The following is a 72,089-nucleotide window of genomic DNA, read 5'->3' as shown; positions in this document are numbered from 1 at the left end:
TTCAATTACAGTTTTAAATATAGTTTAACATTCTTTATTAAACTGCTTCAAATGATTTCTCATATTAATTAATTTGGTCTCCATAGACATTACTACAATTCTAATAGTTGTTAAACTACTGACAAGTTTTCTGAAACCAAGCTTATGAACAAAAGAGTAAGTCGCTGGTTAAGCCAGGATCAATATATTTGTTGAAGTTTTTATTGTGTGCATAATAAATGTGTTAAATGAATTGAGCAATTCTTTAAAAGTATAATGTTGCAATCTCTTTAAAATAAGTAATTACAGTTAAAAAAGTAGATGTTGTTTTCCAAGGGCCTCTCCTTCACAGCCCTACACTTTAAATCATGAGACTTTCAAATCATAACAGACAGAGATCGGTATCACTTTGTGTTGCAAGCCAAATCCATGTAAAGGTTCTACTTGAGCCCAATTTAAATACCATAAAGAAAGTATTGAACCCAGCTCAAGCTAAATGTCAAATGTATAATTAATGTACAGTTGTTTTGATTTATTTTAAATTCTCCAGTCGAGCTTCCTTCGAGTTCAGTCTAAGCAACAAATTGTTTCTCATAACAGGCGCCTCACATTCTCACTGCTGTCCCAAAGGTTTGGATAAGTATTCACCTTATCCACATTGTAAATTGTTGCCTTCTTTAGAGTTATTAGTAATTCAAGATTAATTATTAAATTAAATGTGGTACATAAGATAAAATAAATAAATAACTTTGACTTGATCATTTTGTTCACAACATTAGACCTGTCCTCTAATCTCTACTAGAATAAGATAAGTGTGCATGTTTGGGTGTTTTAACACTATTGTAATGTACCTAATCTTGATATCCTTTTCATTACAGAGCTGGGGAAATGGTGTATTGATTAGATTCTGATCCGTGCACGTCCAATTTTGACTGACTTTAGTTCTAATGTTAAGTTGAATTTAACCCATAAGTAATTCTTTAAAATAACTCTAAATTTCACATGATGATGGTTTTACAATTAGGCCAAAGGTAAAGAGAGACATTGATGACCTTGTGTCCCTTTTGTTAGTACGTGGTTCCATTTTGTCTATGGCCTTGGACGGCTTCACTAAAAGTCACCCAGTTCTGCCCTGCTGCAGTCCGGCTGAGTGCAGTCACAGAGATGCTATGGCTGCTCTACATGACATTAATGGTCTGGTCTGAATGGACACCATTTCCTGCTCCCAGAGAGAATGACACTCCTCAAACTGAACATTACAGCCGTTGATACTGTCTCACATGGGTCTGCTAACCCCCCACTGAGCTATGAACTGAAAGCATGACATCTGCTAAGAACACTTGGAAGCCTCCCTGTCACACCAGCACCAACCCTTGGGTCAGTCAGATGAGACTAACGGCTTCACTTAGGGCATTTGGTTCAGATACATGACTCTCGTTACCAAAGAGTGTTTTTTTTATTTTTAAGGCTATTCATACTGCTATGCAGAGGATGCCTGTAAGTTAGCGAGCTGGTAAAAGCCCCTACTATTGTTTCAAATAGGCCTAATGTCAGGGGTCTCTTAATGTCTAGTTCTACATGTATTCACATTATATAGACAATGTTTCCACCTAGTAAAACTAAAGGCTGCACGAAACTCAGGCTACAATACAACCATTCTGTTCTGCTCTAACAATTCGATTTATAGATTCTACATCAAAACAATTAGCTTTTATTGTTTCCAATGATAACGTCACCTTAAGTGGAGGAATGCAAACCTGTTTTCAAATTTAAGGTTTTGATTTTGTTTGACATTTCTCAGTAATGACACCCTCAGACACCCAGTATCATTCATGCTATGCCTTCAGTAATAACTCAGATGTTAAAGGGATGAAACTTTTCCTCCCAAATCAGATATGCTTTGTTCTTCAACAAATGTATACATTTCCTGCATAATATAAGTTTCTCACAATTGGTTTTTGTAAACTGCACACAGGTGATACTGAGTCTTCTCGATTAATAGATTATAAACTATACCATGCTGGAATAGACTCCTAAGTTATTATTTCATATGTACCATATGTAAGAAAAGGGAGGGAAGAGTCAATTATATTGAATAATTTATTTCTCAAACCTATGTTTTATGGAAGAGCAAATGTATTTCTGATAAACTAATATTTTATCAAAAGGTAAATGGTGAATTAATATAACATTTAAAATAATTGAGAAGGGGTTATATCCACAGGGACTAGCTCACCTTTAACTTACAATATAATGTCTCTGCTATGGACTGATGAGTATATGATTCTTGCATGTTAAATGACTAACACAAACCTTCAAAATGCATGTGCATGTGACAGGAAGGCTCCCAAAGCAATCCGAGGGGCCTATCCTATTTTTGTAATTAAATGATAATGTGCTAATCCATTACTTTGAGTTGTCCTCTCTCATAAAACATACCTTTCCAGGTGTTAATAGTGACCAGAACAGCCCTAAAAGTCCAAGGTAGGACAGAGTGGATCCACGCTTCCCGATGCCGTCTGTCTCCTCCACGGGTCGGTGGGGAGGTTCAGGATACTGGCGTGTGAAGGGGGTCCTCATACTCCTTGTTCTGGGTCTGGTTTACCTAGCCAAAGAAACCCTGCTAGATGAAGCAGAGGCGTTCCCAACACCAGGTGGCGAGGGCTCTCGCTCCTTGGTAAGAGAAAGTAAGATGCTCATAAAAGAGAGCGCAGGCAGGTTGACCGCTCAGGGCCCGGACCCTGAAGAACGACCCAAATCATCGGGCATATCATTGCCCAGCTACGAACTCAGGTTGTTTCCGACCACCACACAAACATTCAGTATGGTGCGAGAGAGAAAAAGGAAAGAAGTGAACAATGGAGAAAGACTTCTCCCTGCTGTTAACATTCCCAAGACAGAAATACAGAATATTTCCTTTGAATGTCCGACTACGAAATGTAAATCAAGTGACTGTGTTGTTGTTTTCCCTGTGCTTTTAAGCAAAGGCTTGTGGGCGTGGAACATCTATCCAAAGACGGGGTACCAGCGATTCCAGGTCTCGCCTCAGATGGTAAGAATAACACTCGACACCATTGCAAATGTACCCCCAGAAATGTGGTGTTTCACTAAAAGACAGTTAAAGAATGATCCTATGTGCGCCACATGGTCACCCAATTACAAGGCCCCTGGCACAGGGGTCACTAGATGCTCATATATTGAACCTGGTTATCCTCCCAACCCACAGAGCTCCATTTCAGATAGAGCTGCTAAATCACCAGGAAATTATGTAAATCCATCCAATGATGCCCTAATCACACCATCTAAGCAAACTAAAACCAATCCTGCTATGAGTTTAATGTTAGACTATGCACATGAATGCAATGTTAGCAACTGTTGGCTGTGCCAAAACATGCCAGAGTCCATGCACTCTCCCATGTTCAGCCCAATTCCTTTCACAAAAGCTGACTACAGTTTAGTTAGATGGAGTGATATAGCATCCAGAATTAGCAATGAGGCAGACTATTGTTACACCCCTTCCTACCCCATAGACTTTGAGCAACCTTTAAAGTACCAGGGCTTAATCTCGCTCATTGTTGACACAGTAAATAAAGATTACCTGCCAGACGGTTTCAAACGATTGATGGTCCTAAGACTCATATACATGAAGAAATATGTTAGCCTGGCTTTTGAATACAGATTCCAATTAGCTCTAGTCCAGACTAATTGCTCAGCCAATTCTACGAGTCCAACATGTACCAACCACACACACCTTCTTTGCTGGTTGAAGCCTTGGTAACAGTTATACCTTGGTTTGGCTCCCGAACAGTGGACTCAGTTAAAGTTAAAATACATGACTGTTCGCTGCCGTTACCCCTAGGTAAGTCCCCTACACGTGACTGTTCAGTTGATGTCCCCCCAGTTGTGGTGCATGAGTGGAAGAACGTGTCCATCTACTTCCAGAGCGGAGGAGGGTTTTTTCCCTCTCACGATGTGGGCCACAGCGACTGTAACACCGTAGTAAATGTAAAGTTAACCAGAACTCCCCTCCGGTTTGTGGGGACAGAGCCTACGGTTGCGTGCCTTATGACACTTTTTATGGCACCTGTTATCTAGCCTATCTAATCCCTTTGATCCGTAAAGTAGAGACTGATGAGATTTGAAGATCGTGATCGTTGTTCTCTCGTCCAGGAGGAAGTTAAAAATAGACAATGTAGTCTCGAAAAGGTTAAAAATTGGTAATTTAATAAAGTAACGTGGTTTTGAAATAAACAGAGCAAATCAGAAACACAGCGCCATGTTCGTGAGGGAGGGAAGAAGAGAGAGCGATTCTCCGTGAAGTGAGCTAATATCCAATTCCTGGCTCCTCCTCTCAGTGGCGGCTCTGACGAAAGGGGGTCCTCCCTCCTCTTCTGTGTCTGATATCGCGTAAATCAGAGGATTTAGACGTTGTGTGTTCATTGTATAACTCCACACGCCTTTTCTCCTCGTATTCTCATTCATGACTTTTTATTTAATGCATTTTAACAGCTGTAATAATTTTTAGCGTGAAACCGGAAGTGACGTCATTGTAAACAGCGGGGACGCCTTTCAATAAAGCTTTTCAAAATAAAACTGTACATTATTTAACATTCAGCAATAACGTTAGCCAAAGCTAATGCTAACCGGAAATGAAGTATTTTCAGAATAAGACAGTTTTAAGCTTACAGTTCGTTTAACCTCTTAAACGCGTAATTTGCAGGAAACAACGTCTAAGGAATGTTCATATTTAATAAACTATGAATGTTTTATATCCATGTAACGGGAAGAAACTCAGCTAACTGATCTTTTTTATTTTTTTATGTTACAATGCTAACACTCAGCCTCTGAATTAGCCACGAGCGAAAATATGCTGACCTATCACTGCACCGAAACTCACTCGTAACTCCCTTATTACTTATCCTAGATGCACATCCAACATATCGATTATGATTGTAAGGAGACACAGAATCGATGGGTACCTCAACACTCCATGATAAACATTCGCGACTCTATAAACGAAAACGTACATCAAAACATGTGGCGCTAGGTAGCTACAAACGCTAACATGCACTGTAAAAACTGTTCCGATGGTGAAGTCAACAAAACTCAATTTTTTTATGTAATTTACTTGCCCTAAATTAGTTTTTTTTCAATGTGCGTTTAAATAAGTAACACGTAAGCAACAATGAGAACATGTTTTAAGAACTCATTAATTTGTAAATTAATATCACATTTTCTGAACTTTCTTTAAAAAGACGTTTTGGAAAACGTAATAAAAATGCTTTTTTCAACGCCACGGTCATGCCACGCCCTCAAACGAGAATAATAATTTTGAATAATAATCAAAAAAGTGTGAGACTTCCTGTTCCTCTTTGCAGCGGTTCTTCAGCAGTTGGACACGTGTTTGCGTTGGATCCTCCTCAAACCATCGTAAAACAAGTAAGCATGCCACCTGAGTTATTAATTACTGCTTTTTAACTAGAAAGTGTTATTTACTTTTCTTGTATTCACTGTTTTGAACGAAACATCGACATTTTAATGCATGCCAGCGCCATTACTGCTGTTAAAGTTAGACTCAGCCCTGTCGTGCTCATGTAGTCTATTTCTTCACGCAAAGTTGTTGGGCAAAGTTTGCATCAAGTGCTTACCGACGCAATTCTGTTAAAAGTGGTTAAGTTAAGAGTATGTATTAAGAATCAACTCCGCAAACTGTTCCCCTATGCCGCTCTAAGCGTTGGCCCGGGCACCGTGATGCGGCCGCGGGGCTCAGAGGCTCTCCTGCCGTGCATGTTGTGCGGTAAAATACCTCCGTTAAAACTATTCCCTACTACTTTATAACCCAGCGGTTATGTAAGAGTAAGTTACTAATGCGCCTATTTGATATTAATTCCTCGATATGTATTTCGCCGTTTGTTTTACTGTGAGCAATGAATTATCTTTCAACAATCTTAGTGTACCCAATTTAAACTCATAGTCTGCAGTTACAGCATCGAGTTGTTATTATACAAAATTAAGTGCAAACTATATTTTTCATGCTTTTGCAACGCTTTCCATGTTGGAATCTGCAGGAGAGTTAACGTTAGCTCTCAGTAGAAAGTGACGGAGGTGATTTCAGTTAAGGTGCATTCAGGCGCAATTCAGTAAAAGTGTGTATTGGGCGAGGAGGCATGTATAACGTCAGCAAGATGTGTTCAATGTAGTACAGTAAAATGCAGTCTTTAGCGAGAAATATCAATAAATACAGTTTTATTAAGGAGATGTTTTACTACAACATAAAGTAGATATTAGACAGTATGCAAACGAGATAAAGGAGTGTATATTGAAGTAATTAGGATCTGCTGTGTAGAGAATCATGGAATTGTACTGGTATCTAACAATGCCATCCTTATAAATGTATATAAATACAATACCGTTTTAAATGATAATTGTGTTTTAATGTTTGATTCCATTAATTGTTGTTTTAATGAATTCTACTGAAATGATTGTTACATTGTCATCATGTAACTATTTTGTTCTTTCATTTGCCTCACCAGAAAACACACCTCCTCTTGAAGACATTTTGCCTCCTGCTATGGACTTCAGGTTCACATTAGGTAAGCCCTTGAGTGTGTCAGAGTTGTTGTTTCAGAGGTTAATTCAAGACATGTTATGTTTACATACTAATATAATGAGCATCAGGTAAACGTACCCATTTCTATTTTTTGAATCACAGATGGGATGGAGATGTAAACTATGCAGCACTAGTGTCACCACTCAAAGTGATATTTTAAAACATTATCGACTCCATCATGGAACCTTTGGACAGAAACGTGCCTTGCCCTGCATTCATGTAGACTGGCATGCGCTCTCACTTATCAAGATAAAAGTTGAAATAATCGTCTGTTCTTTTTATTCTAGGACCCATGTGCCACTTTATATACATCTCTGAGCATGAGGTGGGGTTAAAAAGAAGTAGTTGGACATTTTATGAACTATATCAATATCATGACTATTTGGTTCATTTTCTTGCAAACCAGCCTTTTTTTGATGGCTTAAACCCCTTGTAATGCATGTGAATAGCACCTCTGTTACCGTCTGTTAACAGCTAATGTAAACTGGCTCGTTATGTTTTCAAGACGGATTTGATTTTTGTTTTGAGGAAAACACATGGTGTGTCCTGATTTGTACTCAATTTAGTGTTTTATTTGTATTTACAGGGAACAGCAGAGGTCGAAGTGCAACAGGCTCGTGATGCACAGCATGAAGTGATACGTTGCCCAAGAGCCAGATGCAGTTATAACCATCAAGTAATAACCATGTGTCTCCATGGATGTTAATGTGTTGTGCTTTTAAACAAACTTGTTACTCTTTTATGACAACTGTTTTGAAATAATCACATTTTAATAAATGTTATGTTATGTATGTCCATAACGTTCCCTTTTTTAATTTATTTGTTTAATCTGCAATGTTTCAATGCTATCAAATATTTAAAGGGTTGGATTGAAATCAGGAAGAGTTTGTCGTATATAGGTTCCGGCAACTCAATTGTGTTTTATAATTTACTTTATTCTCGTGTGGTTCTTAGCAGATTGTTATTTGCATTGGTTACACTTAATATCTGGGCTTTTAATTGTAGGCTCATCTCATCTTTTCATATGCAGAAAAAATCACATTAGTGAGTTTACCCAACTCCTATAATTGCTTGGAATCGCTTGACACATCTTTTTTAAGTTTTAGCAAAGTAACACATTCTTGAGTAGAGGAAAACTAAAAAAAGTACATTTCACCAACTCAAAAATTGCAAAAGTTGACTAAACTCTTAAAATTGCTTGGAATCGCTTGACACATATTTTTTAAGTTTTACCAAAGCAACAGTTTTTACAGTGTGGCTTACCTTCAAATCAAATCAAATCAAATCAGGTTTTATTTATAAAGCACATTTAAAAGCGATTTTTGGTCGAGCCAAAGTGCTGTACATGTAATAAAAAACACATTACTACAAAACACAATAAACGACAATAAATTACAACAGATATAACTTAAAAAACAAAATAAGAATAAAACACACGGAAAAGTCAGGAGTCATGCTCCGCTCTAACTAGAAAGCCAGAGAGAAGAAGTGTGTTTTTAGTTTTGATTTAAAAACCCCTAGGGTCTGGGCCGACCTTACATGGAGGGGCAGAGTGTTCCAGAGCCTAGGGCCAGCTGCTGCGAAGGCTCGGTGCCCTCGGGTTTTTAGCCTGGTCTTGGGCACTACCAGCAGCAGCTGGTCAGCAGACCTTAAAGCTCTGGCTGGGGTGTAGCGCTGGAGCAGTTCAGTTATATAGGCCGGAGCCAGCCCATTTAGGGCTTTAAAAACAAATAAAAGGACTTTAAAATCAATTCTGAACCGAACTGGAAGCCAGTGCAGTGAGGCCAGAATAGGGGTGATGTGGTCGCGCTTTTTGTGACCAGTCAGCAAACGTGCAGCCGCATTTTGGACTAGCTGTAAGCGTTTGATTGAGGCCTGGTCCATACCCACATACAGAGCGTTACAATAGTCCAGTCTCGAGGTTACAAAGGCGTTAATAACCCTTTCTAAGTCTTTAAAAGATAAATACGACTTGGTTTTGGCCAATAGTCTTATTTTAAAAAAGCAGGATTTTACTACGGTGCTGACCTGCTTGTCAAATTTAAAAGTGCTGGTGAATGTCACTCCAAGGTTCATGACCGAGGGGAGGATGTTTTTTTTGATAGAGCCCAGAATATCAACCGGAGAGGCTGGAGGTTGCGGTCCAAAAAAGATGACCTCGGTCTTGCTCTCGTTGAGGTTGAGGAAGTTTTTGCTCAGCCAGGATTTTATCTCTGCTAAGCAGTCCATCAGCTGCTGTAGTGAGTGTGTGACATTTGCTTTGAGAGGCAGATAGATCTGTACATCGTCGGCGTAGCAGTGGAAGGGAATGTTATGTTTTGTGAGTATTGAACCTAGGGGCAGTATGTACAGTAGAAAAAGGATGGGGCCCAGAATCGAGCCTTGGGGAACCCCACAGGTAAGAGGGGCTTTGGCAGAGGAGAAGGCACCTAGCTGTACCGAGAAGCTACGGTCTGTCAGGTAGGACCTGAACCATGCAAGGGCAGAGCCTGTGATGCCAGCGGACTGTTCAAGCCGTGACAGCAGGATGCTATGGTCCACAGTGTCAAAGGCAGCTGTCAGGTCTAACAGCACCAAGACAGCTGGGCTACCTGAGTCGGCGGCCAGGAGCAGATCATTAAAAACTCTTAAAAGGGCTGTTTCAGTGCTGTGCATGGGTTTGAAGCCAGACTGGAACTTTTCATGGATTCCATGCGTGGTTAAAAAAGACTGCAGCTGGGCGTAGACTACTCGCTCCAGGGCTTTTGATAAAAAAGGTAGCTGGGAGATGGGCATAAAATTTGCGAGAATGGAGGGGTCGAGATTTTTCTTTTTAAGCAGTGGCTTAACCACGGCATGTTTGAAGGCAGCTGGGACACATCCTGAGGTAAGAGAGGTGTTTAAAAGTAATAAAATACTTGCTCCAACTGATTCTAAAACATCTCTGAGAAGGCGAGAGGGAATGCTATCTGAGGTGCAGTTTGTCGGCCGCAGGTGCTTGACTACATCCGAGAGAGCAGAGAGGGATACAGGGTCAAAGTGGTCGAGGACAGCAGGGCACAGAAAAGGAGCAGGATCTGGGGTAGCACTAGTGTGGGCTAGCCTAAGAGCAGATACCTTTTCAATAAAAAATGTAAGAAACTTATCACAGAGAGTAGTCGATGGGACAATAGAAGAAACATCACAGGGATTAATGATAGAGTTGAGGACATTAAAAAGAACCTGAGGTTTATGGCTGTTTTTGGAGATTAACAGAGAAATGTGCTCTGTTTTGGCTGCTTTGACTGCCGTCTGGTAGTCAGAAAGGCAACCACGAAGGATTTCTAGGGAGACATGGAGTTTATCCTTTTTCCATTTTTTCTCTGCACGCCTGCAAGCGCGTCTGAGATCACGAGTACAGTCATTGAGCCACGGCTCTGATAGAACTTTGGTGCGTCTAAGCGTAAAAGGAGCAACAGAATCCAGTATTAGTGTGCATGTCAAATCAAACATGGAGATAAGCTCATCAGCATTAAAAGCACAGTTCACATCTAATTTACAGATCGGAGAAGCATTAAAAGCATCAGAGAACTGTGAGGCAGTCAAGGGGTTAATTGAACGCAGACGACGCGCAGGGGCACGTGATTCGACTCCTGCGGAAGGGATGGAGGTTGTAAACAGAACCGGTAAATGGTCTGAGATACGCGTTGCTGCACATATTTCATCCACAGATACAGACAGTCCAAACGATAATACTAAGTCCAAGGTGTGTCCTTTTTCGTGTGTTGGGCCAGCCACGGACTGAACGAGACCAAAGGAATCAAGGAGATTTAAAAAGTCCCTAACCAGAGGTTTGGACTCGCAACACACATGCACATTGAAGTCTCCGGAAATCAAAACACGATCATATTTCACCATGATCCCGGACAGAAAGTCAGAAAAGTCATTTATGAAATCCTTATTACACTTTGGCGGACGATACACGACTGCGCAGAGTATAGGCGAGGCCGGGTTCAGTTCAAAAAGCTGCAACTCAAAGCTGGCATAGCTAGATATAGGGTGAAGCATTCGGCATTGGAGGTTAGCTCTAAACACTGATGCTATGCCCCCACCATGGCCAGTGGCACGGGGGGAGCTGAAGAATGTACAGTCAGGAGGAAGAAGTTCAGAGAACGGTGTATACTCGCCAGCGTGAGCCCAGGACTCCGTCAGGAACATAAAATCCAGTTCACGAGAGGTGAAGAAGTCGTTTAGCAGGAACGTTTTGTTTGCTATCGACCTAGCATTTAGCAAAGCCATGCAAAGTTTTCGCTCCGGGCTTGCCGAAGGTGTAGTGCGTCTCAGCTGACGAAGATGTGCGTGTTGAACGCCGCGCGGACCGGGAGCAGTCAGTCGGGCAGGAGGAGCTGCCAGCGGGCCCCTCAGAGTCCGGAGCTCCGGAAAAACGGGGCGAATCCACCGATCCCTCACTTGGCGTGCAGCGGGAGGGCCGTGACATCCGAGGCGTGGATAATTCACAGAAGAAGCCGTCAGGTATGCCTTCAGATGGACCAGTGCACCACCACGCTTTCCCCGTCGTCGAAAGCGCTTTCGGCGAGGCAGGATGCAGTGTGACCGGCGTAGGTAAGTGGGGATATCCGACAGTAGAGGGGGGGGGGGACGATTTATGGTTGCCAGATGTCGGTTTGGGCAGCAATATCAACTCCAGTGAGGGTCTGAGGTGGAGGAGAGCTTGGCGATCATAAACGAGCAGAGCAGAGACATTCTGACAAACATAAAACAAAAACAGGACAGCTAAAGTTAGAGAGCTTAGCGAGCGGCGAGCCGACACAGGCGCCATCTTGAATCACGTCACTTGAATCACACGTCACGTTACCTTGGTCTTTGTCTGGTCAAAACTGGTCTTCAATGGCATTAAAACGATAAAAGACGATGCTGCAGTTCATCCATATGTTAATCCAATGTGTCTGTGTCCTCTTTGAAATGATTTCTGATAATCCATAAGCAATAAAACTGCTTTTTCGTTTCCAGATGTCAGAGCGAGAGATCGCTTCACTCTGATGCAAACCTGCATGCGCGAAGCCCCCACCTTTTTTATTCACAATGAGTGTGTGTGTGGGGGACTCCCCCTTCGATTCTATTGGCTCTAACTGTCAGAAAGAGGTGTCAACCATCAAAATCGACCAATGGGTTCCAGAGATATGAAAAAACAAACATATTCAACCAAATCACCTCAGAGGTGGAGTGTTTTTGGCTAAACCTCTCTAAAATGGTCAAATGTCACTTGTTTTGCATCAATCTTGATACAGGGTACTTATTATATGTTGTACTTTGGATTCCTAAAGCTTTTAGTCTACCTTACCATCATCCAAGGGTAGTTTTCACTATCTGTAAAAAATAATCTTTGGACGGACACTATAATTTACACTTTTTTACTATGTAAAATCTGAATTTTCTTTAAAATAAAAAACATCTATATTGATTTTGACTCTTCTCCATCCAACTCACAGGTTTATCATTACTTTGAGAAAAAATATTATTAATTTAACCCTTTTAGAAGGGAAGATATGGTCATTTGTTCTGGGAATGTCATTTTCGAGCCTGAGACCTGAAAAACAGGCTCAGGGCTTAACAGGTTAATCTAAATTTCGTAATTTAAACATTGATTTTAATTTCTTACAGATTGCAGCAATATTTCCCTCCCTACACAAAGATCGTAGGTCCATCACAACAGGTCAGCAGCTGGCTCGCGCTCTCCTGCCCTGGTACGGCATTTATGTTTCCCAGCAGGAAATGATAGCTCTCTCCAAGATAGTGGAAAACCACCTCAATGTATCCAACACAGCCATGTTAGCTGAACACAAAGAACTGCAGGAAGTTAGAACAGTGGCATTACAGAATCGCATGGCACTGGATCTTCTGCTCGCAGCACAGGGGGGCACATGCAAGGTGATTGGATCTGAGTGTTGTTCTTTCATCTCTGACGCTACACCTGAGGTCATGGATATGGCTCATGATACTGCTAGGGGAATTAAAGAATTGCACAAAACTCATGGGTTTGCATTTGGGGATTTATCTGGAACATTTGGGTCATGGGGAGCGGGGTTGATTAAACTTGCTGTTACCATTTCACTGTTTATCTTAGCTGTGTTACTCCTGATAGCGTGCCTAATCACTGTAGTTAAACTAATCATGAAAAGAATCACAAAGGCCGCCCTCTAGGCCCCACAGAGACTGGTGGGGTACAGCACCGATGACGACACCGTGATAATCTACGATGCCGAGCTTTCCGACCCATGGGTCCCTGCCGTGGTGTCCGAACCATGGGTTCCCCCTTTCAAAGAAGGGGCTTGTGACTACAACGAATGGCAAACAAATTAACCATATCTCTGAAAATAAAACTTGACCTCCTTTTTCCTTTTCAGATTGTTACAATATACTACAAATGTCTGACTTTTCCTTTTCAGACTTTGAAAGATGTACATGACTAAAATGAATGTATTGATTTTACTAAGACTACAGTGCCTTACTCTTGATTTAAGCGTAATGAAGATAAACGTAAATATAATCCTAAATTGTTGAAACTGCAATTTTGCAGATTATAGATTGGTTAGCTCACCAGTGTGAATCTCTTAAAGGGGACCTATCATGCAAAATGCACTTTTGTACGTCTTTTATACATGAATATGTGTCCCCGGTGTGTCAGGGAACTCACCAAGTGTCAGAAAACACAACCCTCTCTCTTTCCCTCCATACCCAAATCTCTAAAAACGGGGCTGCAACGGATCTGATACAGACTGATACAGATTTGAACATTTCTCTGACGTCAGGACGGAGGAGTTCCGCCTATATGGCCAACTCTCCACCTATCAGGGGAATGAGAGGTTGCCGTGGCATGGTAACAGCATGGTAACATGACGCTCGTAACTCGGCCCCCTCCTATGCAGGGGGGCGTGGTCAGCTGCAGCTCATGCAAAGACAGGGTGGAGGAGAGCGAAATGAGGCATGGCTAAAATGCATGATCTGTTTGGTATTTTGAAAAAGAAAACGTATAAATATACCTTATATAGGTATGGCCCTACAATATATTATTCAAATATAGCATGATAGGTCCACTTTAAACCATAGCTGGATCTCATGATCCTGATTTATTGACGCCTTGACTAAATGTTTGCCTTGAAGTAAATCTTTGAGCTGCAAGCTAGTCTTGATTTTGTAGGTTGCTAAATAAAATGAACTAATGAGTAATTGTTAGAAATTAAAATCAATGTTTTATAGCATAATTTAGTCTAAAACATACCGTCAGTTTAAAAGCTGTTTTATTCTGAAAAACCCGGAAGTTCTCGTAAAATCTCAATGCCAAGCTTTTATTCTGAAAATCTTTCATCTCCGGTTAGCATTTAACATGTGGCTAATATTACGTTTTCTAGAAATGTGAATGTAAAGTGAAAATGACACGGAGTGTTGCACACCAAAACCTACTGATCTTAACACTACACCAGTCGAGATATTATAATTGCTGAATATTAAATGAAGGTACAGTTTATTTTAATAAGTTCTGTTGACAGAAGTAGGTAGATATGACGACTTCCGGGACTACGCGTCTCTCCTGGACGCGAGAACAACGAATACTTCTAACAGTAAATGATCAAATGTATTTGTTTTAAAATGTTTATGCTATTATGTATCTGTGATTATTTCAGGTATGTTCATTATTGTGCTTTTGAAAAAGATGCTCCAAACACTGATGAGAGATAATTTTTATGATTGTGATTGACTGATTCAATCTGAAATGTTTTATTAATGTGATTATTTGCAACATTGTGTAGAATGCCTACACCCTTTCTGAAGAATCTTATTTATTAGGGTATTGAACAAATTATTATTAGAATAGGTTTTTTAGGTTATCAAAATTGATAAAAAGAGAGGAACTGTTAGGGAATAATTTGCTTAGGTATTCAACCTTCGACCCAGTTCATCGTTTTCTCTCTTTACTGTCTCTTTTCCCATGGCACAGTTCTACGGCCTTGGGTATTGCTGCTATCTCCCTTAAGGAGGAGCAGCTTGGGTGCATTGTTGTTGCCGGTCTATGACAGAGCACAAGCCGCCATGAGGTAGTTTACTGTCCAGGGACGTAGGTTCTCTGGCGCACATTCTTTCCTATGGACGAGAGCTCTAGTTAGATTCAGGGTCCATAATGCTTTCGTCTCACTGATAAATGTTGATTATTACACTCCGAACTAGTTAAAACCTCAAGCTGTAGAAAGAGTTCTTCAGAATTGGTTTGGCAACCGCTGTGTCAACTCATGACACACCACCTGTCTTGTCAATTCTCCGGCCGTAACTCCAAATAAACCATCAGTGTTTGCCATCAAAGCTCCAGCTCTCCTCGTGTCTCTCTGAGTCCTGTTACCAATTGCTTCAGAAATTTCCCCCACACTTAATTAAATATCTGCCACAAGTTAACATAAGTAACCGGATCAAAGTAACATTACGTACAGTCCGCGGCACTGTGAGTGCAGACGTCGATGTGTGTCCCATTATCATTCATATCACATCACATCATAATGTATCATATATTTCCTTATCTGAGTCAGCTTCTTGAGCCGTATCTGGCCGTGCAACACTCACAGTGTCACATACTGTATGCAGAAGTATTATTTTAAAGGTAGGGTAGGTAAGTTTGAGAAACCGGCTCGAGATACACTTTTTGTTATATTCCATGGAATGCTCTTAACATCCCGATAGCAATGAATATCTTAAGTGCTTTGACAAAAAATCCATAAAAAAATCTCATCTGTGGAAGCCGTAGTACTGTAAAAAGCACGACCAATCATTTTAGCCGGCCCGGCTAAAATAACTGGATGGCCTACCTGCCTGTCAGCCTTCCATCTGTGCACAAACTTATCTCGTGCCCTCATTGGTCATGTGCGCGTTCGTGTGTGTTGGAGGAGGGGCTCTGTAAGGAAGTGGCAGATTTTCTCCGGTTGTGTATTTTCAAATTCTAGCGATCTCGAGCCGCTTTCTCAAACTTACCTACCCCACCTTTAAGCAACACATTAAGTTGACGAAACACTCGAGTCAAATGTAATTAAAGTCAGATCGTGTCTTAGACGGGGCAGTGATATCATAAACCTGTTAATGTACGCATTCAAACACTTTTTCTTTTACCAGCTGTATTCACCTTGCAGGTGCAACTGTGTGGCTTTTATCCTGGATAAAGTGTTTAAGTCATGGATGTTTAAAGTTTAACGTCTTCATATTTGTCTAAAATTATAGTTTACTTTTCATTAATGAAGTATCACGCTGCGCTGTTAGTACGCTTCTCCATGTTTGTGATTGGTCAAATGTTGCTAACGCCGCCCCTTTCACGTGAACACGCTTCTCAGCCGGACAGAAAAACCCTGGGTTGAGTTACCGAGTTGATAACCAGCGTCGTAGGACCGCTTAGCGAGATCGCGTTTGTTAGGGTTAGTTAAGCCAGATAACTCAAACATATCCAGGGTCTGTTGAACTGGCTTCGTAGTACAGGGCACGGGTGTCTGCTGTGTTCAGACTCAAGTCATGTTTGTGATGCCACATTCAGGACATTCAGTGTCCTTTTTTGAGCAGAAGACAGTTGCTAGAAGCTGCAGCTGGACTGCAGGATATTAGTTTTGTTTTTGAGGATGGAACAATTTCACACAATTATAGGGAGGCTAGACCTATACTCTTTATTTATTTTAGTTTATAATTTAATGTCAAGACATTTATGTTATTGATTTCTGACTTATATTCTAAATAATAAAAAGGGAGTTCATATTTATCTTACTGCATGTATTCATTAATGAAAAAGAGGCCATGTGCAGTATTATAGAAAATGGAGGATGCAACGCATTGTTATGCATCGTGATGCATCGTGATATTGAATCGAGGACAGGATAATCATAATCAAATAGAATTGTGAGACCAGTGAAGATGCACAGCCCTAGTCATAATTCCCCCGTTACAAGCACCTTGGATGAAAAGCAGCACAGCTGGAGCCTTCGACATGTATCATGAACACCCCCCCCCCCTCCCACACCCCCGTCAACGCTCGTGACACAGGAGTGACACAAACCCGGGGGGCCTCATCACACAATGTTGCGTGGTGCCACAAGTTGGCCAGGGCCAGCCCTGCAGGAATGTCACCAATGTCAACATACAAGTGAGGAAAAGTTCTCTTCTTTGCCCGGTTGGTAACTTTTGCTTGCTGCTAAAGAAATTTTCAAACAAATCCAAAATATAACCACACTATATTTTCCAAAAAAGTCAGCTAAAAAGATAAGACAGAGGGAAGTACTGGGCCACCTGCTCTGGAGACCGTAGCGGGCGTGGCAGTGCGGAGGTGGCTGATCTCAAACACCAGCTTCATGCTGGGGTTCAGAGGAATCCGCTCATTACTCGCCAGGGTCAGCACCTAGCAGAGGGATACACACAGTGTACACACACAGCATATCTAAAGAGTTAAATCAACATTTATAGTAACAAATGTTACTGGGTAACAATGTTACTGGGTTTATGCAAAAAATAACTGTTAAACAAATTCTACGCACTTCTTAGCAAAAACGTGTGTTTGTGCCTGTTACATATTCTAAGCCTGAGATCGGACAATAACATACATGTCTTTGGCCTGTTTGTCTTGGACAGAAACAAGTGTATGGCATGTCTTCAATTCCAAACTAAAAAACAGGGTTACCTTCATATCAAGCTCTTGTGATAAACATTAGTATAAAAGTAACAAGGCTAGGTAGAGAAGGATCAACTTGATTGGTTATTGGCTAAAAACATAGTGACATCACAAAGTGGCCTAAATCTGATCAGCTCATTTTCAGACAGGTATATAGATGGATCAGGACAAAAAGAGAGTTTTAAAGATTAGACTTAGATTTTTCCAATTCATTCAATTTAAGTTTGTATTAATATATGTCAAAAATATTATGTCAAGCTACTTCTTAGCATCTTAGCTCTCAGCATCACCAAATACACTATGTTTTTCATATAATAATTATAATAATAATATTTATAATAATAACAATACAAGTTATTATTTTTATTGTTATTATGATTATTATATAGTCATATTATATCCAAGGATCTCTACCTATGTTTCTTTTCTTGATTTTTCATTTCCTATTCCATTTCCCCTTATAATTCATGTGTTTTTAAGTGTATACATTACAAAAATTGTATTTATGAAACCTTTGGTTTAATTAAAAAAAAAGCCTACATTTTCACAATGCAGTAAAATATTTTATAAAACCATCCATTTCAAAAACTGGAAATAAATGAAAAAACCTGGTTATGCTCTGATCTCCCTCGGGTAGGGGTTATTTTAGGGGCCTCAGCTCCCCTACTAAAGGTTCTGTGTTGTTCGGACCATTTTATTTTTAGGTTATTCCGAAATACACTATACGTTATAAGTGTACTTTTTCAAATTTCATTTACTCTTTTTTCTGTGATATGCTTTATTTACATTATCCCTAATATTATTTCCCTATGCCCTGTGTTCACATACAATGCTTTTTTCAAGTGAAAAGCCTCCCTGTAAATGTAAACAGTATTAATACTTAGATTTACTTTCAACACAGTTTTCCATTACAATGGATATAATGCTGCTTTACAATGGGACACTCGTAGGGTAAGAATATTTTTGTTGACTTGTCGTGTAAGAACCACAGTGTGTGTAATAGAGAGGAAAAAGGCTCAATCAATTCCATCGACCGGGCCCTACTCCATCCATTTAGCAGGAGTAGGGGCCCGGCTGATTCCTGATTTAATGTGGGGGGAATAATGCTAACACAGGCTAAGGCTGAAGGTATGCAGTCTCTCACCTCCCCTGCCCCCTCCCCCCCCCCCCCCCCCCCCCCCTTGTTCGAAATCAAAAGGTTGGTCCCACAAACAAAAGCAGTAAAAGTGCAGGTTCTTCATGGGGGGGGTTACGAGGTTCCCGTGTCTGTTTGACCGGAGGCAGATTGCACTTATTTCCCCTGATCCTGCGTTCATCTGTCTCTGAAATATAATGCCTTTTATTGTGCACGTGTATGTGTATCTGTATGAAATACAATGACAACAATTAGGTCAGCAGCTTGGGTGCCTGAACTCTCATCGCAGCAATCCATTGGTTTTCTGCAATATTTGCCCGATTCATCCTGATGCGGCAGAGCTGTCTCACACTAATGTGAAGTTCCCAGTGGAACAGTATGACATGAGGTAAATAGCTTTTGGAAAGAACTATGATAAATCTAAATGAAAGTGCTACAACTGTAATAACTGTCTAAGTTGTTAAAGGTGAAACCCCCATTTGGGGACTTTGCTCTTGCTTCTGAGATTACTTGTGAGCATGTCTGCCGTCATGCTTGGCAACACTTGTGACACTTCTTAACGGAATGCTATAAACTGCAGCAGACTGTCAGGGGACTATCCAGGAAGTATGTTTAACTTACCTTGAGGACAAAATGTTCATCGGCCTGTAACTTCAAATCCAAAATGGACTCCTTCACGTGTTTCTCAAAGTCCAGGGGTGTTTCTCAATCTCGAGTAAAGCTGCTCCAGAGCCACTATTTCAAGGATACTACGTCATCGAGTCCCGCCGAAGGACTGTTCCAATGTCCAGGATACTTGGAATTCTACCGAGGCCGGGGTACTTTGTGGCGGGAAATTTCGAGGCTGCACATGTGTCGACTCCGCGGTCTTAAAATCCCCACAATGCTTTGCGCACGGACCAATTTCCAAATCTTTGGCGGAAATCGTGCTCCATTTAAGGTGGGGCCTCGCATATGACGCACACCTGTTAGCCTGTTCCACCATTCTTCGTTTTCCGAGGCTAGGAAGGATTCTTGCCTCGCTTCTGAAGGACCTGACTCGGAGGGACATGTCCTTCCAAGGAAGCGTCCTCGACATTGAAAGACCCCAGGTCTCTCTTTCTGGGAACATCCAGAGCAGGAAACAGGTCACCTATCAGGCCCATGAACACGGGCATGTCATCGGTCACAATCTTAGTGATGTTGAAGTCCCTCAAAGCTCGCATCAGCACCTGGTCCTCCGCCCGGCCAAGGTCCCCTCTCTTCAGAGAGCCGGCCACCACCAGGACTGACTTGATGGCCCGGAGGCCCCAGTCGTAGTGGTCCTTTGGGAAAGGTCAGAGAGCATGGTGAGCATCGGAGGATCAGCAGGGCGTGCTCCCTGCACTATCTTTGCCTTTTTGTTATCTCTTTTCATGTCATTCACAAGCCCCGCCTTAATGCATACCATGCTTTACCCTTCTCAAATCTGAGAGGCTCCAGTGTTTAGTCAGGGTGGACGTTGTGATGTCGCCCCCCCCCCCCCGCACTACCTGGGGTCTGCATCACAAAGTCATTAAGGCAGAGGGGTTTAGTCTTTTTGGGGACAGGAACGATGGTGGAGTGTTTAAGGCCCAGGCTCCACGGGAACGCATACTGCAAAACGCATAGGATTAACGCAAACGCAATCGCCAAAAAGCTTCCGTCCACACGCAATATACACCGGATAGTGTCTTCCCACACGAGACAGCTCCATTTAGATCCAACCGCTGGAAAAGCTGCAGTACATATGCCGAGCCTGTACGTGGCGCTGTAACTTCCTCCACAAAAGCAGCAACTTCCTCCACAAAAGCAGCGAAGAAGAATGGTTGTCATGGTTGCACTTCTGTGTATTCTCCGCGGTGGGGGCCGAGGGAACCGGGCAGAGTTTTTCGCCGGTCAACGTGTGTTAAAGTTTAAATCTTCCGGACAAAATTATAAAAGTGCCAGTCAAAGGTCTTCTTTGTTATTTATTGAGCTTTAAAACAAATGAATAACGACTCTATATAATGATATATAATAATAAAATACACGGAGCCTCTCTTTTTCCTCTCTTCTGACAGCGTCAGTGTCTGTCTCATGCAGCAGCTGATCCAGTAATGATGACTCGACAGTAAAAATAAACATATTTATAACTAGTTTAGGTAGTTTGAGAGGTAATTAAAATAGCTAAGGGTGATGATCTGACTTGAAGTGTGTGTTTTGCTCCCGCTGCATCACAGCGGGAGGAGCTGCGTGTCTCCGTCCTGTCAGATTAGACTTCACTCGCGTTTATGTCCATATCGAGAGAAAGATAAATAATCTGAATTCAGTGTGCAGTGTACTTTTGCGGGGGTGAGCAGCAGAGGTGGGGAGAGGCGGGGCTATTGCGTCGTCATTATCAGAAAAGGATGACCGTATAGGCTACCACACAGCCCCGTTGGACCCCCCAGAGTGCTCCGTTCCCAGATCTATCCACCTTTGGACCCGTTGTCGTTTGCAGGGTCCGTTTCTACCGTTCCGTTACGGCGTCGTGTGGCAAAAAGGGCTATACGCAAGAGAAATATGCGGATACAACCCGTTTTCGTTCCCGTGGAGCCTAGGCCTAAGACATGTGGGGACTACAGACTGCAGCAGGGACCTGTTGAAGATGTCTGTGAACACCTCTACCAGCTGAACTGCACACACCCTGAGAACACGGCCAGGGATGCCATCAGGTCCTGGAGCCTTGTGTGGGTTAACCCTTTTAAATGATTTGCACACATCTGCCCTGTCTAAAACAAAAGGGCAGGGCTCCTGGGCTTCATGTGCGTCCACAGCCTGGCTGCTCTCAAAGCGTGCCTAAAAAGAGTTCAGTTCCTATGGGAGAAACGCACACACTTCCTCATAGTCTGTTATTTGTCTTAGTCCCGCCCATATATTTCTGGTGTAAGAGCCTCTTAGTCAGACTACAGTTTGACCCTACTGGAGGTAGGTCAAACTGAAATCACTGACGCTGCGTGCGATAGCCTGTGCTTTACATTTAGCATGGACTTCACCATTTATTTTATACACCATTTGGGAATGTCTGTACAGTAAGTATTTTATGGCATGACTGCAGAGCCATGGAGCCTGCAGAAGTTCTCTGATGAGGGTGAGGTTTATGAGTGGACAGCAGCCTTTGCCAGGGGCAAAGAGGGGTCCGTGGCAAGGAGGACCCCGGGGACTTACAGTAAACAATACACTTATATTTCAGCTCCCTGCAAACTTTGATAGCATGGAATATATTTAACTATACTCTCCTAGAATGCTCTGGTGGCTAACGTATATTTGTTCAGCACATGACCACTAGCACACCCTATGCAATATAAAATCTAAAATGATAAAGCACCTGTTTAAAAGGCAGTAGTCCTCAGGATCTGCATTCTCTGTTAATATAAGTTCAGTGTGTGCTTAGCGAAGCAGTCTGTTGTGCTCATTTTGAAAGCACACAGCAACTAGCAGAGAAATGGGGGCTCCAATACAGGTCCAATCCATCACAATGACACACGCTTTATTCCCAGTGTGTTCAGCTATCCTCCCTGAAGTAAGATCTACCTTCTCAATAAGAAAATAAGGAAAACATTTTTCTCTTATGAAAAATAATAATCTGGCTGTAAATCTCCACAATTATAACTAAAAAGAGTGACAACTTTCACTACGTCATGTTTGCCTCTGCCACAATTAAGGCCTTTCAAAGCTTCACAGCTTTAAGATCAGTTTGGATTTCCTCTCTGTTCCCACAGATCTTGTCTGGAGGTCTGCTCAACAGACTGAACATGTTTTAAACAGGTGGAAGCAGAAACTGTCAGAGGACGAGGTGCTGATGAAAGCAGGAGCTGTGATTTGCTCCAAACCTGGAGGGTCGCTGAGGGCCTCTGTTAACAAAAACAGCACTAAATATGTGGATTTATAGAATGCCAAAGGGAAAATAATACAATATTAGCAGCATAAAAGCATTGAATACAAAGAAGCTGGATGTGAGGCTTGATATGGAGAACAAATCTGGACATGGATAGTGGCGACAAACCATCACAGAGGGTTTAATAAGCGATTTTAGATTCTCCCTTTGACAGACTAGACTCTAGTAGTTACTACATTACTCAGAAGTTTACAGTAACTTTGGATAATAACACGGCGGGTTTAATAAACGGAGCCTCTCTCTCGCTCTCTCTCTCTCCTGACAGCCCGTCTGTGTCTCATGCAGCTCGCTGATCCAGTGAATGAGTGACCCGACACGACAGTAAATAATAAACATAGGTCTAACTTTTAACATTTTAAATATTTCTAGTCACTAGAGGGATTTCCACCGCAGGTTTATATTTTCGTAACATTTGCGCGACTTGTCCACAAGCAACTGTCACAGGGGTTGTGCTGTAGTGCAGAGACATGGCTGAGTCATCAACAGCTGTAACTATCGAGGGGTTGAGGTATGCCCATTATTTTTAATTTGTAAGATGAAAGGACAGGAATGTAACGGTAAGGTGCACTGCTGGACAACACAACATAAAACCTCTCCAAGCACCTGCAAAGGCAACATGCTAACACGAAGCTAGTAGCTAAAGACCCCCAAACCCAGAGTGATGATGTTGAGTGTGTGCCTACTCCGAACAAGCAGCGAAAACAAACATTTTCACCGTTATTAACTTGTGTTATGTCTTCCTTATTGCAATAGTAATTGCTATATGTGTGCACATGTAGGCCTACGTTTTCAGTTTTGGCTAGGCTGTTGCTGAGTAACACTAAAGTCATGTAAAGAGTAATGTAACGAGTTACTTTATGTAGAGAGTAACAAAGTAAAGTAATATATTACTTTTTTTTAAAGTAATGACTAATATGTAATACATTACTTTTTTTGAGTAACGACCCCATCACTGTTGTGATGTCACGAGAGGGTGCATCACAGAGGGCAGATATATTCCCTCTCGGTGGATGCAACAGGGACTGCATTGATGATGGTTTGGCTGATTGCTCTCTGGAGAGAGCACAAAGGGGGAGGGAGGCAGTTCTAGTTACGTTATATAGCAGTCAGTAAAAGTCCTTAGTTACCTTAATATTTCAGTTTTGTTTATTATTGAGGATATAACTTTTATGGTTGTGAAAAGACAAAAATACACTTTAAGTTTGAAATCAGCCTGCTGTCTTTTATTCATCGCACCCTCACCTCAAGCTGAAGATCGTAAGCCTCTCGAGTATCAGAAGGAAGTAGCTAATGATAAATCTGCAGCCTCTGAAAAGTGCTGCGTCAGAGAAACAGTGCCATTTACGCACGGCCGCTCACTTCGCTAGATCCGCTAAAAAGGACAGCAGGCTGCAGTCTAACCACACAGACACACATCAGGCTGCGGTCTAACCACACAGACACACATCAGGCTGCGGTCTAACCACACAGACACACATCAGGGTCTAACCACACAGACACACATCAGGCTGCGGTCTAACCACACAGACACACATCAGGGTCTAACCACACAGACACACATCAGGGTCTAACCACACAGACACACATCAGGCTGCGGTCTAACCACACAGACACACATCAGGGTCTATCCACACAGACACACATCAGGCTGCAGTCTAACCACACAGACACACATCAGGCTGCAGTCTAACTACACAGACACACATCAGGCTGCGGTCTAACCACACAGACACACATCAGGCTGCGGTCTAACCACACAGACACACATCAGGCTGCAGTCTAACTACACAGACACACATCAGGGTCTATCCACACAGACACACATCAGGGTCTATCCACACAGACACACATCAGGGTCTAACCACACAGACACACATCAGGCTGCGGTCTAACTACACAGACACACATCAGGGTCTATCCACACAGACACACATCAGGGTCTATCCACACAGACACACATCAGGTGCTCGCTCATTATTCCGTATTCTGCCGTTGTATGCTCTTTGTTTCTAAATGTATCAATGTATTGTGAACCAAAACTAAATAACATGCAGTAGTTTAACATTTCATTTCACTCATTGCGGCGTGCTGCTTAATCATTTAAATAATATTTAAGCTTCTTATAAGTGAAAATGTTTAAGAGAGAAGGGTTTAGAAAAAGTGTCTTTACTATAGGGAATATGCATTACACAGTTACCTTCAATGATATGCAGGCATTTCTTTTAATTTAATTTTTGTTAACGAGAAACATCTATTAGAACAGGCCCAGCCGAAATTACATTGGCCCACCCACAATTGAGATCCTGGCGCCGCGGCTGACCTACACCATTGAGAAATGAAGACTGGAACATTAACTCAGAGCTGTGTTTCTTCTCCTGAACAGAGCCTTGAGGTTCTCCGGAAGCTCCGTCCGGCCGGCGTATCCTGGGTTCATCGTGATGAAGATGCCAACAGAGGGGCAGAGGCTCACCTCCTCCCTCATGACGGTAAACCTCTGCTTCTTGTCTCGAATGGCGTCCTGGATGCTTTTTACCTTTAGCAGAGGAAAGAAAATAACAATCAGAGTAGAATGAATTGGTATGAAACCTTAATACCTTTTTTCCATTTGGTTCATTAAATTGAATGTTAAACAAAGAGTCTTCAGTCCTGCTCGCAGCTCTGTGAAGCGCTACTTAGCCAGCAAGCTAACAAGCTCACATTAACAAAGCTAACATGCTGATGCTAAATGCATATGTTGCTAAGCTACATGTACTGTAGGCTAATTTGATTGTAGGATTGGACTCCTGTGGTGGCTGCATGTAAATGTTTTAGACATTTCCCAAACAAATCAGAGCGTTGTGAAGACAGGAAATTCACAACGTGTTTTGCATATTCTGCTTCAATTCATATTTGTTTGGTGTTTAGCCTTTTAAAATCAATGTTGCAGCACTGCCTCACCCACACCCACTTCAGGGTGAGCAGCAGCAGTCAACCTTTCAGTTTCTACAGTGTGGGGGCTGAATGCTTTCAAAGTTTTTTCTTCCCTTCAGTTTTAATGTCATATTCATCCACTTGACCTGAACTATCAGCTGATATAGCAGATCCATCATTTCTACCGTTTATCTTTAAACTAATAAATCACCCTTGTGTTAACCTGGTAGAGAAGGGGTGGGGGAAAAGCAGGCGTCCAGTAGGGGGGGGGGCACCGTGAAGCAGCGGCTCCCAGCAGCACCCTGCTGCCACTAGCTAGTTTGTGGAATCGTGTGCGACTGTTTGTCTCTTGCCTTGAACAAAAGCCCAGAATTCCAGCCTGTAAGAGGATTTCTGAATTGAACATGCCTGTGGTAATAGAGCGTAGCTGGAAATAAAAGGGACATCTCTTCATGAATGAGTTATCAGCTACAGATCACTCAGTCACACAGAGAGGACAAGGGAAATACAAAAAGCACACACAGCAAAGAGTAGAAGTAAAGCTGTGAAAAGGGGTATGAAAAGTGATAAAACACGAAACACCTTTCAGTGTAATCCTTTTCTGTCTTTTTGAATGTACGGACTGGAACTAGCTGCTTCAATATATTCATTCTGTAACAGAGGCCAAACTACACCAATGTATCTCCATGTTGTAACGTCTGAGGCCTTCTGTTTTTCCCTGCTTTATTTATTGTTGAACTATTCCTGCCACCTGTGTTAGCAGAGGGAGTGTGTGTTGTGCGCTGAAGAGTGTGTGAGTGCTGGTGAGAGAGAAGCAGCCGGACACTCCTCTCTTCTCAAGGTCTACCTCTCCACCTATATGCTATCATGACCTATTCTTTATTTCCCCATGCAACATTTATTCTGGCTCTTACTCTTAGCATAGTTTGCTTACACAGCTTACAGAATACGTTTTTTTATTCACAGTCGGAGGGAAAGACAGAGAAGGGAATGTTGTAAGTCTAGAAAGGAGTAATAATCCTTTGAGAAGCTCCATCTCCATCTCCATCACCATCACCATCATGATCTGCCTTCTTATCAACTCAATGCATTTGGCAATGACAGTATTACACATACATGAAGACAGTGACTGGGGCAGCAGCATGCAGGATGTGAATACACCAGAGAGAGGCTCTTTTGATCCAGGATAACAGAATGCAAGATAGCAGAAAAGCTAGCATCAGCGGAAATACAATATGGCTGATTCCCTTAGGTTGCTATTCAGCAACTACACAGAGCTCAAAGTGTAGAGAATAAGTATGCATGATGCGAAGATGGAGAAGGCGCGCAAAGCCAACAGAACTTCCTCAAGTCATTTGGAGGGGACGAGTTCACTAGGAGGCACACACATAACGTTTCCATCATCATTTCTTTAGCCACTTGTGTGCAGCACGACAAGCTGTAAAGACATTCTATACATATAATCACCTCATGAAGCTGATACGGCCTGGGTATCTGCACTTTTAATAGAATTTTAGACCTTGAATATCAAAAACTAAATTCAAGACGTTTCATGAATGTGCAGGATACTTTATATGACTATTTTGTAAATTCCCCTTGTTCTCCTTAATCTGCATTATATTATTAATATTTGTAATAGTTCTCCATTGTGTTGCTAAGCCAAATCCAGGTGTCTACCTCATCACGCCAAAGAATCGTGCTGTGCTCTCCAACTCCAAGCAAGGAGGGAAGGTCTACCTCAAGGTGGTGCCAGTCATCATCAGCCATGGGGACAAGTCTCTTAACACCTACGCGATCCTGGGCGATGGAGCTGAACAAACGATGATACTGCCAGCTGCAGTTCAACAACTGAGACTCAAAGGTGAAGCTGAGTCTCTCTTCATGCAGACCATATGCAGTCTACGGGGCTGATTCTGTGAGCTGCAGCTGACCACGCCCCCCTGCAGGAGAGGGGAGCCGTGCTCTGATCAAGTCAAGAGGGGGAGAAAAAAAGATCTCCGTCCTCCGTGTTTTATTATATTATTATAGGCCTATAGAGTCGTTATTCATTTGTTTTAAAGCTCAATAAATAACAAAGAAGACCTTTGACCGGCACTTTTCAAATTTTGTCCGGAAGATTTAAACTTTAACGGACATCTTGACCGGCGAAACAAACAGAAACTGAAACTCTGCCGCACGGTCCCCTCGTTCCTTGGAAGAGGCGGAGAGGTCGGTGTTTGTCATCTGCTGGTGGACTAACCGGAGAGAATTACAGTGCTTGCCTCGAAGGGGAGGGATTGCATTGAATTAAAGCAGCGGGAGCAAACGCTTGCCTCGGGGAGGGAGAAAGAAAGCCACAGCGGAGAATAAACAGAAGGGTAACCATGGTAACTATGGGCGGGAAGTCTTCTTCGCTGCTTTTGTGGCAGACTACAGCGCCACTTACAGGCCTGGCATATGTACTACAGCGTCTCCAGCGCTTTCGAGCGGCAATGGCCGGCCGTGGCCCAACCCCACATTCCCCTGATAGGTGGAGAGTTGGCCCAATAGCCGTAGCGCCACTTCTGTGACGACATAGAAGTGTTGAAATCTGGATCAGTCTGTATCAGATCCGTTGCAGCCCCTTTTTTAGAGATTTGGGTATGGAGGAAAATAGAGAGGGTTGTGTTTTCTGACACTTGGTGAGTTCCCTGGAACACCGGGGACACGTATTCATGTATAAAAGACGTACACAAGTGCATTTTGCATGATAGGTCCCCTTTAAATAAATATGCTTTAAAATATTTTTCAGGCTTTTTTATTTCAAACTATTTTAAATTACTTTGACATTTTACAATGTAGTGCAACCAAACCCCTTTCACACATCAATAGTACATCGCTGCTCATACTACATCAGGGTTGTCCAAACTACGGCAAATTGTACTTCTTGAATATATATGTATATACGTGTTAATAAGCCCACATTTTCTAACAAATCAAACAAAGAAAAAAACAGGTTACATCACAGCTCTCCATAGGGTTTCATTTATTTAGTTGGCACCTCATTCCTTAAATCAGAAGCTTCAGATTGCTTATAATAAGAGGAAATATGAAATATATGTTATATCTCTCACAGGCTCCGTCCTCTACTGGACTGTATGGGTACTCCCCTCGATCCTATCTATGCACACATTCTTTCACTGAGACTCATACCCGTAGCCGGCCCCCTGGGCGGGCCTACCTGAATGCGCGCGCATTCCACTGCATAAGAGGCGGCCTCGCCCGCTCACTGCTATCCCTTTCTCTTTCAGTTAAGCAGCTATTTGAGTAACTGAGCGAGAGATAACAGGATAGAAAGGAACAAGGAAAAGTTTTCCTTCGGACAATCGAATATGGACTCACCTGAGGAGCGCCCGTGTCCTTCGTGTCCGGGTTCTGTCGGAAGTGATGATCCCCATACTCGGTGTATCGAGTGTTAAATTACAACAAATATATATAAAAAATAAAAATAAAACACAAGGAAAAGTCAGGAGTCGTACTCCGCTCTAACTAGAAGGCCAGAGAGAAGAAGTGTGTTTTTAGTGTAGATTTAAAAACCCCTAGGGTCTGGGCCGACCTCACATGGAGGGGCAGAGTGTTCCAGAGCCTAGGGCCAGCTGCTGCGAAGACTCGGTGCCCTCGCCAGAGCTCGACGTGGTGGAGATGGAGGACCTCGTGCAGGGAGTGCACTTCGTCTTCGCCATCCCAGCAGCCCGGACGGGTCCGGGCATCGGAGAGGAGGACGACAATGATGACACCTCGTCGTCCGGGATTTCCGCTGACCGCCTGGAAGGCCATCAGCAGAGGCCGGCTCGTCAGGACTTCTCGGCGGTGATGGCTAGGGCGGCGGAGCGTGCAGGCTTGCCACTTCCCCCACAGATACCTCCGAGGCCGGTGAGCCGCCTGCGTCAGGGCTTCTACGGCGGGGGCCGTCCAGCACAGCCGGCCTTCGTTTCACCCCCCCTGCCGGACATCTGGCGGTGTGTAGAAGCCACGTGGTGGCAGCCACTGAAAACGAAGGCTACGGTGGCTACTTGGGCAGGAATCCTCAAGGTGCAGCGAAGGGGAGCTCCGTCCTCCAGGAGGGACTGGCGGTGGGAGGAAGCGTCCCGGCGGAGAGAGGTGATTTCTCCGGTCAGGACACGAGGGCGAATTCCGCCTCCTCCCTGTTTGACCCATTGGTTACAACATCTTCTTTTCAATATAAAAAAAGAAGATTGCGGTTTTTGCGAGGGGTTAGCAGGCTGCGCCCAGTGGTGAGCGCCTCTGCCCCGCAGTGGGACCTTCCGCTGGTGCTCGATGCTCTGGTCACAGGACGATTTGAGCCTCTGGAGCTCTCTTCCCTGAAAGGACAGCATTGCTACTTGCCTTAACGTCAGCCAAAGGAGTGTCTGAGTTAACCGCTTTATCAGTGCACCCGAGTTGTTTAAACATCCGGGATGTCTCTAGTTCCCCCTCGACACATACTTGACTGATCCTTTTTTTTGTCCATGTCCGATTGGCTTAGAGCTTTCGCGACTGCAAACATACTGCAAATATATTGTAGGGCCATACCTATACAAAACATGTCTGTGAAGTTTTTTGCTTAAAATACCAAACAGTTCACCCATTGTAGCCATGCCTCATACTGCTCATACCCCTATTAGAGAAACGCGGATTTTGGGTCCTTAGCTTAAGGCGTTGTGCACACGGGAACGTTTGCGTTTATGCACAGTATGCGTTTTCAAAAAAGTCTTCCGTTCACATGCATTCGTTTCATTTAACGTGTGTTCAAACGAGGCCGCTGGAAACGCTGTAGTACATATGCCGGGACTGTAAGTGGCGCTGTAACTTCCGCCACAAAATACACCAAAAGCAGCGAAGAAGACCCTGGAGCAGCCCCGCAGCAATGTTGCCATGGCTACCCTTCTGTTTATGCCCCGCGGTGGATTTAGCAACATGTAGTTCATGTAATTCTCCATGTCCACTTGTTGCTGATGGTTGTGGTAGAGGAGCTGTAGATTTTGCACTAACATCTGTAGCATGGTCAGTAGCAGTAGCACTAGCAGTAGCTACTGACAGGAGGAAGTGTGTGTGGCGATTGCTGGTATTCAGCGGGATATAGTCATTTCCTCAGCATGTAAATATATGGATAAATGCAACGGGGAAGTTAACTGAAAGAAACCGAATCTGTGGATATTGCATCGACCGACCAAGAAGCACGTCTCCGTGGAGAGGACGGCTCAGAAAGAGAGATATTCTCTACAAACACCGGGTGAGATCGCTCCTCTGGGACACCCCGGACACAAACATTTCTCTTTTTGCCGCCGACGGGCGCAGGAGCAATGAACAATAATGGCCTGGATTAGGCAGTAAAGACAAGTTTGGTGTATCGCAGAGCGGACTGTTTAATTTTGTTTGTGTTGTTTGGCTGGAAAATTGTCAATATAATGGATCAATGCATGAAATCTGACTCTGTTTATTTTGTTTAAGGAGTATATTGGGCGTTAACAATTCTGGTTTGCCTTTTATAATATTATTTCATTCAAGAACCCCTTGTGCGTTTAATTAACACAGCTATTTTTGATAGTTGATCGTTACAGATGGCTACTGGCCATGCTACAGCAGTGAGCAGGAGAGGTGGGGCTATCGTTATTTTTTCAGGAAATATTCGTATAGAGGCGATTACACGGACTCGTTTGACCCCCCAGAGAGATTCGTTTGCAAATCTATCCACCTTGGGACCCGTTATCGTTTGTGGGGTCCGTTTCTATCGGCCTCATGTAAATAATAGGGCTATACGCAAGAGAAACTATGCAGATACAAGCCGTTTTGTCCTCGTGTAAACGGCACCTAAAACAGCGCTTTCTCACTGGAGTACTTTTCCCCGTCATTCTTAAAGTACAGATACTAATGAAACGGAGGAATCGAAACGTTTTTAACGGCAGGGTATCGCGGTACCTTTCAAGTATCGGTACACCGTGCAACACTACAATGGGACCACCTGGTTAAATAAAGGTTTTAAAAAAAAATGTGTTTAAACACATTTTTTTATAAAAACATTTTTAAAATCGCGGTAGATTTTGTCAGTCTCACGACGGTATTAAGACATTTATTTACCGCGATATCGCGATATTTCATATATCGTTACATCCCTAATAGGTCCCCTTTAAATCAACGCAGGGCTGTGACTGTCTTTGTTTCAAAAGTAATGGCCCATTGGAATGTGACAAAACTCTCCCCCCCCCACCCTGTTCTCCAGCAGTGGTCTGAAAGGGTCTCTGGAAATATCAAACATTGAATTAAAGTTTTAAAAACAGTGACAGGGTCCAAACTCAGAGGTGGAAGAAGTATTCAGATTATTTACCTCGGTAAAAATACGTGTTAGAAGTAAATGTCCTGCATTCAAAATGGTCAATTGCCCAAGTGAAAAGTATTATCATCTGAAAGTAAAATGAATCATTATGTTATTAGTATTAAATACATATAAGTATTTTTACAACTTATATTTAGAAATACTCCGTTGTAATTATTGATGCATAAATGTGTTCATCCATTCAATGTGGCATCTGCTATAATGGGGTTAATGTATGATATTACTTAATAATACAACACATTACTGTATAATACGTGATAATGTATGAGTTGATTTACTTCGATCTACTGTACTGTGTACACCACAACAATATTACAACAAATATACTGCATATTAAAGCAAACTATTGTAAAGGTAAAAGTATGAGCATAAAAAATAAAGAAGTGTAAACATTTACATTATTATGATTATTTAATATATAAAGACTATATATTATTGAATTACAATTAAGATAATAAGATTAGATATACTTTATTTGATCTAAAATATTGATGTTTTTTCGTTATAGCAGCCTGTGAAAACCATAACAAATAAGTGATTAAATGCTACAGTATTCAGCAAACACAACTGCAGAGCTGCAACATTGCAAACAGACTAAGGTCTACAACACCCAGTTGTCTTTGTGTATTTGTGAATGAAGCGCCATCTCATGGTTAAATCCTGTAATTGAACAAATGGGGAAATTTGGCAACGCCCTCTTAGGAAATAGTGGGAGGGCTTTAATCCCCCAGCCACTGGGATCCGCTGGGTTTTTGGTTGGAATCCGCTGGGTAGAGTCCTATCTGGAGTGCTACATCTGTATACTGTGAGCTGCACGCGCATTCAGGTAGGCTCGCCCTGATTGGCCGGCTACGTTTATACTACTTGTGTGTGAACGCTCGCGTATCATTAATGAAAGTAGTACCCATAGAGTCCAGTAGAGGGCGGAGCCTGTGTGAGATAGAACAATTAACTTCAATGGATAAATCTGGCACATATAAATGGGGTAATCAAGTGCTCATGTTGATTGATTTCCATTATCCCCTCTTTATAAAATAAATATAAACGATACATAAACAAGGCCTCACACTAATAAAACCAGATGGCAGAATAAGAAAGGCTTAAATGTCTCCTACCTATTTTGGAGTTTTCTTAACATTAACTCTGAAGCAGTTTAACAGCCCTCCAGAGAGCAGCTGGCAGGGAAGAAGCAGACATTCTCTCCAATAACATGCCGATTAAAACCCTGTCTGACACAAACAGAGGCTGACTGCTTGATAGATTGATTCAGCTTGAGTGTGTGTGCATTACTGAAAATGAGTAACTTGGTGGGGCTCTGTGTTCCTCAACGAGTGTATTAGCAATTCTCTGTGACACCTCCCTGCGCTGTGTGTAGCCGGAGGGCTGCACACAGCTACACTGTAATAATGCCCCCGTCTGGGGGAAGCAGGAGCAAGTCAGATCACAAGATTATGTTTAGGTCTCTTCTCAGCACTTCTTATGCAGAAAGTGTGTGCAGTACATGAGCGCATAATACACCAAGGTGGAGACTGGTAGTGCATTTTGACAAGGTTTAGATAAGAAATAACAATCCTGCTGGCAGAAGGAAGATGAAAAGACAGAAAGTTGGTTGACAACTTGAAATATCGCTGATAAATGCACAGATGAAAAGAAACACTCATAATAAAGGATGCTGCCAATGCAAATGAGCTGCGTGCACCTGCTGGCTCACCTTGTAGTCCATCTGCTCAGAGCAGTTGAATACATAGACCATGATGCCGAGGGCTCTGCCCAGGTCCTTGGTGGTCTCGGTCTTCCCTGTGCCTGCGGGCCCTGCTGGAGCTCCACTCATGGTCAGGTGGAGGGACTGGGTCAGGGTGATGTAGCACCTAAACATATCAGGGAGAAATGCACATGATCAGGACTGGACAGCCACCAAGAAAAAAAAAGCTTTTGACTGACTGGACTGAATGTTCTAGAAAATGATCAGCACTCCATTCCACTTACACACACTTCTGAGTCTTCTATAGCAATGTGTCAGCAGGAGTTTTCAAAATGGTTCTTCTTAACAGAATAGAAAACAATCATATTTTTGGTTTATAACTCATTTAAATGCAAGTTCATTCCGACCTTGAAAGCCTCGAAAGGCACCTTTATAAATTAAATGTATTATTTTTAAGTTGAATACATATGTTTATAATTGTTTACAAATTCAGAAAACAATAGGCACACTCATTCTTCTTTCTGTAATACAAAAGGACTCAACTTAAACAAGTTTTAAATGAAGTCTAAAATCTCATCTGGACACAAAACGTATGGAGATCCTTTAGCAAGTGTCTCAGATGAAAGCACAGGTTTTTGCTTCCTGCTGGGCCTTGCTGCCTGTCTACCATGGGGCCAGCTGCAGGGTCCCCAGCTGCAGGGTCCCCAGCTGGAAGCCTCTCTTTCCCAATGTTTCGGGGGTCTGTGCTGTTGCCGGCGACGGAAAAGATTCTCTGCACTCTTGCGGGAATATCTCCACAACAGAGTGAGATAAAATTCACTTTCAACATCATGATATAGCTCAGCGCCATGCCCCCATCAAACATGGTGCTGTTGTTTGTACCATTTCAAGGCAATTGGCAATCTTTTCTAGAAAAACAATGTTTATTAGAGATTTCGAAAAGCGTATAAACAAACAATGGATGTGTTTTATGAACATTCATCCATGATGGAAGTAGAGTCAGATGTTTTAGGACAGCGGTTCCCAACCTTTTTCAACTCAGGGCCCACTTAAGAATCCAATTGTTTTTTCGCGGCCCACATTCAACCATAAACAATAGGGAGACTAAATAAAGTTCTGATTGGTCAATTCAGAACATGTGACACATTGTAAATCCAGTAGAACAGACCACTGTCATGGACTGTAATGACCGTTGCTAAGGAGGATCAAGAAAGAGAAAGGAATAGAGGTTCAAATAAAAAAAAATCTTAATAATGAAAATGTTTCCACTAGGGCTGTCAGTCGATTCAAATATTTAATCGCGATTAATCCCATGATGTCCATAGTTTATCGATTAATCGCAAATTAATCGCAAATGTTGTATCTGTTCTAAATGTACCTTAGAGGGATATTTTTCAAGTTTTTAATACTCTTATCAACATATGAGTGGACAAATATGCTTTATATGTTTGTTTATTATCATTTGAACAATGACAAATATTCTCATGAATATTAAACACAACAACCTGAACATTACAAATATTCGCCTCAATTCAACCTGGAACCTCTCTCATACAATAATACTGTGTGTGTGTGTGTGTGTGTGTGTGTGTGTGTGTGTGTGTGTGTGTGTGTGTGTGTGTGTGTGTGTGTGTGTGTGTGTGTGTGTGTGTGTGTGTGTGTGTGTGTGTGTGTGTGTGTGTGTGTGTGTGTGTGTGTGTGTGTGCGCAGTGGTCGGCGAAAAGCCGCTCCTCTGTTTTCATAACTGTCAAAGCATGAGACTGAAGTTCCCACTGTGGGTCAAAATAATGCGCTGTGACCCCGAGGTAACTCATTACTGAGTGAAGTCCAATAGTCTCCGGTGAGCGCAACTGTGGAAGTCTTTCTTAAATCCTCCTACTTTCGCTTTTTGGACTTCATACAAGTTGTGTATTGTCGACACAGTGGTGGCTCTGGAAGGCAATTCATAAGTGCAGTCGTTGGATGCGACCCGAATTATATCACGCAGCCCCTCGTCCTCCACAATGTTAATTGGCCTGCAAGCTCTAGCTTTAGCGATCTTTGTTGAAAGTTTGCTGCTCGTAGACGTGTCCAGGCGTCTACACTTTCAAGTAGGGCTGTGCAATTAATCGTATTTTAATCGCAATTACGATTTTGGCCTGCCACAATTACAAAAACAACATAATCGAAAAAAACTATTGCACATATTGGTGATATGCACTACAACATATTTGATCTAATTAATTTTAGTCTAATTTATTTGTATTTATCATATGTATATATGTTTAATAGCTTGTGGAAGTGCGCTCCAAAATATTTGTTGATCTTGTTTATTGGTATTTATTATTTTGATATTATTTATTTAAATATATCATTTATTAGGGTTTAATTTATTTTTGTATTGGTTTTTCAGTTGAATGATACGTTCAGGGTAATCAACAGTTAACAAGATACTGTTCAAATTATTATTTGTTTTAAAGTTCAATAAATGGATGTTTTCAAAGTCAATGAATAATCGTATTTAATAATCGTGATATCAATTATTGACCAAAATAATCGTGATTATGATTTTCAAGTGTGGTCTGCTGCAAGCGGGCGGCAGGAGCGGGGCTGTCGGCATCAGCAGTGTGCTTGGATTAGATAGTATTTTAAACTCGATGCGCTCTGAAACTACGGGGCAGCCGAGGACAAAAAATGCACATGCGTTAATCGCGTTAAAATAATTAGTGGCGTTATTTTTTTTTTGCGTTATTAACGCGTTAACTTGACAGCCCTAGTTTCCACACAAATCATAATGTTTTGCAAATTATTTGGCGGCAAATATTGAATTGACATTTACACCCTTTAATATTTGATTTGGGCTTTTAGATGAAGACCGCACACAGTTAAAATAAAATTTATTTTGGAAAAAATGATTGCCACAAAAAAATCAAAGGGTGGTTCAACACGCCATGAAACGAAGAGTGGGATTAAAGGAACAATAAATATGCTTGCCATGTTGTGTTTTTGGTGGTATTTGGTTGTCAACCTATTTTTGTTTGTGAAATGTTGAAGTGATCCTACTGACTGTATCTTTATTTCTTCTGTTTTTGTCTGGGATGGGAATCTAATCTCCTATATGTTATTGTTATGTCCATGTTTGTGTCTTTAGCCTGTACAAAAATAAAGAAAATAAATTAATAATTTGGCGGCCCACTTGCAATGCCTTCGCGGACCACTAGGGGTCCAAGGCCCACAGGTTGGGAACCGTTGGAGTTAGATAAAGATTGTAGATCTAATTATACATCCCATGAGGTATTGCGCGAAGTCTATTGACGAATCAGAGGCTGTTGTTTGAGCTGCTTAAAAGTGCTGATCACAGTGGACATGCGTAAGGCAATCAGTGTCGTCACAATATGCACTTTTATACAGTAAGGACAATGATAACTCCTCTCTGGTGGAGCTGACAGCCCAGCTGTGTGGGGTTACTATTGCTGTTCCTCCAACTAGGTCTGCCGGTGGACACCTACCAGTGCCCATCTCTAAAAGCAAAAAGGCTTCAGCTGGACTAAAGGCCTGTTTCTAATCGATAGATTTATGATCGATAGATTTATGATTCGAAAAATTATAAAAGTACATGACATGACAAGACATGTGGAGATTATCCAACTGAACAAAACGTGATCTGTCTCTTAAATGTGTGTCAACAACAGACCTTATTTCGAGCTATTTTCCAAAATCCTATGGAGAAATTGCATTGCTTTTTTGTCGAGGGAACCGGAAGAAGCTTACTCCCGGGTTTTAGGACGCGTCACTGTGGCACTCTATTGTGGGCAGGCCAGTCTGTCCACACCCTGGGGGTGTAGACAATGTGATGTAGCCCTCTGCCTTGCACCTGACAGAAACTGCTTCGAGGCGTGGGACAACTAACTTGTTTGATACAAGAACTCCTTTTTTTTGTAAATATTGTAAAAAAAACATATTGTTTTTTGTGCTTTTAGATGTTATTTTTCCCCCCATGGTCACCAACACCTAAAATAACAATTTGCTGGTGTCCAAAGCCTTCTAGACTTATTTTCAATGTCTGTGTTTTTAATACATTTCTGAGTGATAACATTTTCGTCCTGTTTTCTATTTTGTATATATGGTCTCATAACTATTTGTACATTCATGCCACATCCCTGCTGCCTGCATATGCTGATAGCTTAGCTTGTTAGGAAAATAACATGTATATTACTTGATTATGCAGCACAGGGTTCATGTTTTACAAGCATTTTTACAAGTCCAGGCGAGCCATACCTTAGAGGGCTTAGACCTCAGAGGGTTATTAATCTCAGAACACCGAGGTGGTGGGGCAGCAATTGGGGAAATGTCCCTATCATTCCCTACAACTGATCCTAAGATATTTCCTTCTGGGCCACAGCCAAAAACTCCCTTGCTTGGCGTCCTCAGCCAGTTGTTTGAGTGCCTTCTTTTGCCGGGACCCGGTAGCTCCCAGAGCCTTGGGGAATAGTTATTGAATTGTTGCGAAAGCTCTGTAGCCGACTTCCACAGGGTAGGTAGAAGCCTTCCACCCTGCTTCAGCTTGCTATAGTTCTCTTTCTTTCTCTCAAAGGAACTTCAATATGTCCAAAGGTCCACATCACCCTCCAGCTCCGGACCTGGGGCGACAGGGCATTCGATGCAGCCCCCCCTCCCTCTGGAACCCCCTCCCTAGTCACATTCGATCTGCCAACACTCTCACGTCAGTCAAAAAAGCCCTCAAAAATCACCTCTTCACTCTTGCCTTCACCTGCTACTATTCCACCTGCCTTAGCACTTTTTACTTTAGTTCTTATTTGTATTTACTTGCTTGTAAAGCGTCTTTGAGCACCAGAAAAAGCGCTATATTAATACCATGCATTATCATTGTTATTATCAAAGGCTGCCCCCATGCCTTACTCCCATGGGACAGTCAGACCTAGCAGAGGGACAACAGGACAATGTCTGGTCGTGGGAGAGTTGTGATGATCTCACGTTGGACCTACAGTTGTCTGTCCAGGTCCACTCTCATTAACTAATCCTGTCCAGGTGTCAGGACAGACCACTTTGTCTAGTTCATCTTCTGATCTTCAGATTGTTGTGGCCCCATCAATACTGGCTCTGGGTAGGAAGGGTGTTGTCAGTGGACCAAATGAGGAAGCTCAGTCCTGCCCGTGGGATTTTCATGTCCATGTTATTGCTCTGTCAGTGACTGCATCCGAGTTTGTCCACCTCCCTTGTTGCCGTACAGCTCTGATCTAGTAGGCCTCGTCTTCCATTCTGATAACTTCTGGTTTGATATTCATCCTCGCCCAGATTAGGACCCATAGGGTGAGAACAAATCTTCACTATTGTCTTTTTCCAGCTTAAGCCAGCTTGTCGTGGTTTCCTGGTTTGTGTTGCAGACAATACTTTGCCGTACTTAGTTCATCAGAACCAGTGACGTGCGGTGAGGTTCATGGCTCTTTCAGAGTCAGATTTACAAATATTATATTTTGACCTTAATCGAAATATTCGGTTATTTTCAAAAGCTTTTTTAGTCTGATGCTTCGATTCATTTTAAACAGACCGTTCAACAAAAGGATACCCAAAATCTAAATATTGGATTGTTCTTTCTTAGTAAGAAACCATGTTCATTACAATTGTGGTCTTACCTTAGGCCTGTACTACGAAGCCGGATTTTCTCTTAGCCGGCTGACTTCAGGGAAAACTCTGGCTTTCCGGTCCTACGACGCTGGTTCTCTCTTTAGCGGGCTAGATCTCCATGGTAACTTATGCTGAGCGGCTAACCTCCTCGGGAGGAGGTTAGGTTGCAGGCTAAGAGATCAACTCAGTGAAAGCACCGCCTGCTGACCAATCAGAGCTCCGTGTGCGGAGTTTAAAGCTATCAAGTCATATTACAGGATAGAGGAAATACAGAAAAACTGCCGTTGCAGGAAAGACGGCCGGCAAAAACCACCGACTGTGTGAACGTGAAAATTAATAGAATATCCCCTCCCATCTTCAGAGCAATCTGACTATTATAACATTAGCGTTAAGAAAGCTTACTTAAATATCTGCCACAACATAAGTAACCGGATCAAAGTAACATTACGTACAGTCCGCGGCACTGTGAGTGCAGACGTCGATGTGTCCCATTATCATTCATATCATATCACATCATAATGTCTCATATATTTCCTTATCTGAGTCAGCTGAGCCGTATCTGGCCGTGCAACACTCACGGTGTCACATACTGTATGCAGAAGTATTATTTTAAGCAACACATTAAGTTGACGAAACACTCGAGTCAAATGTAATTAAAGTCAGATCCACTCGTGTCTTAGACGGGGCAGTGATTTCATAAACCTGTTAATGTACGCATTCAAACACTTTTTCTTTTACCAGCTGTATTCACCTTGCAGGTGCAGCTATGTGGCTTTTATCCTGGATAAAGTGTTTAAGTCATGGATGTTTAAAGTTTAACTTCTTCATATTTGACTAATATTAAAGTTCACTTTTCATTCAGGAAGTATGACGCTGCGCTGTCAGTACGCTTGTCCATGTTTGTGATTGGTCGAATGCTCCAAATACCACCCCTTTCATGTGAACGCGCACCTAACTAGATAGGACACGGCTGGCTTGAGCGATCCACTTGATAACCAGCGTCGTGGTACAGTTTAGCGAGAGCGCGTATGTTTTGGATTGGGCCAACCGGCTAACTCAAACATATCCAGGTTAGGTTGAACCAGCTTCGTAGTACAGGCCTCTTGACTTGAAGATAAAGTCCATGCTATCCTTCTGGACAACAATCTCCATTACTTTTTTGTAAAAGTCCTCCTTATCTTCCTCTAGTTTCAAAACAAAAGTCTAGTTTGTTGTTTGCGTCTACAGTCTCTGCGTAGAATAACAGTAGCAACAAGAACCTGTGGGCTCACGTGCGCCCCCTTCAGTGCGGCAGAGGTTATGGCTGCCTCTCCTGATGCTTTTTTCATTGCCGTTGTACGATGAGACCAGCGGGCCTAAATATCATATATACGTGAAAGAAGTTATTTAGAGACTATGGATGGTGAGGATAAATGTAATAAAGGGATCTACAAACATTACATTGGTGACATACAGTGAGATGGTAACAGGCATGCGCTTAGGGCCCGCTTTCCAGCCAGTTTCTGTGGGGTGACGCATTCTGAGGTGAGGCAGAGCTCACCTTACCCCACAGTAAGCAAATGAGCCTGGCTTGAGCGCGCTCACAAAATAAGTGCCCGCGCTACATTAGTGCCCACGCTCCAGTCAGTTACTGTGGGCTTACGTGAGGCAGAGCTCGTCCCTGCCTCACTCCTCATCGCTCCCATGTAGTTGTAGCGGAGCTCTGCCAATTTGCTGATTTTGACTATAAAAGCGATTGGAATCATACAGAAATCACACTTACAACACAGATCAGTGGAGACATTTTATTATTATTACTATTTAGTTTTTCTTTAATTGTTTTTCTGTTACATTGGAGTATGACAGGTGAGGCTCTGCCTCCCCTGCCTCCCCTGACTGCACGTCGCTGATCAGAACTTAGTTAGTAAAGAGCAGATCGCGTTCACACCGGAATAAGTCCCTGAGGGAGGATTAGTCAAATGAAGCCGCTGGCGTCACTTCTTCTTCTTCTGCTTTGGGTTGACTGGCAGGCCGCAAACAACTTCACGGCGTATACTGCCACCTGAAGTACCCGGCCGGAAGTCCCCGGAGTTGGGGACTGGCTTCAGTAGAAGCTGCTGGGAGTCTTCCTGAGTAAATCGCCAGAAACGCAGACACCTCCTCATCTCCACCGCTCCCATGTTTTCTTTTGTGTTGCCATAAGTTAGTCTCTCTCCGTTTGTGCGCTGGGCTAATGCTAATGCTAATAATGCTAATGCGAGGGAAATGAAATGGCGGCTTCACAAAACGTTTTGGGAGTTTTACGGGGCGTGGTTTGCAATTCGCCCAGCCAACAGAACAACGTGGCCTTCAGATCTTCATGAGGTTAGCAGAACAATGGAACAACAGGCTGGAGCGACTGAATACAAAGCTGCAAAGGACTGCCAATTAGTTAATGTTCTACTGCAATACCAACACATTATCTAATCAATTTGAGAAAAAATAACAACTAAATAAAATACAGTGTTTTCAAGAACATCTTTTATGGAGTCCAAGTTCTCAAAGTCAGGTGATATATTCCTGGAAGGACTATTTAAAAAATGTGAAACAACAGGGAATTACTTCAGCATCTACACAGCTCTCCATTAAGCTGCCCCCTTTTACATGATCCTAACTGACTTTTGATAGAAGCATTCTAGAAAAAGGCTGTAGGCTGTAGAATGACGGAAAGGACAAATCCTGAATTGATACAGTCCTATGGGCAGCACTGACTGTCTTAGTGTGGGCTCAACAAAGTACATATCACCATTATAATAATAATCTTTGCTCTGTGCTTATGATTAGTTGCTGTCACGACTAACACAGTCTGCACATTTCCTATCAATACAAATCAACAGCATCATGGACGTGAACGGATGGAGACGATCAGGACTTTATTGATCAGAGTAATAAACTGAATGCTTTCATTGATATCAATACCACAACCACAACCGCTGCTGGTTAAGAGATTATGTATTGTGTGTGTGTGTGCGTGTGTGTGCACGTGCCTGTCTGTCTGTTTAGTTTGAACAACTAAATGGTTCAGGGAGCATTTTTAAAATGGTTCCCTGTGTGTCAAACAACTGAGTTTGAAATATTACTGTTAGTTTATGAGGCTTTGATTAGTTTAATCTCCACGTAATCTCCTGCTATAGTGAAGCCAGACCTCTCTGATCGTCCCAGCCTCAAACTGAACATGGAGAAGCATTTACATACCAAAGATTTTGAATAAACTCCTTCAAAACTTGGTCTGCTTAAACTCTCACTTCTTTCAAATACAGGCTCAAAATGTGTCAGCCTTTTATTAAAGCAAATGTGGGGCTATTTATTCCTATAATGCACTGCACTGTAACTGAGCTGTCATTTCAATGCCTTTGTACACTACTTTGTCATTTGTTTTAATCTTATTTAAATAGCTATTCAAACTATTTTAAATATACATTAAAATGTTTTTTTGAGAGGTGGCCGATTTTGTTGGCAGCTCCTGTGATATTTGGGGAGGTAGTTTCTTCTTTTGCAACCTCTGGTACAAAGAAAACTGTGTATCAATATCGTGAAGAAAACATGATTTGAGTTGTTTTCTCAAGTTGTGGATTAAAGGATTTGACACACAGCTCCCTGGTCCATTGTTGAAATAGGAGCCGGTGGCACACTGAGGGCTCGCACCATCTGGTGAAGTGTTGATACCCGGCCGCTTATCCGCCCATCAAAGCCCATTGTTTCTGCTTTGTTCAGGCTTCAAAGGGAATATTGGTCAGTCTGGAAAAGCGCACTGTGAAACGCTGCAGAATGCCAACAGGCTCTGAGGCAGGTATTCATCTCAGTGCAGTTCAAACTTTGTTTTGGAATCCTGCAGAATCATGTGCAGGGGAAGAAACGAGCTGCTGGCCAAGGGCCCGGCTGATTCTCCTAAAAGGTTCCGCTAGTGGTGGGTGTACATAATTATTCAAATAAAGATCCTGAGAGCGCTTCAGATGCTTATTAATAGAGGAGAAGCTTGTTTCTCCTAGACAGTTTATCAATTAAAGGAAAAAAACAATTTTCTCCCTCACAGATGGATTTTTGAAACTGTACTTACTTGAATTGGTTTAAAGGGAACTGGAATATTTAAAAATGCCAAACAACAATCGCTATGCTAGATTTAGTTCCTTATCACCTTTTTTTCAAAGAGCGAAGGTATTGGCAGCCTTTGACAAGTTAATGGTTCTCTTAACCAGTTTACCAAACTTTGATCACCAAAGATTGTCCGATGATAACTAGGCGCTGCAGGCACTGTCCTACTTTGCATTATTTCACAAGGTTAAGCTGTATTAAACTCAGATAAATCAGTTTGAAGGTGTCTTTTTGTCTCCTTTAAGACCTCTACCATCGACGAGTGGATTGACACTGTTTATGATGACTTCAGATGGATAGAATCACTTTTGCTATGGAATATCTGGAAAAGATAGGAAAAATGGATAATGTATGTTACACCAGTACGACCAGCATTTGTTAGCAAGTGGATTGTTGTGTCTTTTTATTATCATTTGTTCTATGCCCCCCTTGTTTGAGTATCATTGAGGTGCACCCCCATAACCTCGGTCATGTTCATCCTTTATTTGATAGCATGTTTGAAGGTCGGTGAGTCCTGCCTGTATTTCCTACAAAATATGTAATACTTCGATTAGTGCTTTCATTGTAAACTACAGAGGGCTAAAAGAGAATATTGATATGATTTGTCAATGATTGTATGGACTTGAAATTAGAAGTAGAATAAAACAAAAATGAAAATATATTTAAGTAATAGCTCACGACAGGCCGTGGTATATGCTCATTATATCACAGCTAAGGGGTGTGGTTCGGCCCGATGCTAGCTGTTAGTGTTACTAACAGCTAGCGAACATATTAGACAGAGAGCGTTGATCGATTATTTGGCTATTTATTTACATTCATTTGTATGTTGCCATTTATTGTGCACCCACACCGACAGGCAGATCAAAACTAGTCCGTTGTTACTGTTTGAACTACGTAGCAACGGTAGGAACTGCTTCTATAGCGTTGTTGCGGACCTTTTTGATTACAGATTTGAAAACATCGTTGCTTGCTTTAAAAGTAGCACAAACCTTGGGAAGTATCTATATATCCCTGCCCTAATCCCAAAGTAACTGGCAACTGAATATATTTTGCCGTTTGATGTCTATGTCTGGACCGTTGCGTAAAAAGGAGGTTTTCTGCCCCGTTACTTCTCCGCTGTTTTCTTGTCCCAGTTTGAAAAGCAAACTGCATGCAGTTTGCTTTTCAGCCCAACTGTATACAGTTAAATCGACCGGACTTCTTTCTGCAGGTGTGAGCGTCCTTAAAAACGGTCAATAAGTCCTTGCTGCACATTATCCCTTACATGTTTCCATCTTAAGCTTTGTTAGTTAGTTTCGTAACGGTTGTAGTTTTTCTCAGACGCGGAGGGATACTGACTTCTACAATTCTACCCGTGATATACGCTCATTATATCACGGCTAAGAACCAATCAGATTGCTTGATTTGACTTGTCCGTTTTATACATTTTTTTTTTTTTTTCAAAATCTTTTATTGTCATTGTACAGAATACAACGAGATTTATAGTCACTGCTCCAGCGAGTGCTTTAAAAACAGACATATTAAAACACAGATTAAAAGGTCTGACAGTTACGACCAGCAAGTAGTGCACACAGCTTCGGATCGTCATGTAGATGAGCAGGATTAATAAATAAATAAATAAATGAATAAAATAGAATTATGATAAAATATATATGATAAATATTACAGTGTATACATAGACACAGACCATGATTATTGCACAGTGGGGATATGGGGGGTTATTTTTGTGTGTTTAATGTCCTAATGGCCCATGGGAAGAAACTGTTTGTGAGTCTGGAGGTGCAGGCTTTCAGTGAACGGTAGCGCCGGCCCGAGGGCAGCAGGTCGAACAGATGACGGGCTGGGTGGGATGAGTCCTTCAGGATGGAACTGGTCCTCCTGAGGCAGCGAGAGCTGGTGATGTCTTCCAGGGAGGGCAGAGGGCAGCCAATAATCCTCTGGGCCGTGTTAATGACCCTCTGCAGAGCCTTCCTGTCGGCAGCCGAGCACCCTGCATACCAAGTAGAGATGCAGTATGTGAGGACGCTCTCAACTGTAGAGCGATAGAAGGTCACCAGCAGCTTCTGGTTCAGATGGTTCTTTCTGAGCAGTCTCAGGAAGTACAGTCGCTGCTGGGCCTTCTTTATCACTGCCGTGGTGTTTGTGGACCAGGTGAGCTCCTGGAAGATGTGGACTCCCAGGAATTTAAATGAAGGCACCCTCTCTACACAGTCCCCGTTAATGCATATATACATCTGGTATCATAGCCTTCTGTGGCGGGCGATATGACACTAAACTCATATCACAGTTTTATTTGGATTTCTTTGTGGTGACAGTGTTATGTCCTGGAATAACAAAAGTAGTAGGGATATTCTCTCCTAAATATGATTGTACCTCTTTGACTCTATTTTCAATGTAAGGGAACACATCTTAAGAAAGGGAACCATGATAAACAAGTGGATGTGTTTAGCTACAAACAGAAATTAAAGAAAGGAATAGGCCTGCACGTGTTTTGGGATGACTGTCCCATGATGTAGATTATTCTGTAAATATAATGTGTTTCACTCTCAGAGTTTACAGCCAGTCTCTTTGAGTAGTGAGTGAACAGTATTCTGAGCTGTAGTGGCTGACCAATAGATTTCTGTATAAAAAAGACACATGTGGACTGTGAGAACGGCTCAGATGCGGTTTTGGAGATACAGTAGTTCAACCCCTCCCCTCACCTCTGTGGTGATGGAGCCATCAACCTGTACACCATGACACCTCCTCCCCCCCCTTCATCCTGCAGCACCTGGACTCATGCAGTGACTACACCAGGATCCTGTTTGTGCACTGCACCTCCGCCTTTAACACCATCACTATCCCGGCTCAGCTGACTCCACCTGCAGGGGGATCACACTTCCTGTCTGACAGGAAGCAGAACCTGAGGATGGGGAAACACGTCCCTGACTCTCAGGCCATCAGTGCTGGTTCCCAGTCCATACTGAGGAGTCCTAACGCTTCCTGAGCTGAAACATCAGCTCCATCCTCAAAAAGGCCCAGCAGAGGATGTTCTTTCTGCAGCAGCTGTACAAGTTAATGATGGTGAACTTCTATACAGCAATCACCTCCTCCATCAACATCTGGTATAATTCGCTCTGTAAAGAAGGTGAGTGGCTGCAAGCTGCCATTCCTCCATCACCTGTACCCCTCCAGCACAGCTCTCCAGTTTTTCATTCAGAAGCATTGTAGATTTGTGTTTAAAGTTAATGTCATATTTGTATCATATCTTCTTCTATATTTATGTTTCTCAATGTAAAGAGTTAAAAAGAGTGTATATAATAAACATAATTATAGCTAAAATCGCTTACAATTCAGTTTAAATATGGTACAGTTCATAATGTGATTATAGTACAGTTTGTTGATCAAATAAGTGAACTTAAAAAGGTTTAAAAAATGTCACCCTCCATCCTTTTTTATTGTTGAGTCTTAAAAAGTAATTAAAATGCCAATGTCATAGTAACTGTGTTGTTAGATATGCAGACTGATCACAAGAAGGCGTTAGCACTCGGGAGGAAGCTAAAACCAGGATGAGTAAACACTGCAGTCGATCTGAACACAAAGCTATCGTTTTCTGCCTCTTTGTGTTATAATACAGGTGGATTAAAAGTCTTTAAATAACACAAATGTACCTCATTAAAGGGATAATAGTGTTATGAATATATTGTGATGAAGTCCATTGTTTATGAGCGAGTGTTTTTTGCAGTTATGTGTGTAAATTGAATACTGAGTGTCACGCTAACAGCTAGCGACAGGTTGCTAATGTTAAAGGTAGGGTAGGTAAGTTTGAGAAACCGGCTCGAGATACACTTGTTGTTATATTCCATGGAATGCTCTTAACATCCCGATAGCAATGAATATCTTAAGTGCTTTGACAAAAAATCCATACAAAAATGTCATCTGTGGAAGCTGTAGTACTGTAAAAAGCACGACCAATCATCTGAGCCGGCCCGGCTAAAATAACTGGATGGCCTACCTACCTGTCAGCCTTCCATCTGTGCACAAACTTATCTCGTGCCCTCATTGGTCATGTGTCGTGTGTGTTGGAGGAGGGGCTCTGTAAGGAAGTGGCAGATTTTTTTCGGCTGTGTATTTTCAAATTCTAGCGATCTCGAGCCGGTTTCTCAAACGTACCTACCCTACCTTTAAGGTAAAAAACAGTATACTTTTGCTTATTGTGTAATAACTGACTGAGTATATGTGAGATGTATATAGTGTTCATGCATATAGTATATGTCTCATTTGGTTTAAGTATGTTTCTGTAGTGTGTTTTCATTGATCTTGAAAAGGCGCCAACATAGATGTTTTGACTGTGGAGTCAGCTAGTAGTAATATATGTTGTAATTTCAATGGTTACTCACTGTAAATTTGGAATGTTTTTTTAACGCTTTTACATATCTGAAAATGCTGTTGCCTGATGCTGGAATGAGCATGGTTTTGAGTGCTTTTGTTGTGGAGTTTTTTCCATGATTTGTAGAATAACACTGCAGTCGAGTGCAACACAAAGCTAACGTTCCCTGCCTCTTTGTGTTCTGATACAGAGGTTGAGTTTGTTCTCGCCCAGGTTCCCCTAGGCCTGAGGCCAGCAACATTGACCTTGTATGTGAATTGTGATGCTAAATCGGCTACCCTTATCGTTATCTATTGTGTATGACGTGAGAATGTATAGCTTGATGAAGCAACAGCGAGTTAACAGTCATTTAAAAACAGCTTCATCTCTCAGGCTGTTCAGCAATCATATTGTTGAGATTCCTGAGTCTGAAAGGAAGCTTCTTCCCTGTCTGTCAGAGGAGTGATGACTAATCGGGGCGTGTTGCCCAGGTATTCATAAGAGTAGAGGAACTGGGCATCAAAGATGTTGGAAAAACAATGTTTGTCCTTCTCATCCCAACGGTGTCTCAGCTGGGAGAGCCACACGAAGGCCTGAGAGTTCTCCACCTTCAAAAGCAAGTGAAAGGCAGAGGGAGGAACAGAGAGCGCCACAGCTTTAAATAAAGCCAGAAATAATCAGAGCTTTCCCACACTCTAATTATGCTAATGACATGCGTCGTTGAATATTGTAAGTGCATTACTCACTGGTTATAGCGTCTGAAAATACAGCCTGCATGATGCATACAGGACATGTTGTCTGCCAGATGTATCTACCTTGTGAGCGATCATCTTGGCCACCACGTCCCTGGCATGGACGTCGATGGTGCAGATCGTCATGACCATCTGCCGATCGCCCAGCGTAAGATGCCCAATCAGAATGGAGATGAGGGTGTTGAGCTGGGACACCTGCTTCCTGTGGAACTCCTTCATGGCGTTATCATAGCCCTCCTCCAGACGGGAAAAGGCCATGCCCACATCAGACGTCCACCAGATCTGAGTGCAGGTCAATGCTACCTGAATCAGGGGCAACAAAATAACTGAAGGACCACAAACACAACTGATGACTGATTCCTGTGTTGAAGGTCCAAATCCCAACAGGCTGGAACCAAACCTCTCTTTGTTTTGTTCAAATGTGTTTGGCTGCATTTCCCTCAATGTGTCCGCTCTCTGTCTGTGTGTGTATTATGTTGTGTTTTGTCTTACTTTCTATCCTTTTGTTATTACATTATTCAAATGTATTTATAATTAGATATATGTTTATTATAATATTAATAGAAAGAATATGCTATGGCAATATTTGTATTAATAGTTACACTTTTTTTCCATGTTGAGTTGGCCTTTTCTATCATCGTGATCAAATCCCCTCTTAGGAGCACACTGCATACAGAGCTGCTGCTTTAGTAAACCAGGCTGAAACTGTCCTTACAATGATTCATAACTCAGTCATTCATCTACAGCCAATAAAAAAGACACTGCATTTTTTACGGATCAACCTTTGTACTGAATCAGATGTGTTTAATGGCTGCTCCTGCACTGATTCAGAGAGCAGAATCAGTGCAGGCACAGGGTCTCGCCCTTCAGAACATTTTCGGAAATGATAAGCAATTCATATTATGGAGAAGTGTAACTTTATCACTCGTTCTGACTGATCAAAATATTTGAGTGACTATGCAAAGGTGAGTGAGAAAGTGACTGTGTGCACTGGACTGTAATGTCAGTGAGAGACAGAGACATGATTATGCTACTAATCCATCAGCTGTTGGATTAAGTGAGTAAATCAGTGAAATCTCTCTACCTATAGTAGTATAGTGCAGTATAAATAACCCTATGCCAATATGTGTCTGTAGTATATTAGATTATTCAATTTATTCAATGTTTTCGTTATATCGTGTATTATTTAGATTCTCTAGTAATATACGTCCTTTGTATTGTGAATTTGTATATACTTACTGCTAATGTTGTTTTCTTTTTAATTATATATACTTGCCGCTAATGTACATTTTTTATTATATTTGTATCTTATTGTATCTTTTGGAATATATCCAAAGGACTTCAAACAGACTTCTAACGGACCACACTTTTGGACTTCTTCAAGCCAGGAGGGCTATGGCTCTGTGTTGGAAAAATGTGGATGCTCCATCACTGAAGATTTTGATAAAGGACCTTCCGGGTAGTATTGGTCTGGAATAGACTGACATACATCGCTAAAGGCAAGCGGAAGGACTTCGAACAGCTCTGGGAACAGTATATGAACATTAGAGGGATGGGAATGTTGACTGCCTTTGAAAGGACATTTGTGAAATTCTTCAATTTTATTTATTTGTATATGTATGCTATTTAGTCTTAGTGCAAGTTAAGGGTGTGTGTATGTACATGTTTGTTTGTTCTTTTGATTTGTTGTTCCAATATAAGAAAATACCAGTAAAGATATTGTGAAAAAATCATATTGTATATTTTTAACACGTGTAATGCATGACAACACTGCTGCTGTGACAACACTGCTGCTGTGACAACACTGCTGCTGTGACAACATCATTTCCCAATTCGGGATAAATAAAGTATCTGTCTGTCAGTCTGTCTGTCCGTCCGCCCGTCTGTCTGTCTGTCAGTCATTCTGTCTCTCTACCTGGGCTGGACAGTCAAAGAGCCACTGCTCTCTGGGTCTGTCCTCGGAGGACGTCACTGCCTCGCTCAGCTCGTGTCTCACCGTGGAGCGCATGCTGTCCAGAACCCGGTTCAGCCACACCTCCACCTACACACACAAACCAAAGACAGCCATTCAAACAGCGCAGCAAAACAGTTGCAATGTGTGTGACGTGAGCACCCACGGCTATTTTCGATGCACCTTAATGAGGTCATTAATAAGCATTATAGTGGAAGTCAAGTCAGGAAAATACTATGGGATGTAATGGGAACGTAATGGATTTCTTGGCTTTGATATGCAAAGCTGCAGGGGCAATGACGGACTCTATCCCATGTCCCTCCCTTAATATGGGCTGTGATATCTATATTTGATATTTTCATCCATGAAAAAAGGTTAAGGAAATTCATCATCTATCTACAGAGAGCCATAGTGCCATGGTCAGCAGTAAGTCTAATACAGATATTAAATTAATTCAGCATTCCGCTTATCACACAGAAGTTATGGAGCATGATTTCAGAGACATGAATAAGAGATAGGGCTGTCTGTACCTGTCCGGTGCATTCACAGGGCTGACTGAAGGGGACGTACTCCTCCTCTCTGCTGAACATCCCCACAGCGCTCTGTGCAGGCCTCTCCTCTTCATCTGCATCAAATTGCATCTTAGCCATGTTGTCAAACAGCTTCGACAGATGCTTCTCCACCTGAGCAAACACACAGGCACATTTAGTTGGGCTCTATACACTAAGCTCACGTCTTTTTTTACCACTGCGCAAATAAATAACGTTTAATTAGCATTTTCATTTATGTAAGGGCAAGACCCATGTTCTGCAGCATGCCTGATGCATTCTTTAGGGGCGAGTTGTTCTTAACAGTGATTTATCTCTCCATGATGGAAAGCATTAGACAGTTTCCTAATGATTGAGGTCGTGGCTGGCTGCAAAACTATGAGTGAGACTGCCCCTGTGTGGACACTGCAAGTACTACAGCAGTCGACAACACTCAGTGGAATGTGTGTAAATGAACTTAGACTGAAGCATAACATGCATTGTTACCCATCCAATAAAAAGAGGTGAGCCACCTGCTGTGGGTTGGTCCCATTGGACAGGATGTCCAGCAGATCAGCTGAAGAGATGAAGTCAAATCTGGGAAAGGCCAGACGCTTGGTGTCCAGGTATTCTGACAGAGCTTTTTCACATAGAGACAGCCTACAGAGAAATACAGACTCTGTGTGTGTGTGTGTGTGTGTGTGTGTGTGTGTGTGTGTGTGTGTGTGTGTGTGTGTGTGTGTGTGTGTGTGCACGTGCGTTAGACGTCTGAAGCCTGTACTGATAACACTCATTAGAAGTAAAAACAGAGAGAGAGAGTTCTCACCTGCTCTGGATGTCCTCCAGTTTACCAAACAGACCCACTTTATTAGTGGCCTCCACTACATTGGGCGTTTGATGCACAGCGTTTGCCAGCTCTTTGAAATCAGCATCAATCCCCTCAAAGCGCCTGGAGTCCTGCAGAGGATTTCACAAGGGAGGAATCAGGCTTAATAACGAACATCTGGCTTTAAGCACAGCCCCAATGTCTTTGGAGTAAATCAAGAGTTGTTTAATCTACTAAACTTGGAGCCTGCACTGTAAGAAACGTACCGTGAAATTCACAGTATTTAACTGGCAGCAATTGACAAGTTACTTACTGTAAAAGTAATTACAGTAAGTAACTTGTCAATTGCTGCCAGTTAAATACTGTAAAGGTAATCACAGTATTTACACGTTTTTATTTACAGTAACAGTGTAAAATGAAACTCAGTAACTTCCAAGTAGGCTACTGTATGTGTTTACGGTAATAGTGTTTTAACTGTCAAATTAAACACAGTAACTTTCTTCTGGCTGGGCTGTCTTCTGAATGGTTAAACATCACTAATGGTGGACCACAAGGTTCAGTTTTAGGTCCGCTATTATTCTCTATCTATATTAATAGTTTAGGTGAAAATGTCGAAGGAGCAACCTTACATTTTTATGCAGATGATACCGTGATGTACTGTGCAGGTCCCTCGATTAACGAGGCTGTTGTTAAATTACAGGCTGTTTTTAACATTATTCAGACTCAGCTCTCTGAGCTTAAGCTTCTTTTAAATCTGGATAAAACCAAGGTAATGCTCTTTTCTAAAGCTAAAACTACACCAGAGACTGCTTTGGATATTGTAACTACGCATGGAATACAACTTGAAGTGGTTGCCTGTTACAAATACCTGGGTATCTGGCTTGATGACTGTCTCACTTTTACATTTCATGTAAATAACCTGCTTAAAAAACTGAGGGTTAGGCTAGGTTTCTTTTACAGAAATAAGTCCTGTTTCTTGCTTGAGGCCAGGAAATCTCGAGCCGGTTTCTCAAACTTACCTACCCCACATATAATGCAGGATTTCATATGTTTTACGAGACATAAGGGCAGGAATTCAGAGGGGAAAGTAGCCGTTTTGAGCTTTGCTACTAAAAACTTCTTTTTTTTAACGTCAAACGCGTCATATTACGTCACATAGGGGAGCAACTTTCTCTGACTCCTTCTCTGCCCAATTCACGGTAGTAGTTGGTAGTTGGTTTGAGCGGTTGTGATTTAGTGAGCTGGTATTTTTTGGGTAATTTTACATTGCATTTCACAATTTGTAATCATGGGGAACTATTGTGTTTGTGCAGGTTGTGTTTGTGCAAGGGCGTAAGTGCACTTACACCCTTGCACAAACACAACCTGCACAAACACAAGTGCACTTACGCCCTTTTGGCCCTGAGAAATGTAAAGCCTTTGGATAGCACTTGAGTCAAAATGGCTGACAAGACATGTAAACAAGCTAGGTCAACCATGAGAAGAAAGCTTTTCACTGTTGAAGAAGTGTAACTAAGCTTATTTCAAGATGCAGAAGAGCTTGAGGAAGAGAATGACATAATCCAGGATTCAAAGTCAATGCTGAGTGACAAAGGTAAACTAAACAAGGTCAAAGCTAGCATTTCTAGCTAGCATCTAGCTAGCAGCTAATGGTATGTTTCATCGTAAAACATTTTTTTTTAAATAAAATACATTTAAAATAAATTTAAAAAATGTCTTATAACTAGGGGTGCAACAACTAATCGACTCAATCGATTAAAATCGATGACCAAATGAGTTGCCAACTAATTCAGTCGTCGATTCGTTGGAGACATCATCACGTGTGTTTTCGCGCAGTTAAGCTCCAACGTTATCTGTCTTTTTATCGGTACTGGAGACATTTAAAACATTATCTCATATGTATTATTGCTACATAAACATTATATCGCAGTCTTAGTGTCGCCCACTCCGTTTCTAATATGCAATAAGACTACAAAATGCGTCTATGATGTATTTTCGATCTTTCCAATCCAGACTCTCCCCCGTCTGTGTGCGAGCGGGCGGGGCAGTTTACACACACGCAGCTGCTACATGCAGCAGTACACACACACAGGAGATGGCGGAGAGAACGCGCTCCAAGGTGTGGTTAAACTTTACCCGTCTCGAGGTGGACAATGCTCGTTACCAAAAGTGCAATAAGAGTTTAGCATGTAAGGGCGGTAACACGAGCAATTTGTCTAAACATTTAGCAAAAGTGCACCACATTCAGACGGAGAAATGCACCGGGTTCGACTGTCTTTCTAGGAGCTCTATAACCCCATCTACGAGTAACGTTTCCACGTCAGGTATTATGTATGCTAGCAGCAACACACGGAGTTAACTCAATGATACAAACATGGGATAATGATTAGAGGTAACTGAGTTATTTAAAGTTTCAGCTATTCTGTTTACAGTTCTGTCATCACATTATTTAATATGATTTGTTAGAACATTGTTGTTTCTTTTGATGTGAAATATTATGTATTTAATTAAAATAAAAAGCAATGTTAATTTTGTTCACAATTTGTTTAGTTAATTTACCTTATTTTAACGCAGATAAGGGACAGCCACTGACAATGGAGGTGAAGTGCCGGTCAAAGGTCTTCTTTGTTATTTATTGAGCTTTAAAACAAATGAATAACGACTCTATATAATAATAGGCTATAATAAAACACGGAGGACGGAGATCTATTTTTCTCCCCCTCTTCTGACTTGATCAGAGCACGCTCCCCTCTCCTGCAGGGGGGCGTGGTCAGCTGCAGCTCACAGTATCAGCCCCCTGCAAAAACAGGGCTGGAGAGCGAAAAATAGAGCGAAATGAGGCATGGCTAAAATGCATGATCTGTTTGGTATTTTGAAAACAGAAACGTATAAATATACCTTATATAGGTATGGCCCTACAATATATCATTTAAATATAGCATGATAGGTCCACTTTAAGCAACAAAAGGGACTACAGACATGGGACATACTGTTATAGAGAGCTCTTGACCTCAGCTATCATGTGAGTATAGTCAAAACTGGGGGCACTGTCAAATTTGGGTCAAATATGGTTAAAATGTATTTTCACCCATTTCACAATTTGCCATAATGTGTTTACCATCCCCTTAAACCCTCAGTGTATTCTTAATTCAGTATTTATAACTTCCAATTTTAGGAAAAACACTAATATATTTAAAAATTACAATTCCCTAGAGCAGGGGTAGGCAAGTAAGTTTGGCCGTGGGCCAATTTTTTTCTGAGCCACTAGATGGCGGGCCAGAACATAATCAAAGCCTAATTCAAGGAATTTATTTTGGTAAGAGGGCGCAGCGCCCCTGTTCCCTGGTTCAGAAAAAACTCTGATATCGCTGATAACCCTCCCCATCAACACTTTAATTTACCTGGTTCCCCACAACCACACATTTGCCATATGTGACCCGCTCTATCGAAATCAGTCGGAAGTCGCAACGGCTCATTTCAAAATAAACGTGGATTTGCGTAAAAAACTCGTTTTTCGGGGTTCGGGTGTTTTGTTTGATTTTAACTAAAGAAAGTCTTGGCTTTCAGAATATGAAAATTTTATTTCCAAAATCACACGATAAATACATGTTTGAAGCTTGTAAAGGGAAGATGACAGCTCTCACTCGCCACTCTGCTCTTCCAAAGCGCCGCTTCCCCTCCCTCCGCTGAAATTATGAATGTAAGCGTATAGTGATCATAGATAACACGGCAGGGTCCGTTACAGTTTGTTTTCATCTGATTTCAAATAAACAAAGTCTTGGCTTTCAGAATATAAAACTTGTTTCGGCAAATTCAGATGATAAATACAACTTTGAAGCTTGTAACGGCATAATTACAAACGGAGAACGGAGTAACTTAACGTGACATCAGGCGTAACAACAGCCGGTGTTTCTTGTGTGTGTTTTCCCCGGGAAACAAACACAATACACACAAACACACACACACATACACACACACACACACACTCGCGAGCTTCCCCCAGACCAGTAATCCAAAGCAGTAATGTCACTCTCCAAAGGTCTAAAGAGGAAAGTTGACGGTGAAAACAGGGCATTTAAAGAGGAATGGACAGCGAACTATGCGTTCATCCTACCTGGTTTCATCAATGCAAAGCCGTTGTGTCTTATCTGCAATGAAGTTGTGGCTGCTTGCAAAGAATATAATATTAAGCGGCACCACGAGACGAAGCATGACACCTTCAAAGTGGCCTTTCCCCCCAAGACAGAGGCACGAAAGCGCAATATTGAAGCACTGACAGCAGGTTATGCGCACAGCAGCAGGATCCTGGTGCGAGGCCTCACAGCCCAGCAGAAAGTGACAACCGCGTCCCTAAAGGCGTCGTGGGTGCTCGCAAAGCATAACCGGCCATTCACTGACGCAGAGGTTTTCAAGGAGGTGATGGTGACTGTTTTGGAGGAACTGGCCACCGACAAGTCCATGGATGGTGTCATTGCATCAGTGAAACAAGTGTCCCTCTCTGCGAGGTCCGCTATACGCCGCATAGAAGCACTGTCGGACGCTGTGCAGGGGGTAATCATCAAGGGTCTCAGTCAAGCCAATTACTTTTCCTTAGCCATTGACGAGAGCACTGACAGTACAGATGTAGCCCAGTTGTGCGTCTATGTTAGATATTTTGATGGAAAGGAGTTCAGGGAAGAGCTGCTGTCTCTTATTCCATTAGAAGGGCACACCACTGGGGACGTTATATTTACAAAACTGCAAGAGTTGTTTAGGCTGCATTCATTGTCATTTGAGAGGGTTAACCTAATCGTGACAGACGGGGCTCCTGCTATGGTGGGAAAGCACAGAGGTCTGGTAAGCAGGTTGAAGGAGCACGCCCCCCAAATGCATGGACTGCACTATCTCATCCACCAGAGTGTCCTTTGCGCCAAACTCAGTGGTGAGCTAAAGGAAGTTATGGACAAAGTGATGCGTGTCATTAATTTTGTCAGGGGTACATCAAGCACCCAGCATCGGCTTTTCCGACAACTTGTGGCTGAGTCAGAAGAGGCCACCCACGATGACCTGCTGCTTCACAATGACGTGCGCTGGTTGAGCAAAGGGAAAGCGTTGGACCGCTTCTGTGCGCTACTGGATGAGGTCAAGGCGTTTCTTAGATTGAGCAAGATTAGGGCAGCAGCTGACCACCTTGCCCTTCTGGGAGACGAAAAGTTCATGTCCAATGTAGCATTTTTAGCGGATATATTTGGCCACCTAAACCAGCTTAACCTGCAGCTACAGGGGAGAGGCAAAACCATAGTGGACATGGTTGAAAAGCTTGAATCCTTCACGAGGAAGCTGGAGTTGTTCGAGTCAGACATATCCACTGGCAGGCTCCTCCATTTCAGTACACTAAAATCACAGGCACTGGGACAAGTGACAGAGCTTATGGTGGACTTCATCAAGCAGCTACGGGCCAACTTCACGTCAAGGTTTGAGGACTACTCCATCCCAAAAGACATCATTGCCTTTGTACGCGATCCTCTCACAGTCCGACCAAGTGGAGACTTCACCTCCCAGGCGAAACAAATGATCCCCTCCTTAGACGAGGCTGCATTAGAAATGGAGCTAATTGATTTTCAAACAAGCTCCCTGGTCAGCGATGCGCTCAGAAGTGCGGAGTCTGTGAGTGCCTTTTGGGTGGGAAGCTCAGAGGAATATAGCACGATCAAGAGACTCACATTTTATGTGCTCACAATGTTCCCTTCCACCTATACATGCGAGTCGTCCTTTTCTTCAATGAATGCGATAAAGACGCACGAGAGGAATCGATTGACGCATAAAAACCTTGAGAACTGCCTGCGGATTAAAGTGACGTCCATATCACCAGATATCCAAAAAATAGCGACCGATGGGAGATGTCAGTTTTCACATTAAGTGAGTACCAAGCCTGTCGTAATTGTATTTAATAGCCTAATTATATTTTTTATATTTTTGAATTAATGGCTCATTGTAATTATTATCCCTAATGTAGCATGCTCTGTCGTTTCAGGAGCATATGCACCACCACTCCTCGCCCTCCATGATCAAGTGGCTTCTCCAATTTTGTTGTCAATGTTTTGACTGAACTTTGTTACTGTTCCCATATAAGTAAACATTGCGTTTGAATGATTTAGTGAGCTGGTGTTATTTTTTTCAAACCACACACCGAATGTTGGCTATTTCAGCACCACGCGCTGTCCACCTATTGATCCACTATCAGCGTCAGTGCACCCCGCTGCCTGATTGTGCCTGTGCTGTATGTCATTCATTCTCAACATGGATAAAAGTACAATAAGCATTGTTCAGGTGTAGGTAGATTCTCTATTCAGACATTATAGCCTACACAGTATATGTGCGACTGTCGGTCCGATGTTGTAAAAAAATAAAAAAAATAAATAAAATCTCAAAATATTTTTTTATTTTTTATTCTCAAAATGACGGGCCAAATATTATTGCTGGCGGGCCAACAATGGCCCGCGGGCCGCCTGTTGCCGACCCATGCCCTAGAGCCACGCTATGCAGCTTGGTACAAATCAGCACCACAGTTGTAGTTCTTCCGGTTTGCAAAGACATAGGGTCTTAAAATATATATATCTACTAAGTATATAAAATATCTAGTAGTAATTACACTGCATCAAGATTATGTATATTAAGAAAAAGATGTTGGTTTATTTAAGATATTAGCTATTCTAGAAATGGGGTTTTTCAGTTGGTTCTTTCTTTTTTGGTTACTGTGATCTTCTACAGTACATTGTTGGTTACTGTGAATATCTACAGAACATTGTTGGTTACTATGAATATCTACAGTACATTGTTGGTTACTGTGATTATCTACAGTACATTGTTGGTTACTGAGATACTGTAAATAACTGTGGATTTAACAGCCATTTGTGAGTCAATGTATGCACTTTTAATTCTGTGTGACTGGCGAAGCCACACACAGTATAGTATTCGACATACTTATCTCATCTTATTCTCCTTCTTCCGCCACAAATGTTGTCATGCTACTCGTCCGGCAGCGTTGACACGAAACACACAAAAAACACATCAAAACGTGCGGAATGACCGGGATCGGGTAGCTATGTCTTTTATACGAGATTCGCCTAGCCGTTTTCATGCAAATCGCAGAAAACTGTGATCATTTGCCCCATAGGAATGAATGGGAAATCCATTTGAACAGAGCTCAAAACACCCCACTTTGACCCCATACAGATTCCTCTTACTTTAACGTAGAACAAAAATTACAAGTTCAAACGGTTCTCGAGACTATGGACTTTATTGGACTAATTGGATATGTTTTGATAGCTAGTATGGTTCTCACGTAGTCACAGCTTACGTTTTATGAAAATGTCAAACTGTTTCACATTTTATAATGGGTGTGTATGGGAGAGCTCGTTAAGACTTATGGTGCGTTCACACCGGACGCGATGGGAATATTCGCTTCACTCTTATCGCATCGCTCTAAACACTCGAGTTTCACTGCGGCTGTCAGCTGTGTTTACTTGCATCATTCAAACAAGTCACGCTGGCTTGGGGGCTACAGCTACAACAAAATGAACATATTTGACCGTGATTTAATTGTAATACACGTTTCAAAATGATGCCGAAGTAACTACATACTGATACCGGTTGGTAAAAACCATGAATTAATGCTTTGACAAGTCTGCAGACAGACGGCAGGGGAAAAACCTTTTAAAATGTGTGATTTCTCACCGCTGATTGGCTACCGCGAAATCGCGTCACGCGAATTTGACATTTCACTCTCTTAACACTTTACTTGTGTAATATCTAGGGATGGGTATCGTTAAGGTTTTCTACGGTACTGCTAGTCTTATCGATACTGCTTATCGATCCGGTACTTTAACGGTATTCTTGTATTTACTTTTTGTTATTTGGGAAAAACTAACAAATTGTTAACCGAATTAATTGCTTTATTTAAATGTTAAATAAATGAAATATATATAATTATGTTAAAATATTGTACTGTACTTGAGTAAAATGTTGAGGTACTTGTAATTTACTGGAGTATTTAAATGTTTTGCTACTGTGTACTTCTACTCCACTACAGTTCAGAGGTAAATTATGTACTATTCCTCCACTACATGTATTTAATACCTTTAGTTACTTCACAGATGTGGATGAATGATGTGAAATATAATCAAGTGTTAAATCAGACTTTAGTTCCACCTGGAGTAAATTCACAAGCTACCCTGCAGTATACAAAGTCATTCAAACTAGCTGCACCTTTACCAGCTTTGATAACACTTTCATGATCAATCATTATAAAACATATCATATATATTATTCTGAAATGGACCAATCTGCACAATGACTACTTTTACTGTCGCTACTTTAAATATATTTTGATGATCATACTTTGGCTTGAGGAACTCTTCCTACACTATGGTATTTTTTTACTTAACTACAAGATCTGAGTACTTCTCCCACCTCTGCACACCTGATGTGATAACGTTACTCGTAATTGGGGCAACAGAGCTACAAGTTAAGGAAGTCGAAAAATGTGCATTTCTCCGACTGAATATGCCGCCTTTTGGCCGGCTGTTTGGACAGACTACTCGTGTCAACGCGCTAACGCGAAAACACTTATGGCAAACGAGCTTTGTCCACATCGAGCCTTGTAGAGTGTCTCTATACTTCTGAACGCTCCGTCCCCGGCAGATCTCTGTGTGCCGCTGCAGCGTGTCTGTTAGGCCCTGCCCCCCGCACACAGAGAGAGAGTTAGGCCCCGCCCCCCGCACACAGAGAGACACAGGGAGATCGCTCTTCTGGAGTGAAGAGAGCGGAAATAATGATATTGCAAGTTAGAAACGTAAGATGCATTTTGACAGACAAGACGGACAATTGGGGGAAAATATGCTGCATTTTGAATGTCCGATAGTCCACCATTAACACCTTAGTCCCGTCTCGTCTCGTCAACGAAAACTAAATATACATTTCGTCAAAGTTTTCGTTATCAAGAATCTATTTTTAGCTCGTCATCGTCTCGTCTTAGTCATGTAAAAAAGGTCGTTGACGAACATTTTTCGTCATAGCTTTCGTTGTCGAAATTAACACTGCCTCATACAGGCTGCTGGAGTATCTGCAGTACCAAACACAACCAACACAATCAGAACAACTATTCATACATTTTCCACAGGGTATAACATTGTTTAAATATTGCCATTAAAAGCTGTGGACTGTTATTCCACAACGCCATGAGCGTGAAAACGGATTGCATTATGGAAATGAACATATTTTTTAAATCTTCTGAAGTTGTAAACAGAATGGGAGGCGAGATTATTTGTATCCTTATCAGCAGACAAGGCGTGGGTACAGATAGTGGTAAAGGAGGGTTAGATGTAGGCGGTGGGGGGGTAATGTGAGGATAAATGCTGATTCATCTGAGAGAGACTGGGAACACAGAATATGTCAGGGCGCAGTACAGCTATATCAATCCGTAAATTGCCACGATTATGATGAAAACTTCAGCGCGCACTGTGTGCTCCTTATTGGATTTCTGCTGTGAGCTTCATTTCCTGATAGTGGCACCGCAGACGCAGAGGCAATCAAAGGCCTTGGTCATGGCCATAAATCACACTGCATTTTGTCTGTGGGGATAATGAGAGAGCATGCCCGCCCTGTTCCTGAATGCAATATGTATAATAATGGTGGCATTCATTGGAGAGAGCGCAGATGATTATTCCTGCATAACAAGGGCTCTAATTTGTGATGGGAGTAAATTGAGGGCAAATAACTGGTGTTGTTCATCATCGCATTGCTCTGCTGGGGGGGGGCATGAAGTGAAGAAGTGCTGGCAAAGCATAAAGAATGAGTGTGTGTAAGTGCTTCTGTGTTGTGCACTGATATGGATCTCATTCATAAAATACGTATTAACACACTTCTGGATCATTTTATAATACCATGCATTCCCTAACCCTAACCTTCCACAATGCATACACTGATTCCAACTACTCTCATACTTACCTAACGCCAGGGGCGGATCTACGGTGGGGCAAGGGGCCTTGCCCCCCCAGCTGCCCCCCTAACTTTTGTGTCCCTAAAACTGTACTTGTAGAAACAAACCTACACTATGTCCACAAGCTTCTCAAGCAACGAAACAAGCAGTTCATTAATTAAAAGTGAATCATTTTAAATATCATCTTAGGCCCGTTAAAAACGTAGCTACGGCCCTGCTCACACCGCTGCAGAGGGAGCGAGCTGTCCCAGCACCTGAGGGTGGATCAGCTTCCCCTGGGAGCATTTCCCCTTCGACTGGTTTTGTTTTTAATAAGGACGAGAGCTTGAAACAAAATATTAATAAAACGCTGCCGTTTGAATCGATAGCGTTAAACAGACGATCGCTGTTTGGGGCGTTACGTTACAAAATACTACGCAGAGCTGGGAGATCGATCACTTTATTTGCTAAACTATGCGGTAGGCTACTATTAAATCCACGTATATTACACATCACAGCAATGAGGCCAGATAAATTAAACCAGGATACATCCTTTACCGTCAAACTGGATCTAAACACAGCTGCCTGTGTGCGCCTGATAAATACTTTCTGATGTTATATTTATGATATGCTACTTATTAGCTACATGGCCCTAACGTGTAAAGTTATACAAGCATTTGTACCAGTGCTTTTCACAAGTAGACTCTTGCAGGACAGAGTAGCTGGAGTGATTCAACAACAACAAAAATACATAGGCCTATCTGAGAAGTGATCAGGATGAGTAGAAAGAGGAAAAGGAAAAGACAGTACACTGAAGAGACCAGGAGGGTCAGAGCAGGAGGAAGCCAGGAGGAGATGAAGACATTAGTGAAGAAGAAGAAATGTATATGAGGAATAAAGATGAAGTGTCAGAAAGAGGGACAGAGGCAGGGATCAGGATGCAGATGAGACTCCAGCTGGACCACATGTGTTTTTATTCTCCTTGCATACATATTCCATTACAGCAGCACAATCTAGCGGCTCTTAGTATTGACAAATATTTATTGAAATGTGTTGCTGCACAGGTCACCTTTAGCTCTCTGAAGAGATGGGTGATGTGCTTTGTGTACTTAATTATAACTAAGTACTTTTACTGTACTTACAGTAAACAGAATTCTAGGGTATCATGAGTATTTTCTGCTGTTTTATACAATACATGTATGTTAGTTTGTTTGTCTGAACACCTTGTTTCTCTTGTGCATTAAGAACACTTGTGTTAGGGCATGATTTAACAATAAATAGGTTATACAGTATAAAATACCACGTACGTACGGCCCGCCCTCCCATGCCACCCTGGCATGACCTCTTGCCCCCCCTTTGCCACCCCATGTAAAATTCTCACAATGAAAAGTAAACAGCGGTGTGTAGATTATCATCTGCGAACAATCCCACAATGCAATGCATAATCTTATAGATCCCAATATACAGTCAAGAGGAGACTGTTTCTACACGGACCCTCACTATTGCGGTAAGCGTGTTGTCACTTCCAGTTGTTGTTGTTACCTCCGGGTATCTTGTGTGTCTGTTCTGCTGCTGATAGCTTGTATTATCTATTTATAACTTAAATCGATCGTGTTCAAATTCTTGATCACAGCAGCTACCTGACGTTGTAATCACACGTTACTACAGCTTAAAGGGCCCATGTCATGGCCATTTCCACTGATCATAATTACATTGTTGAGGTATACTAAAATAGATTTATACTGTGCAATTTTCCAAACTCACATTGGTTTCGCATACAGCATCTCTGTCAAGTATGTGTATTCAGCAGTATTCACTCTCTCCACTAAACGACTCGTTGGAGCTCTTGCCCCCCCTCCCTGTGAGCCTAGTGTGCTCCGATTGGTCAGCTCGGCCACTCTGTTCTGATTAGTCAACCACCAGAGAGGCTCCGCCCATGTCTAACAGTGCTTTTTTCGGCTCGCTCTCAGAACATCAGTCTTATAATGGCGTCGGTACAGCCGTATATTTTATACGCTAACTAACCGAACTGTACCTACAACTGTTGTTATAGAAGAGTAAGTTATTTTTACCTGTAATAAACTACTACTGTTTGATGAGAAATCAAATCATGGTTTGCTATATATGAATGATATGTTATAGGAGCAAATAATTCAGGGAAGAAAGGATAGGCTTACTAAGTATTTCCATCAAACTTTATTTTTTGAAATGTACAAAATGAACATAAATATACATATATACACGGTATATCATCCATTCCTCCCCGTTGTCGGCATCTTGCCTATCGCAGCCGGGGCTTTTTAGGACGAGGCCTCAGTGTGGTAGTCCCGTCCCCGTCATGTATTGTCCGCCAGGATCTGGCTGGACGAAATCAAATGCAAATCACAAAATATTAGAGAAACTTAGTTGTTTTAGATTCGTTAGTAGTAGTTGTGGTAGGAGTGTGGATCTATCTAATCCATCTATCTAGTCAACACAGTAAGCTTGCCAGCTAATATGCTAACCTAGCTTTCTTGTTTACCTTGGTAGCAAACACGATATGAACGTTAGCTCGGAGGAACGGCAACTATAATGTAGTGTAATAAAACTACTATGAACAAAAGCTAGTGGTTCATATTAGGCTAGCAATAACGTGTTTATAAATGCAATCTTATACGGGTAGTCTGCTACGTTCGGTCATTCATTGTAACTGGCATGAATACAATGTTTCCCGCTAGCATGTATAGCTAGCCTCGTTAGCTATACATGCTATCAGCGTCGGAGGAAAGCCAACTGTAATGTACCGTCCTTTGGGGGTCTGTGAGCGGGCAAAGAGAGGGGATTTCCCCGTTGTCTCTGCTGGAAGTGTGAAATAAACTTAGTTGTTTGATGTTCGTCAGCTTGCCAGCTGGATTACAATGCTAATCTACGTTTGCTAGTTGTTCAGTTGTTCAATATGCTATACTATACTATGAACAACAGATAGTGGTTCATATTAGGCTATCAAGCACATGTTTACAATTCAACCTGGACTCACCAGAATGCGTGACTCTACCACGACACCTTAACACCGCAGTGCGTGGTGGAGTCACGAACTTTGCTACATTTACGTGTCGGCACCACGCAAACAACCCCAATGTAAAGTGAATGAGGCTCCTTTGTCGTGGTGCACACACGCATTTCTACAACGTCCAGCAGTGAGCTTTTATTCTATAAAACGTTTTTAAAATCTACTTTATAGCTTGTAGTAACTCACGGGAGGCTTCTTTTATTTTATTTGTATTCATAATAATTTAAATTTTTCGTCAGAATGTATTATGGTGCATTATTTACCAATTTTTGTTCTCAAAAAACAGTGCATTGTGTGTAATACAACTGTGATTTTTATTAAATTAGTTCGTTTTTAAGGAAGGCCAGAGCTTCAGCTGTGTCAAATAGATTGTTCCCTTTAGTTAACGTTATTTAAAAGATAATTATATTCCTATTTGATCATGTCCCCTTTATTGTATTACGGACGCAGAGAGCAATGTGAGCGTCCATTCCTATTGGATAACGGAGGCATTTGACACCCGGAAGTAAGTATTCTCCTTACTGTCCATTGATTTTATTTACAGTGATATCTGCACTACTCATCAACTCAAAAACACCAGATTATCCTTGTTAATTACACAACATTGATTGGTTTAAATTGTGTACAATGCTTTTGTATTTTCCCCTTTCGATTCGGAGAAACAAATATTTTTTCGGAGTGTTTGGATGGCAGAAGACACTACACTACCCAGAATCCTGAGCTATGGGACTACACCATGTGCTTAGAACGCGTCCTAATCCCCCCCCTTAGGTCACAGGCTCCTCCAACAGTGCAACACAATAAAACAGATACACAGAAAAAATAGTGCAAGTAAATACAAAAAGAAAAATAGTAAAATAGTAAAAAGTGAAATAGTGCAATAAGAGTCTATATACAAGTGATTGGAATATGATATATTAGACAAATCATTTCTAAGTAGCAGCCAGATGAATGTTATGGATGTTGTTTAAAAGTTCAGGTGTTTAATAGTCTTATGGCCTGTGGGATGAAGCTGTCCCTGAGTCTGGTGGTTTTAGTCCGGATGCTGCGGTACCGCCTGCCAGACGGCATCAGACAGAACAGTTTGTGGCTGGGGTGATGGGGGTCTTTTATAATCCTGAGGGCTTTCTTTAAGGTTAACCTGGTATTTTTACTCCACTACATTTATTTTAGTTACTTTACAGATTTGGATTAATGATGTGAAATATAAACAACCCTTAAATCAGACTTTAGTTACACCTGAGTACAATTCAGTGAAGGTGATTGTCAAGTGCCAACAATCAGGCGAAATATTTGGTAGTGGGTGCTTGAGAAGACTAAATATTTATCTGCAGATCCCTATAAAGCATATTCATTACTCGTTATTCTCGACTAATAGTTAATTAAAGACTGTATATAATGGCTATTTTGCACATCCCTTTCAAGATTTCAAGATTTTCTAAGGTTTATTTACATATCATATACACAACTACGGTGTAGTTTTTCAATGAATGAAAAACTTGGGTCACAGGTTCCTCAACACATTACAATAAATATCTGTGTACCTCCACCATTAAACATATTCTGCACATTTCGTATACTATCTATATACATCTTATAAGAGTATAATTAATATGTATAATATCAGTTAAAATAAGTGCTTCAACATAGTTAACATTGCAGGAAAGTTGATTGTCAAGTTCCAAAACAAACCATGCAATATATTAGACGTTAAGTACTTTGTCAGGCTTAATATCTGTAGATACCCCCAAAGCTTTTTTCTTATTTAAAAGAAGACCTTAACCTAAAGTATTCTTTAATGTTTAAATAAAGCCTTATTAGTTTGTCTGTTTTGCACATCCTCCTATCAGGCACTAAACTGTTTTATTGTAGAGATCACTTACAGTATCTTCTTGATATTTTCTATTCTATATTATTTATATCATTGACCTTCCACTGTCCCACTATATTAAGAGTATGTACTCTTAATATTTAAATGTTTTCATCAAATATAACACATTCAAAAGTGCTTTACAATGATAATAGATGAATGAAAGACATTAAGAAAAAGGCATTTTAAAACAGTCATTAAAAAGCAACACAATCTACCTGCATTGCAATTACTCTAAACGTGTAATAACGTGCTTTAACCAGTAGGAGGTGCGGGTTAAAAAGCTGTCAAGTTTACAGTGTTAACAAAATAAAATATACTGCTGTTTCTGGTTTAGTTTACGACGGATATATTCTGTTATTGTTTTGATATTTGTAACACAAAAGCGATGTAAAAAACCCACAGCAACACAGAAAATATGGTCTTAACAAGACCCAGCGGTCTAGTAGTTAATAAAAAACAATAATATCAAAACAAATTATTACTACTAACTTTATTGTGAAATTAAAACAGAACGGTAAAAGAATAGTTTCCGGTCTATTCTGAGGCCCGATCTCTGTAGATAAATAAAGAACTACGACAGATGTGTAATGTTTAATGCAGCCAAACCATTCATTACAATGCATTCATGTGATGACTTTCAAAGAGTAAAGCAAGCACTGCTGAATAAAGTATGATTTGATCTATTACGAAACGTTTTTTTTCATAATGGAATGCAGTTGGAGGTCAACCAATCACAGAGCTTGAGGCAAAGCGGAACAATAGCTGAGGATTCTGGGTAGTGTAGTGTCTTCGGCCATCCTAAACTCTGAACAAATATTTGTTTCTCCGAATCGAAGGGGAAAATTACAAAAGCATTGCACACAATTTAAACCAATCAATGTTGTGTAATTAACAAGGATAATCTGGTGTTTTTGAGTTGATGAGTAGTGCAGATATCACGGTAAACCACCTGGAGTATACTGTCTGAGTATTTCGTGTGTGAATGCAGACATTCTCCTGCTATGAGATACATGTATGTAAGGCCATCTGCTGATATTAGAGTTGATATGGAAACGCTAGCAACTTAGTTAGCACAGTTAGCACTGGCTTAGCAGTCCGAAACATGTTTACACATTTAAACAGTCGTGGTAGATACCTTGTTTGATAAATACACAAATAACAATGCAAAATTACAGGTTGTGTACCTTCCCCTGCTCCAAACGGTCCAAACAAACTAGGAATAGCATCGTCCTTCAGTTTCAAATGCTGTGCATATCCGGCCTCAAACTGGGCAATGTTTTGGAAGCTTTCGTCTGTGAAATGCCGCGCACACAGTAACGTTCTTCGAACCTCTGAAGGAACAGTGTTAAAAATAAATTTCAACCACTGACTTCGTCGTGGTTCTTCCGTCGGTAGGACAAACAGCTCAGATTTCTCCTCACATTTCAGGAAACAGGTCCTTGGCATTGGCATGACTGGATCGATTGTGAACTGAACCAGAGCTTCCAACAGTAAATGTTAGGCTGGCAGAGGGTGCGGCCAGCGCCGCTGGGTGTGGCCATAGCTCTTCCGGATTGGTCCATTTCGTTCCGGGTACCGTATGACATCATGCCGTACCCGGAACTAAATGGAAGACTCAAATGGGCAGTGACGTATCTCCAACGAGGCGTTTTGGGGAGGTATTTTCTGTGTTAGAGTTTTACTCGCTACAGGGTGTACTTTGAGGGTTTTGACTCTGCACACCGTTTACATGCATAAAAACCTTCATAACACACAAGGGGACGGGTAATAACCGGAAAAGCATGACATGGGCCCTTTAAGCACTCACAACTCCCCTTCTCTTAGCGCAGGGGTCTCCAACACGTCGAGCCCTCAATAAGTAGCTCGCCAAGCAAATCCAAAATGTAAAAAATACACAGGTAAAAAAAGGAAATGTAATTAAAATGATCTACCCTATGCATAAACGAAACCTCAATCATAGCGAACTCTATCTACTTACTACAACTCTATATCTATCTAAAACCCCTCCCCCCCCCACCCCCCACAATGAATATCGACCAATCACGTTCTTGCTTGATTTGCGGGACCAGCGTTGCAGTCTGGAAGAAAAGCAATGTGGAGCAGCAGCTCACCGCTTCATAAGGAGTTTAACCGTGACACTTTTCGAAATCCCGTTTGTGTCCCCCCACTTTACAAATAGGCCTATGTTTATTATTATTTTTTAATGCAAGCCGTCATCGCCACGGAGGAGCACACAGCCTCTGTGAGCGAGAGAGCTAGAGAGAGCACACATTTATCTATTTAATATAGCCTAGTTGTAAAAAATAAAGTAAGAAATCATTCCAATGTTTAAAAGGGGAGTGATTGGTAAAATATACATGAATAAAAAGAAAGAATGCTAACTAGGTTGTGTTTTCTGACACTTGGTGAGTTCCTTGGAACACCGGGGACACATATTCATGTATAAAAGACGTACAAAAGTGCATTTTGCATGATAGGTCCCCTTTAAATGATCATATTCTAAAGATTTTTGGATTATTGAAAAGTGTAGAGCTCCCTTTCCAACCCACTCTCTTCAGTCTGCGTACAAATAACACGACTTTACACATTGGAAATGCGTGCAATAGATACGCAGAAGTCCAATTTTGCGTGCATATGATACGCTAACCATTCCCATTGAGATCTGAGGCCGAGTTTTGCGTGCATATGATACTCCCACGTTACGTTTGTTATGAACGTATCTTAAATACGTTTATTTTCTACATATCTTTGCCATTTATTGTCTTGCTTATAATAATGATAATAGTCATTTATAAATATCATTTTAGAGCACACATTTGAAATCGAGAATCGGGCTCGATATATGGTTAAATTAAAATGAGTAGGCGAGGCTGTAATTTCGCCAGCTGTTACTCTCATGAGCGAGGCAGAAAATAATAGTTTTAACATGCCAAAAAGCTGCTGTGTCGTTTATTGCACCTCAAACATTAAAACAAATCCAGAGTTACGTGTTTCTGTACTTCCTCTAAGAAGAAAGGACACTAAAGAAGAGCTCTGTGGCTTCAGGCTTGATCGCCGTTCAAATGACAGCGTTGGTTTCCCCAAAAGTGGGCGGGGCTGTAAAGTGACATAGATTTTACTCTCATCTATTATTCAAAACCATTTTATTTATTCTAACGTAAATTACATGCCAGTGTTTTATCTTTTTATTTAGCGATTTGTTTTTGCATGTTTAACTGGGAATGTTTTCATGTTGAACCGGAAGTACCTCACTTCACTTTGTCTTCTTCGTACCTTTTACGTTCCAGACAATGCATGGCTCAGCGTAACAGACAGAACAGCGACCCCAGGTGTGTCTACATTGGAATTACATCTTCATGACATCGGCAGTCACTTCAGACAGACAGGTAGCAGCACCTCCCACTTTACTGTCCCATGTTATGCCGGCTTTTCTTGGTTTACTTTGAAGGTGAGTGGTGATGAACAAATTACTAAACTGCCAGTGCCTCGAGTTTACAGCTAATTAGCTAAAAGACAAAAACAAAAACAAATATAGTTAACTAAGGTAGGCTACTAGCTAATGGATAAGTTAGCTCAAGGTTTAGCTAAGGCAATTTATCATGGGCATACAGGCTAATGTACTGTACTTAAGGGGAGACACTTAAAGTGAATACAGTAAAATGTGTATCTAATAACGTCATCACAATCTCCACATTGATATGCAAACTAGGCGTTAACTAGGCCGAATTAAAATGCGCTAATTTGCATGCAGTTACCAAGGCATTGCAGGTGAAAAGGATACAACTAAAAAACACATCACCTCACAACTTCCCCAGATAGTTACTTCATAATTTTGATTGTTGGCTGCTCATTTAATAACTATTAATTGTACTAGTCTGTTGTCTCCTCTTGTGCTTAGTGAATACTAAAGAAGACCTTTGTCTCTGTGATTATTTTGTAGAATTCTGCTGAGTATTAAACAATTACGTGAGTGTGAGGGTATTACAATAAATTGGTCAGTAAGTCAGAGATGTGCAACTATATTTAACGTTTTGTTTTTAAAACATTTTTATAAATGATTATAGGAAGTGCCCTTTTTCTCACTTGAGCACCCGCCCCCCAAAATGTCTGTGCACGTCCCTGTCTGCAGGGTTCCCGCGGGGTCTTAAAGTCTTAAAAAGTCTTAAATTTGATAATCTGAATTTAAGGCCTTAAAAAGGTCTTAAATATGACCAAAAAAATAAGAAAGGTCTTAAATATGATTTAGAAGGTCTTAAAAATGATCGGATTTGAAAGGTACTTCTGTGTTGAGATCGCGTCTAAATGTGTTTTGGGGGAAATGTCCGGGCTGCAAAGTAACCAGTACGGTAAGAGCCTTTCAGTTCCCCCCAACAATTTGTATTGAAATAAATCAACATGGAACCAGTAATCACTAACTTTGTTTGCCCCGGCCCCTTATTGGAGAACACCCAGCTAGTAACCTAGCAAGCTTCAGCTAGCGGCAGTCAGAAACTCATGTATCTTAGAATCTACTTAAAAATAAATATGGGGAAGTGTAAGTTCAACCGTATTTGGTTGGAAAACATCGAATTTAGTGCTTGGTTGAAACCAGTGGAGGGGAACGTGTTTGAAGCCCGCTGCACCTTTTGCAAAAGAAAGTAGCGTATGCTAATGTAGCGTTAGCTAGTGCAGTAGCTCCTGCAACAACACCGGCGGACCTCTGGGCGACGTTTGGGTGTATGTCAACCCTAAAAGCGGAGGTGCCGTAGACGCTAAATACCGTAGCTAAACACCAATCATACAACAGCAACGATGAAAGATTGTAGCCAAGGCAGCAGAGCTCGATTAGCTCTTGTTCTCTGTCTGTCGCTCTGTCTCTCTAGTCCTCTCTTCTCTCTGCATCTCTGGATCTCTCTCTACGTCTCGAGAGTCTCGTCTCTCGTCCTGCTCTCCCTTCTAAGCGGAGAGAGAGATCTCGCTCCGCGTACATCTCTCTCTACGCATCTCATCTCCTCTCTCTCTCCTCTCGTCTCTTTCTCTCTCTCTCTCTCTCTCACACACACACACTAGGGCTGCTCGAATTATGGCAAAAATCATAATCACGATTATTTTGGTCAATAATTGATATCAGATTATTAAATACGATTATTCATTGACTTTGAAAACATCCATTTATTGAACTTTAAAACAAATAATAATTTGAACAGTATCTTTTTAACTGTTGATTACCCTGAACGTATAATTCAACTGCAAAACCAATACAAAAATAAATTAAATAAATTATACATTTAAATAAATAATATCAAAATAATAAATACCAATAAACAAGATCAACAAATATTTTGGAGCGCACTTCCACAAGCTACTAAACATATATAAATATGATAAATACAAATAAATTAGACTAAAATTAATTAGATCAAATATGTTGTAGTGCACTGTCACAACCGAGCAAAGCTAAATAATTTCGTAATTGTGGCAGGCCAAAATCGTAATTGCGATTTAAAATACGATTAATTGCACACCCCTAACACACACACACAAGCACACACAGACACATACACTTTTTGTCTAACACGCTAACACAGTTCTGTTATGCCTTTACATTTACTTTGTAAGTAATTATGGGACGTATTTCTTCTTTCATAGCAATTTTCCTTCATACTTTCTTGCCGTGAAATAGGTCTTAAATTCTATTCAAAGTGGTCTTAAAAAGGTCTTAAAAAGTCTTAAATTTGAGTAGGCGAAACCTGCAGGAACCCTGTGTCTGAGATACGTGAATTTAGAGACCGAAGCCCTCGGTCCCCTCCCCAATCTGACG

At 41.6% G+C, this 72,089-nt stretch overlaps 2 protein-coding genes across 2 annotated transcripts; one reads left to right on the top strand and one right to left on the bottom strand.

Annotated features, from left to right (window-relative positions):
• Positions 1 to 24,656: 24,656 nt before the first annotated feature.
• Positions 24,657 to 54,431, bottom strand: LOC117483630 (dynein heavy chain 9, axonemal-like). The gene is made up of 9 exons (XM_034132008.1): positions 54,420 to 54,431; positions 51,410 to 51,540; positions 51,117 to 51,243; positions 50,587 to 50,739; positions 50,021 to 50,146; positions 48,169 to 48,408; positions 47,804 to 47,961; positions 33,280 to 33,439; positions 24,657 to 24,839 (listed from the first exon to the last, which is right to left on the bottom strand). Exons 1-9 carry the CDS (start codon positions 54,429 to 54,431, stop codon positions 24,657 to 24,659), a joined length of 1,290 nt encoding a protein of 429 aa, XP_033987899.1.
• Positions 54,432 to 55,432: 1,001 nt separating this feature from the next.
• Positions 55,433 to 57,307, top strand: LOC117483629 (SCAN domain-containing protein 3-like). The gene has a single exon (XM_034132007.1). It carries the CDS (start codon positions 55,433 to 55,435, stop codon positions 57,305 to 57,307), a length of 1,875 nt encoding a protein of 624 aa, XP_033987898.1.
• The last annotated feature ends 14,782 nt before the right edge of the window (positions 57,308 to 72,089 follow it).

The sequence above is a fragment of the Trematomus bernacchii genome, unplaced genomic scaffold (assembly GCF_902827165.1).
Source record: "Trematomus bernacchii unplaced genomic scaffold, fTreBer1.1, whole genome shotgun sequence".
NCBI lineage: Eukaryota > Metazoa > Chordata > Actinopteri > Perciformes > Nototheniidae > Trematomus > Trematomus bernacchii.
Note: the sequence above shows the minus strand (reverse complement) of the source record. Positions and strands in the feature narration are given on the sequence as shown.

What these genes read in the sequence shown, in the direction of transcription:
- LOC117483629 (XM_034132007.1), top strand. Translation starts at nt 55,433, where the DNA reads ATGTCACTCTCCAAAGGTCTAAAGAGGAAAGTTGACGGTGAAAACAGG.
- LOC117483630 (XM_034132008.1), bottom strand. An exon ending in CTGGAGGACATCCAGAGCAG is followed by an intron (nt 51,244 to 51,409) that starts GTGAGAACTCTC and finishes ATTTCTCTGTAG; the next exon opens with GCTGTCTCTATGTGAAAAAG. An exon ending in CCAAGATGATCGCTCACAAG is followed by an intron (nt 47,962 to 48,168) that starts GTAGATACATCT and finishes TTGCTTTTGAAG; the next exon opens with GTGGAGAACTCTCAGGCCTT.